This window comes from Chionomys nivalis, chromosome 1 (assembly GCF_950005125.1).
Source record: "Chionomys nivalis chromosome 1, mChiNiv1.1, whole genome shotgun sequence".
NCBI classification, from domain to species: domain Eukaryota; kingdom Metazoa; phylum Chordata; class Mammalia; order Rodentia; family Cricetidae; genus Chionomys; species Chionomys nivalis.
Window position 1 is genome coordinate 45350888 of NC_080086.1, and position 72089 is coordinate 45422976.

Consider the following 72089-nt stretch of genomic DNA (forward strand, 5'->3'; position numbering starts at 1 on the left):
ACCCAGAAGTAGAAACTAAAACAGAGAAAGGAGTGTTGTTTACTGGCTTGTTATTAATGACTCACTCAGCCTGCTTTCTTATATGATGCAGGACCACCTACCTATTGTATGTTGAGTCCTCCCACATCTATCATTAATTCTTAATTGGCTTAGAGACCAATCTGATGGAAGCATTTTCTCAACTAAAGCTTCCTCTTCCTAGATTACCCTGGCTTGTTAACAATCAAGTTAACAAGTCAAGATAACAAATCACAAAATCAAACAGGTTAAACAAACACCTAGCATACCTCTAAAGAAGAATATTGATCTTCATAATTTTTTTATAACTCCTTTAGTCTACCAATGAGTTCTTGCCTACCCATATGATTCTGCCCACTATTATTGGTTTTCAAATTAATCTCATTAACAAAAAAGTAGTTTCAATGACTAAAACAATGTCTCATTTGGAGATTGACAAACTTTATTAATATATTTTCTCATAGACTTTTGTATATATTCTGTGCTTTTTTGAAAATGTTATTATTGTGTTTACTGTTGTGAGACAGGGTTTGAGTGTCAACCTAGGTTTTCCCAAAACTACTGAACTGCTAACTTCAATCCCAAAACCTGGGATTACTACCCTGTGCCATACTACTTCCAACTTTTGTTTAATGTTTTTTATTACTGTGTCAAAACATTCAGCCATTTGCTATTCTAGCATGATCAGGACTCTTAAAATTCCCAGAACATCTCATCTCTTTCATTTTGTTAATTCTTTTACCTTTTCGGTAGTCTTATTATTCCTTATGCTGTTATCTATTGATTTAATTTTTTTGTCTGCATATATGCATGAGATATGTGTAAGTATTTCTGTGTGGGAGTAGTACATGTCTATTTACATGCCAGGGAACACATGTACATGTCATAAAACCAACTTGAGTGTAATTTAATGAATTTCAATTTTCTTCAGACTGGATGTCTTTGTTATTTCCCCACTATAATTCTTAGACTAGTTGTCCTGTGAAGTACTGGAGATTCTTCTACATCTGCCACCTGTCTTACTACAGGAGCATTGGAACTACAGATTCACATTATTGCATTAAGTTTTGTGTGTTTTAGAGGTTTGACCTCAAGTCCTAGGCTTTCAAAGCAAGGTGTTTACCCACTGAATGATGGTTTTTTTTTCTAGCATTTGCCATGTTATATAAATCTTGGTTCAATTATTTTATTATAAAGAAAAATTATACAAAAGAGAGAAAAGATAGAATATTAACTTTCAAAATATACTAATATGGTATGAAAACTGCCTCTCACTCCCCTGGCTATTTAATTAATTGTAGATTATTTGATATTACCATGAACAAGTCCCTGTAATTGAAAAGCCATACAGGAAGTAATAAAAATACATATCTGACATGTATGAGAGGTTGTTGAAGGGGAGGATTATTATAAAATTGTTGATCTCAAGAAGTAATTGTTAAGTTAGTATTTGGCACTATTAGTGTTTTAGCTAGTGAAATGTTTTTCAAAGAAATTTCCTCCAAGAGATACCATGACCTTTCTCCCTTCCACTCTTGAGAATATACCCAAGAGATGGCCAATCATATTACAAAAGCATTTGTTCAACTATGTTCATAGCAGCATTATTTGTAATAGCCAGAAACTGGAAACAACCTAGGTGTCCCTCAATGGAAGAATGGATAAAGAAAATGTGGCACATCTACACCTTAGAGTACTACTCAGTGGTAAAAAGCAATGACATATTGAACTTTGTATGCAAATGGATGGAAATAGAAAACACTATCCTGAGTGAGATAACCCAGACCCAAAAATATGAATATGGTATTACTCACTCATTAGTGGATTCTAGCCATAAACAAAAGACATTGAGCCTGTAGTTCGTGATCCTAGAGAAGCTAAGTAATAAGGTGAACCCAAAGAAAAACATATAGATCCTCCTGGAAATTGGAAGCAGACAAGATTGCCAGTCAAAAGTTGGGAGCATGGGGGGGGGATGGAGTGGGGACAATGGAAGAGAGGGAGGAAGAGGGGAGAAGGGGAGGGTTGGGGAGAGCTTGCGGAGTGAGATGGTTGAGATGGAAGAAGGGCATATATGGGAGCAGGGAAGGAGTTATCTTAATTGAGGGAGCCATTTTGGGGTTGGCAAGTCTTGGCTCTGGATGGATTCCCAGGAGTTCATGGGAATGACCCCAGCTAGGACCCTGGACAGTGGAGGAGAGGCTGTCTGAACTGGCCTTGGCCCGAAGTGAGACTGATGACTATCTTGACTACCACCATAGAACCTTCGTCTGATGGTAGATGGAGATAGAGACAGAGACCCACATCGGCGCACTGGACTGAGCTCCCAAGGTCCAGTTGAAGAGCAGAAGGAGGAATAATATGAGCAAGGAAGTCAGGACCAAAAGGGGTTGCTGAGACAGTGTGCCTAAGCTAATGGGAACTCACCAAATCCAGCTGGAATGAGAATGAATGAGCATGGGATCAAACTGGACCCTCTGAATGTGGCTTATAATTGGGGCAGACTGAGAAGCCAATGATAATGACACTGGGATTTGTCTCTACTGCATGTACTGTCTTTTTGGTATCCTAGTCTATTTGGATGCATACCTTCCTAAGCCTGGATGTATGAGAGAGGGCCTTGGACTTCTCACAGGGCAGGGAATCCTGCCCTCTCTTAGGACTAGAGGGGGAGGGGGGATGGTGTGGGGGCAGAGCTGGAGGGAAGTGGGAGGAGGGGAAGAAGTGGAAATTTTGATTGTTAAAAAAAATAAAAAGGAAACAAATCCTAAAAATGTTCTTTGATGTCAGTTGCTAATTCACAGTAAGTATTCCAAGGTTCGCTGGAACCACAAAGAGCCCTAGAAGTCGGGATGAGAAAGAGTACAACAAAAGAATCATAATATCTTAATTGGCATAATATTGACATTGAAAAAGTCGTATAAACCAACTGAACAGAATAGAGTTCACTGGAATAAAACTTCTTTACAGTCATCTAAATCTAGAGAAAGGAAACTATAAACATGTGATGAAGATTTGAGAGCCACCACAGTAGGTGGTTCTGAGTAAACAAGGTATCCACATATAAAAGAATGAAATGTGTCTGATCCCTCATCCCCATTTTTTAAAAAAAGAATCAGAAATCACATACCTAAATGTATTACTTGAAATCCATTGCCTAGTACATTGTATTTACCTCACTCAATATCTCCTTCTTCAATTGTCTAATTTTCCAGTATCCTCTCTTCACTTTGTGACCTCTACAATTTTTGGTTTTATTATATATATGTGTATATATATATATATATATATATATATATATATATATATACATATGCACACACATCTTCCTAATGAGTTCATTTAATGTTGCTTCTATGTACAGATATTTAGGGTTGTCCACTTGTGATTGGACAACTATAAGGGGTCTAACCCTGGTGAAAACTCATTATTTCTTTCAGCATCCATTGATTTCCTTAAGCTCTTTCTTCATCTAGGAATGAGGCAATATGAGTTTTCCCTACCTAAGTTGGTGTTTGGACTGGTATGGTTATTATACTGCTTTTATTTATATTATTACTATTTCAGTGTTATTTACTTGTCTAGAAAATACTATCTAGTTATAGGTTTCCTGGTTCTTTGGCTTTTAAAATCTGTCTTTCCCCATTTGCCAAAATATTTCATGTACATGACACAGAGAATAAGTGACCAAGGAATGCCTTGCCTCTATTAATACTTGGAACTCTTAGACAAAAGAAAAATAACATCAGAACATTCTTGGAGACATTGGTATAGTCAATTATTTTTCTGGCAAGTATCTCAAAAACACAGGAAACAGAAGAAAACACTGATGATTTTTATCAAATCACAACGATTTTGATGAGAAACAGGAGCAAAGAAAAAATAGACACTCACAGAATGGGAGAAAATGTGTGCCAGCCATTCATCCAACACAAGGTTAGCAATGAATAACAACCAATGCAAAAACAATTTCAAGTAATCACTTTTCAAATTAGAAATTATACATCAGATCTATTTTTGTACATGTGTGTACATGTGTATACACACAGAAACACATGCAGGACTCTTATTGAAATTTAAATTAAATCACAATTAGACTAAATCATACATTAGTTTGAATGGTTATTATAAAAAGAAGAAAGATTAAAGGTGGTAAATCAGATATTAAGAAATATAAACTGATCTCTTACACACTTTTGGTAAGAATGAAAATTAGTATAGCTATTGATAAAATCAGTATCCTTTCTTGTCAAAACCTCAAAACTACTAAAGAAAAAAAAAACAAGACAGAACAATTAAAAACCAAAATAATAAGAGAGGATGACAAGATGGTTTCAGTGAATAAATATTCTTGTTTCCCGATCCTGGTGACTTTAATGTGGTCTCCTAGATGCATAAGTGTTATGGTGTTGAAAATCAGAAGCTAACACAGAGATGTTGAAAGGTAAAAATTTACTTCTTTACTGCTCGCCAAATCATTATTTTTTACACCCTACCAAAAGCAGGGGTGCTTTTTAATAGTAAGTGAGCAGGTGATTAGAAGAAGTGGAAAATTTTCCAGTTAACTTTATGTTCATGGAAAAAATACATGTTGTGGGTTTAGAGTCAGACAGTTACTGGAACATACCTTGACAAGGAAAAAATTTACAATGTGTAAACCACAAGATTATAAAGACAAATACAAAAACAAAATAAGATGAGCTTTAGTTGAGGATGTGATTAGAGAGGAAAAAGACACTATAAGAAACAATATAGAAATAATTTAAAGTCTAACATTTTCCAATAACAACAACCAAAATTGGGGGAGATTGGAATCAGCTGCCATTAATAATAAAGTTAAAGGAAAGAACCAACTTCCACTAGTTGGCCTCTGCCCTCCAGAAGTTTATGTTGGCATGTGCACACCAAGCCCTCCCTTCCAAACAAATATAATATAAACATTTTTAAAATATTAAAAAATACTTCTAGTATATGATTCAGCTATCCTCACTTGGGGTATATATCTAACATATATTATCAGAAAAACAAAAGATTTCTGAATACCTGTTTTCTCATAATACTATTCTCCAAAACACCAAAGGCAGGAAATCAGCCAATGTAATCTTTAACAGACAAATAAATAAAATGACATACATATATGCATGTGAGTGTACTCACACCTATGCATCCACACATAAACATATGTTATGATTAAGGAAGAATGAAATTCCATCATTTACAATGAAAGAAAGTAGAAGTTCTTTTCTTAAGTAAGCCATACACAGATAGACAAGTACCATAAGAATCTCTTTCATATGTAAAAACAGAAAATTTTGACCTGACTATAGAATTGAAGAAGGTGTGTGTGTGTGTGTGTGTGTGTGTTTGTATGTATGTTAGTGCTGTAGAATAAGTGTTTTGAATTTGATCAGTTTATGCCAATGTTCACCTAGAATCCTATTATCCTATTAACATGTACTATTAACATGTGTTAGGAAATTCTAAAAGAATTTTAATCAAAACTACCCATAGCTTAAAACACATAGTTTTCTTTCCTCTTGATGAATTTAGCATGATATCCTGCACAAGAGGACTTCAAAAAGCAGATTTGAACATAAAACTGTATGCTATAGGTCAAACCATAATAATATCTTTTACCTTAAGAACCAAGTTAGAGGAGGGACTGAGGAATAATCCTATAACTTCTCTGTAGAAGATTAATTCATGTCCAGATTCATTGCTGTGATGCTCACAGGCAAAAGTATGTGATGAAATGTTCTATGAAACACTTTACTACTTTTGTGAAGTGTGATAACTAACATACATTTAAATGAGTTTTTCATCAAATTGAATTTAAAACTAGCTGACCTTTTAAAATGTCTTTATTCTCAGATTTTTTGCATCTGTCATTAAAATTCTAGATGAGCTCTAGAAGTGTTTGAGAGTGTAGGATTTAGACTGTGTGGGTTCAGGTATTAGCTCCATTACAGTCTAGGGCACTAGACCAAGTGAGCTAACTTCTGTGCTTTCATTTCTTACCTCTGAAAGAAAGTTATAGTAGTGTTCTCTTAGTGTTGTGGAGAGAAAACACAATTATTAACTTGGCAGGAGCTAAGCATTTGAATGTGAATAATAAGACTAATGTTGACATTTTATCTCCATTGGAAATATTCCAGCTGGGATGAAGTAGAACTATGAAGAGGTGATGGGAACACAAGGACTGTGGCCTCTTGTAGGGATTAATCCACTCCAGGCTTAGGAATTTGTGGAATAGTAGACGTTGTAGTCACTTTGTTATAGTGACAACTCTCTGCAGCCTGCTTGCCCTCTTTTGCCATGTGCTGTGTGCTCTTTTTAGTTTTTACAATATTCACACCTAACTTTTGTTTACTGTGATAGGAGATGAAAGAGCCAATAGAAGGGGTACTTGCTATACACACAAAGATGTCTTTCTCTGTCTATAGTCCTATAAAAAATCATTTGTGACATTCTTGAAATCAAGGTCTTGAGCTCAGGACAAGTCTCAGATTTGTATTCAGAAAGCTATTTTTGATCAGCCCAACAAAGGAGCTATGCAAAGTAAAACCTTTGTTGTATCTTTTTAGAAAAAAAAATTGTAAAAGGAATGTATGCTTACATGCATGTTTCATTCAAAAGATGAACAAAATGCTGAATGTGTGGGTTTCCTACTTATCTGTCAAAGAAAGCTATAAATAAATATGTGCTTCCTTTCTTCTCTTAAGTGGTTGGGAACCCTATATGAACATATGAACAAATCATAAAGATAATGATTAGAATTTTATTTTTATATTTTATACACATAAAATATGCTAATTTAAATAAGAGGGTTAATTAGTGTCTGTGCCTGCTCTTGGGCTCCTATCCTACTGTTCATTTGCCTTGTTCAGCTTCAGTGTGATGGTCTATGTTTTATCTTATTATATTTCTTTGTAATGGTGGCTGTTACCAGTGAGATTTTTTTATCTGCTTAAATATAAGGCCAAACCCCTCCATATAATGCTGAACACTTTGAGTGGGAGAAATGTGAGTCGAATAATCCCAAGATAACATTGAATAGAGTATTCTAAGGTTTTTCTTTAATTAGAATTTGTATCAATATACAATAATTTATATCAATATAAATTGTCTATAAATAATAGCTCTCAAGTATTCACTCTATTACTCACTATTATTTTTATTACTGTGAGAAAGCATACATTGATATACCTAATATACCATTCAATTTTCTCCCATTTTTTAAGGGGGATCTCTGAACCAACATAATTTACACCCCACCCCAACACTATACCAGTAATAATCAACCGCTATATTATGTCCTTAACCCTGAGGACAAACTTTGTTGGGAGAGGGGGCGTCATCTTCTAGAAGTACCTCCAGCTGTCATGGGGGCCATGTTCTTTCTATGGGATTCTGTAAAAGTAAAATGATAACTTAGTTTCAAGATTACTGTCTGTGTAATGACAAATAGTCTCTGAATAGTCAATATGGTTTTTCTGAGGTTCATATTTGGAGTTATGGTCAGAACGGTGTAAGAAGGTACATCATTTCAGCTAAGCAAGTTGAAACCATTTTGAGCAATTGGTACCACAAATCAGTCATAAAGTAGTCCTATCAGCATCATAATGTCATATCAATTCAGTGGAATAATTGTTGTGGGATCCCATCTTCTTCCTGGAAACCTCAAAGATTACTACAGGAAAAATTTGTTATTCATTCTGGAAAACTTAAACTTTATTTGTATAGTCACATTCAATATAAGATACAAAATATATAGAAAAACAGGTATTTAAAAGAGTAAAATTTTTCTTAAATCTTTCTTCTTTTTGTCCCATACCAAATAGTTCCTGACATGAGACAGAAGACAGAAACTCTGAGTTGTTCTTTTAACAACATGCTTGGATTTAGAGAAGGATAATGATTGTTCAATTCCAAAGCCAGATAATATATATATATATATATATATATATATATATATATATATATATATATATATGTGTGTGTGTGTGTGTGTGTGTGTGTGTGTGTGTGTGTGTTTGTGTGTGTGTGTATTTAACATCAGATGACTTGTTAGGTCATATTCCTTTTTGCTTGGTGATCCTTTCAAAATAGTTTTTTTTTTTCCACTTTAGGCATCCAAACATCCAGGGTCTCTTGACTTTTTAAAGATGTGTATTTTTCTGTAAAGACAAGAACAGAACCTTGCCCCAACCCCTATGAGGTTTTCTTATCACCTGAATGATTGTGACCTCTGGAGATGTGCTGTCATTTCTCTTTCTCAAGAGGTTTCTCCTTTTTCAAACCAAATCTTTAATAATTTTGATAGTATCCATAGCTTTTCTTTCCCATTGGAAACAAGAGCAAAACCTCTTTCCCAATGTAGCACATCTCCTGGTTTCTATCTTGAGATCAATACATTCTTGCAATGAACTGGCAGATCTAATTCACAAGTCTTTTCTATTATCCAATGTATCTTTACTTTTATTGTTCCTATATCATTAGCATTAAGAAAATTTAAAGTTAATAGAGAATTATGTAATCTATTTCTGGGGTTATTAACCATCCCTTTCTGTTTCTTTAAAATGTCCTTTATAATTTGATTTGATCTTTTTATATCTGTCATACCTGTAGGGTTGTTTGGTATACCTGTAATATGCTTTTCATTATAAAAAGAAAAAAACTATTTCATTTTCTTAGACACATATGCTGGACCATTGTCTGTCTTTATTCATGCAGGTACACCCATGAAGGCCATAACTTCTAACAAATGAACAATTACTGAATCAGCTTTTTTCTGAGCTCAAGGTGGTTTCCCATTGAAAAGCTAAATAAGTGTCAATGGGTGTGGTGTACATATTTTAATTTTCCAAATTCTGCAAAATGGAACACTTACATTTGCCAGGTTTCATTGTTTTGAGTACCCATTTGGGTTACTCCTTACAAGTAACAGTGTTTGGTTATAGAAAGAGCAAGTAGGATATTTCTTTATAATCTCCTTAACTTGTTGCAAGTGATAGAAAACTTTTTCTTTAAAAATTTTCTTTAAACATTGACATGATGTTTCTTATGAAATTCTGAGGCGTTCAGCACACTTCCAATCAATAATCAGTCAATTTCTGTATTACCTGATGGAGGAAGGACATTGGTTAAAAAATAAAGAAACTGCTTGGCCCTCATAGGTTAGAACATAGGTGGGGGGAGTAAACAGAACAGAATGCTGCCGACCCAGGATGGACGTAGGCTAGAATCTTCCTGGTAAACCCACCTTGGGGTGCTACACAGATTATTAGAAATGGCCTAGTCCAGGTGCGAGAGTTAGCCGAGAAGAGGCTAGATATAATGGGCCAAGCAGTGTTTAAAAGAATACAGTTTGTGTGTTGTTATTTCGGGGCATAAGCTAGCCAGGCAACCAGAAGCTGGGTGGCAGGAACGCAGCCCACAGCTCCCACAACAATTACCTTTTTCTAGAAGACCTCTCAGACACATATGGGATCAGATGAGTGTTATGTATATGGAACAAAGTCTACTCCTGATTATATCTTCAACCTGAATGACTAATGAATTCAATTCTGTATCATCTGGTATAAATTCAGTGGTTTCAATAAGCAAGACAACTCTTTCTGCATATTGTAAGTAAGTAAGAGTATTGAGATGTTCTTTAAATCCCTTAGCACCATGAAAATAGCCTTTTGGACAGAATTATAAGGGGTTTATTCCACCTTACTCAAATCTTCTTATTTGTAACCTGCTCTTCCTAATTTATTTGAATCAATATAAAATGTACAGGTGCCAGTTATTGGTGGCCATTGGCTGAAGGAGGTTCTCCATCATCCTATAGAAAGCTAATTTTAGTTTTTAAAAATACCCTACACATTATTAGTAAGTATCAATTATCAAAGACTGTTAAAAATAACAAAACAGTTATATTCATGAAATTAAAAGGAACAAAACATGAATTTGATTATGTGATACAACAGACTTCTGACAGAATACTAGACAAGAAAGAAAACATGAACAAAAGCCAATAATCCTTAGGCTAGATGAAACTGGTGAATCAAGATGCATGCTTCCTCCTAACTGTAGTATACTGTTAATGAAATATAAAAAACTTGATAGTCTTCAAACATCAAAACCTCCCCTTTCTGGCTCCCAATTCGGAAGCAATGTAGAAAAGAATAAGGGTGTTATCAATCCCTATCAATTTGACTATGATATTACCTTCTTTATTCAAAGCAAACACATTTATTAAATGGCTTCCAGATGTGTCTCTATGAAGGAATTTCAGGCTTCTATGACAGTTAAGTGTTCTTTAGTTGAGTGGACTTTAAGAGAGTGACTTAACCTTTGATTAAATATACATTAACCCCTAAGATAAGAAAGTCATTAATGGGATGGAAATACTAATACAATAATCATAATTCTTTTTTAAATTATTGATCTTTCATTGTAGGAGTTCTGATCAATGATTAAGTGGACCACTTTATCTGATTCCCTGAATATGACTCTTATAGAAGAAATAGAGCAACAACCTATGTCAGTAAATGCTACATTCTCTTTTTATCATTGAATAAAATAGCTGCTCAATACCTGGGAGATTGCAACATATTTTCTACTGCTCTTCTTCCTCATATTAAGAAATATAACAGTGTTTCTTTGTGGGGATTGAATGCCTCATTTAATGGAATGCAATCATCAGGTATAGATTAGTCAATATGAATATCTTTATCACACAGGATTTTGTTTATAAAAAACATTATGTAAATTCTATCCTATTAGTAGGTACCCCAAACATGTCTCTTTTTAAATTACTTCATCTCCAAATTCTCGTCCCACTTAGGAATTATGTAGGGATGGAAACTATAGGAGGGTAGATGTCTATCAATCAGAAGGAATAATTATCTTAAAATAGGTGTTTGAAATACAGTGAGTCCCCTAATACAAAGCAGAACCTTCTAGGCCATTTGGGTGATGATCTTATTGAATTATGGTCATGATCTTAATGTTTTTCATCAATTTCTAAGACATCCCACTCCATTAGTTCTTTTTGACTAGTTACCCTGTGGTTTATTTCTTAAATTATATTCAGCATTATTTTTCTACTGTTGTACAATAAATGACAAGAGGGTTAAAATGTGGTTCTTTACTCACACATAAGTCAGAAACACAGTTTGAATTCATGGTCTATTCCCTATAGTATCAAAGGTTGAGATGAAGGTGGCAACTCTTGGGGAAGACCTATGCCATGCTCCTTTATTGCAATCTGAGGTGATTAATTACTCTGTGTTCTTTCATGAGTAAAGTTATCTTTCATTTCTAAGATTTTCTTCAATTTGCTCCTCAGTGTCCTATGCATTTAAGGAAGCCCCTGTTACACTGTGCTTTTCCTGTGTCTTGTTTCATACTTGCATTCATCTCTTACAGGGTTATCATCATTAATGTCCTCCCAAATCTCTGTACCAAAGCCTTGGTTATCAACCTGTAATATTGCTAGGAAGTGTTGAATCCTTTAGAAAGTGGGGCCTAGTGGAAGCATGTTAGGACATTTGAGACAAATACTTGTAGTTGGGAGATCTTGAACTTCCAGGTTGATTTGATCTTGTCTTTATACCAAGCAATGAAAAGATGTCTAACACCAGAAGTTTATATTAGAAAATACTATAGATGAGGAAGGTCATAGGAATGCCTATATCTGACTTTCTGTGTGTCTAGGATGTGGTGAAACCTATAGGATATGGATTCTAATGCAAGAAAATTTGATCAGTGTCAAGAAGAAGGAAGTCCTTCAATGAGATATTGAGACATAACAAACTCCCTTCCCCCTTTTCTTTCTGTCTCCTGTCCTTGCCTTGATGGAAGTGTCATCTCAGAACCAAAGCACCAGAGGCAAATGATCACAGGCTGAATCCTCTGAAATCATGTATCAGAAATAACTACCCTTATAAGTTACTAGCTTTAGGTACATTGTTATAGTAGTTAAAAGTTGCCCATAATCCCAAGCAGAAAGATATGTTCATCATTGTGAAGACATATCCAGTACCATATCTGAAAGCCCACAATATTTGTATTATAGAGACTCCATCATCTCTATTTTTCTAGAGTATTCCCCTAAAAGTATACAGGCTGGTTATCAAGTTCAATGTGTGAGCTTTTTAGAGGTTCTTATAATATAGTTCCAAATCCTGGTGTGTTGGGGTTTCAATTTGACATGCAAACAAGAATTACATCGAATTACAATTTCATACGCTGGAGTTTCAATTTTATATGCAAACAAGAATTTACAAGAATTTCTTGGTCATGAGCATAGGAGGACTGGCCCCATTCCTCATTAGCTGTGGCCCTCAAGGGAGTAGGTCCTTTGCCCAAGTAGCATAGCAGAGCTGACCCTGTTGAGGAGAGGGAGGGGAGCCATACCTGAGGGTGTGAGCTCTGGAGAACTGTTCCTGACCTTCTCCTGTGCAGTGTGGGAGAGCTAGTCCTGACGGTGTGAGAGTGGATGAGCTGTTCCTGCCCTTCTCCTGAACAAAGCCAGAAGGCCTAGTGGCATGTTTATAGGAGAACAGGCAGGGTGCAACTCAGGTATTACCACAGAGACTCAGATCCAAGGCTTTAAGTTGGCCCACTCCAACATCTGCACCATGTAAGAACTGCTAGAACGGCCGGGCGGTGGTGGCGCATGCCTTTAATCCCAGCACTTGGGAGACAGAGGCAGGCGGATCTCTGTGAGTTCGAGACCAGCCTGGTCTACAAGAGCTAGTTCCAGGACAGGCTCCAAAACCACAAAGAAACCCTGTCTCAAAAAACCAAAAAAAAAAAAAAAAAAAAAAGAACTGCTAGAGCTGGCCTTGCAGACACAAAGTTACTAGAGCTCCATGCCACAAAGCAACAACAGGAGAGCTGAGAGGATTCCTGGTGCAATTCCAGTGTTTAAAGTGTAGCAGAAGCCAGAGGCCTAAACCAAGCAAAGGACTCATTGCAGTAGACATTAGTAATGTTGTTTGGGCAAAAGAGTAGAGTGGGTAATAAACCATGAAACACGGCAGGTTCCACTGTGAGACATTTTTAATTTGCATTTTAACTTTTTAAATTTTATTTTTTGCTTTCTTTTAGGGGGAGTGTTCAAGGGCAGAAACCAGATACTGAGGAACAGGGAGATGAGTAAGAATAGGGTACATGATATAAAATTCACGAAGAGTTAACAAAAAGTAAAAAAAAAAAAGTGTAACATTTCTCATACCACATTTTTTTTCCCTTGCTTATCTTTGCCATTTCTGATGTTGAATATGTTAGTTGATTCTGTGATGGTGAAGCTCCTTCAGCCAATGGCTTTTGAGAGGCTGCACCAGGTTGGGCATGGCTTTGGGTACCGAAAGGTGCATGGCAGCCACTCTCTCTCACTTCTATCGCTCTCTCTGCTCTCACATTTGGATGATGGATTCCATTCCTGTTCGTTGTTGTGATCTGTGAGTCCCCACTTAAATAAAGAACCTCTTAAACCCTATTCAGAGCTAGTGTGGGATTACTTTATGTGTGTTCCCCTTCATCTTGTACACTTTCCTTCAATTCTGTTTTCTCGTTCCTACTACAAAACTAGTTATATTTCTCTGCCTTTAACTTTTTTTTGTGGGAAGGGGGTTTAAGACAGGGCCTCTCTATAGCTTTGGAGCCTGTCCTGGTACTAGCTGTTGCAGATCAGGGTGGTCTCGAACTCACAGAGATCCGCTTGCCTCTATCTCCTCAGTGCTAGTATTAAAGGCATACACAACCACCGCCAGGTCTCCTTTAACATTTTAATGGACAAAATTTCTGTTTTCTTCTTCTTTTCTTTTTTTATTAAAATATTTTTATACAATTATTTCTCATTTTACATAGCTATCCCCATTCCTACTCCCTCCCTTCCTCCCACTCCACCTTTCTCTCCACCAGGAAGGGTAAACCTTTCCAAGGGAAGTAAAAAAGTCTGACATTTTACATTGAGGCAAGACCAAGCCCCACCCCCCCAACTACATCTAGGATGAACAAGGTATCCCTCCAAAAAGAATGTACTCCTGGATGCTGGTTCAAACACTAGGAATAAATCCTGGTCCACTGCCAGTGGCCCCACAGACTGCCCAAGCCTCACAAAGCCTCCCCCAAAAGCCCCATATTTACTGGGCCTAGTTTGGGCCTATGCAGGTTCTCCTGCTATAAGTCCAGTGTCAGTGAGCACTCACTAGCTTAGGTCAGCTGTTTCTGTGGGTATCACCATCATGGATTGGGCCTTGTGCTCATATTATCACTCCTCCCTCTCTTGTTCTAGTCTCTGGTAGTTCAGAACGGTGCTTCACTGTAGATCTCTGTATCTGCTTCCATCAGTTGCTGGTTCTAGGTTCCATAGTGACAGTTAAGGTAGTCATCAATCTAATTACAGGCGAAGGCCAGTTTAAGAGTCCTCCCTACTGTTGCTTAGAGTCTAAGCTGGGGTCATCCTTGTGAAGTCCTGGGAATTTCCCTACTGCCATGCTTCTTACTGGTCTCTCATGGCTCCCTTAATCAAGATATCGCTTTCCTTTCTCTCTCTCATTGCCCTTCCCCTTCTTGAGCATTCTATTCTCTCATGTTTTCTTCCTCCCTCCCTTTCTACCCTCCTCCTCCTCTTCTACCCTCCCTTCTCCCCCCTCCTAATTTTCTCAGGAGGTCTTGTCTGTTTCTTCTTTCCACTGGGATCCATATAGGTGTCTCTCAGGGTTCTCATTGTTACCTAGCTACTGTGGAATCGTAAACTATATCTGTCATATCACATTTTCTGTGAGAGATACTTTCACTTAAATGTTCAATGATGTGATATAAAAAAACCAAACGATTCTGTATGTTAGTATATTAGACCTAAACTACAAAATTAGTGGTTACCTTATAGATGTAAAAATCAAGGAGGCAGGGCTTAGCTTACTTGGTAGAGTGATAGCTCAGCTTGCATAATGCCCTGTGTTCAATTCCCAGCACTGTACAAACAAGTCATGGTGCCTTACACCTGTAATTCTAGCACATGTGCAGTGAAAGCAGGAAGATCAGCATTCAACAAAATCTTCAAACTGCATAGCAATTTGATGCTACTCTGGGATGAATGAGACTCTGTGTCTCCAAAAGCAACTCCACTAGCCCCTACCCCTAAACATCAGTGGAACATTTATATGAATCTTTTTATTTATAAAAGTGAGTTTCAGTGGGACTTAGCTTACTGCTCCATGCATTGTCTTGGCTATCACAGGAACACCAAAATCCTAAAATATATTCTCTGTGGACAAATACAGTTCTGGTTAGAGGGCTCAAATTAGGTATGAAGAAGTAAATAAACACAGAAAGAAAAAAAGAGACAGTTAAGTTTAAGGATATCTGAAGAAGTCATAAGGAATATATTATTAATAATCTAACTAAAGATACCTAAACTACACATAAGTCACATGAACACACGTATACTGTTCACATGAAAATTTGCTATCTGGATTGTCAATGCTCCCTCAAATAATTAAAGATCACCCAACAAAATTCCCAACACCAGACATGAGAAGCCTTCGTTTGAGTATTTATCAGGGGTTGTCAAGAGATATTTAAGATATTAAAGGCTATTGTGTCACAGACCATGCCACATTGGGCTGCCTTATTCTGGAGCCAAGTTTTTGTGGTGACTTTTGCTGCCATCCTAGTCGTGACAGGTTTGCATATTCCAAGGTAGAGATGTGAAGATTAGAAAAGTTAGGTAGGAGGAATATAGATAAGAAAGGATCACATATACATAGGAGAGTATTGGGAGGGCCACTCAGTCTCCTGTGCACCAAGTTCTGATAAAAGCTGTTTAATCTTCTATACACTTTTATACCCCAGTACAAAATGGGGGGAGAGAGGCAGAAGACTTCTTTAACATGATACTAAGGACAAGTAGAACAGTTACTTGATTCAATATTTGAGGCATCAAGCAATTAATTCTTGAGAAAAGCATTCTGCTGTTTAGGCAATGAACCCACCCTAGACCAAGTATCCTGAAGACAGCTATTCCCTAGGTCAAATGTCTTATTTCAAAAGAAGGAGTAGAAATATACTTGAATTTCTGACCTTTGGTCAGGGTGAAGTAGATCCACCTCTATGGGCCATCTTAATGTCCAAAACATGAAATGACCACACCCTAGGTCAGGGTATGTAGACACAGCTGTTGTCAACAGCTTTGAATAAGCTCAGACTTTCTGACCTTCAGACAAGGTGGAATGGGCTCACACATTTTATCCCCCATACTATTGCTATTATCATTTTTGGACTCCCACCTGTTAAAAAAAAGTCCTGCCGGGTGGTGGTGGTGCACGCCTTTAATCCCAGCACTTGGGAGGCAGAGGCAGGCAGATCTCTGTGAGTTCAAGATCAGCCTGGTTTACAAGAGCTAGTTCCAGTACAGGCTCCAAAACCACAGAAAAACCGTGTCTCGAAAAAAAAAAAAAAAAACAACAACAACAAAAAAAAGTCCTAATTGTTGAAGTGACTATGCATTCTCAGAAACCCTTGAACTGGAAATGTCTTGAAAGCCTCACTGAGGACTAACTTTTATGGCAGTATAGGGTTCTATGAAAGCTCCAAAGGAGGGAAACAAATTATAATCCTACCCAACTATACTACCTATGAACCACAGCAACAAACAGAACAGCATAGCATTGTAACCCTAACAGTGCAGTAGTGCCATACTGTAGAAGGAGCTGTGGGCAGTGTTCTTTCTGCCAGCTCCCAGCCGCCTGGCTAGCTTATGCCCTGAAATAACAACACAGAAACTGTATTTTTTTTTTTTTTTTTTGGTTTTTCGAGACAGGGTTTCTCTGTGGCTTTGGAGCCTGTCCTGGAACTAGCTCTGTAGAGCAGGCTGGTCTCGAACTCACAGAGATCCGCCTGCCTCTGCCTCCCGAGTGCTGGGATTAAAGGCGTGTGCCACCACTGCCCGGCTTCAGAAACTGTATGCTTTTAAACACTGCTTGACCCATTATATCTAGCCTCTTCTTGGCTAACTCTCACATCTTGACTAACCCTTATCTAATAATCTATGTAGCAACACGAGGTGGTGGCTTACCAGGAAGATTCTAACGTATGACTATTTGGGGCTGGAACTTCATCATGTCTGACCTGGAGAGGAGAGGCATGGTGTCTGCCTCACTTCCTCCCAGCATTCTGTTCTGTTTACTCTGCCTACCTAATTTTCTGTCCTATCAAGGGCCAAGGCAGTTTCTTTATTAACCAATGAAATCAACTCAAAACAGAAGACTCCCACATCACCATACCTTACTGGTAATTAACATCCCTCTAATTTTACTTAAGAGCCACTGAAATGGAGAGAAACCATGCCTAGTATTGGTAATCAAGCCAACAACCTAGGGCTAGTAAAGTCATGAATCCTGGAGGAGAACCCACATCTTCCATTTTACTAAAACCAGCAATACCTTACTGCATTTTAAATATTTGTCCTTATACTTACAGTAAGCATAGTTTTCTCCTCTCGTCAAGTAAACTTCTCTTTTCATCAGGTAGACAGTCAGTGATTATTACAGAATAACACAACCAATAACAATTCAGTGTTATTGAGCCCAGTCCCGGGGATACATCTGTAATATATCTCCTATACCTAAGGATTAGAAGTCATTGCAGATTCTGTGACAAGAGTGTAAGAGCCAGAGAAATAAGGACTTTGTTGTGAAACTGTGTTTTCCTGTAATGTCAGAAGCTCCAAACAGTATCTCAGCAATATGACTGCCTACAAATGAGCTAAACAAATACAAGAACAATAAGCATGCTGTCGTGGATGGGAGAATGCCTAAAAGGCCTTAACCCTATACAAAGATCCATGTGAAACTAAGAAATGCTGAGAACTAGTTTTTCCCCAGGGAAGAGCACACCAACTGGCTATCCAACACCACGTTGTCAGCCCTGTAAATATACATACGGGTAATATTACATATAATGAATAGGCTGTGTTTGTGTACTTAGTTGTATTTGTGTGTGTAACAACAATTAATCAAGACATTGATCATTAATTTAAAAGAGTATAAAAAAGTGTATATGACTGGTTAGCAGGTAGAAAGTGAATAAGAAATGATGTAATTATATATTATACTCTAAAAATAGATCATTAAAATTACATTTTTGAAAAGTGTCCCAGGTATAAACATTGGTCTATTTTCATCACCTGCATATTCTACAATCACAAGGACTTTCTGTACAATAATATCTTCAATTACTTTTCATATTGTTGAGGTCCTCTACTAGACTGTAAGCCCCTTGTACCTATCATCTATACAATAGTAAAGAAGAGGTAAAAAGTCTCTTTGTACAACTTGTTGAAAAAATAAATTGCTTTGAGATCAGAATACCTATCGTATATCATCAGGAATCTAAGTTTTATTCTTCCAACAATAAACTACAGACAATGACTATAATAGTCATTTATTGGATATAGTATAAGGATTAACCAATTATATCTTTCCAACAAAATCTTTTCTGTAAATACACCACCATTTCACATAAACTATCAGACACAGACACACACAACACAGAGTAAGAAAGGAAGAGAGGAACATAACACAGGCATACATTATAACACACACTGTTAGTAAGAAAACATAAAGCAACAATGTACTGTAGTGATAATTTCATTTGTATTTTAATAAATAAAGCTTTCCTGAAGTTCACAGAGTAAAACAGTCTCATTGATTAGCCTTAGAAACCAGGCAGCCATGACACACACCTTTAAATCCAGTAGCCACACCAGTTTGCCACAGAAACCAGGCAGTAGTGGTACATGCCTTTTATCCCAGCACTCAGGAGGAATATAAGATGGTAAAAGATAGCTCCCTTACACACAGTTTAGTTTTGAGATTCCTGGAGGTAGGATTGCCATTTAGGACTGAGGTAAGAGCCAGTGGCTAGCTGTTTTGCTTTTCTGACCTTCAGGTTGAACCCCAATTTCTGTGTCTAGGTTTTTTAATTGTGCTATATTGTATTGGCAATGAGAGTGTGGTAATAGCCACAGTATTAACATATGACATAACAGTTCCACTTCTGGGTATAAGTGCAGAACTGAAAGCAGGAAATTAACTCTGTACAGTATGTCTGTAGAAGAATTATCCATAGTAATAATAAAAAGTTAAAAGTAACATGAGCACTAATTAATGAACTCATGGAACAAAATGTGGCAAGTATATCCAGTGCAGCATTGTTCCTCTTAAATAAAAATACATCTCATCACTAGCTAAGAAATGTGCAAGTGCTTAAGCCTTACTCTAAGTTACTAAGACAGTCATGGAAGGTGAATATGGTCAATTTCCCTTATTTTAAACAAAATGTTAGAATCAATAGACTCATAAAAACAGAATATAAATCAAGGGTAACTGCAGTCTTAGATCAAGACTATGGGGAAACCCTTCATCTGCCATATGGTGGAATGGGCAAGGGAGAGATGTACTCCCTCTGACTGTGACAGTTGGGAGAGCTGGACCTGAGATCATGAGAAAGAAAGAAGTGGTACTGAACCCAACCTACAGCTGCCCTTGGCAGAGCAGACCTTGCACCCAAACTGGGTAGCACAATAAAGTTGATTCTGCTGGTGAGGTTTCAGGCCAAGGGGACACGAGAACAAGAGGTGTTACCCCCCACTACACATCTGCCATGTGTGGTGGCTTAAATGAATGCAGAAAGCTTATAAAAATATAAACAGCTTTAATAAGGAAATAGACTTACAGGACCACAGGTTCCCGCAGAGAACAGGAAAAGCAGAGCAAAAGGGGCTGCTGGGATCACGCCCGGCAGATTTATCAGTAAACATTAGCCTGAGGCGAACACGCCCCCAACGGGTGGGACTATATCCCTACATCTCCCCCTTTTGTCTAAATAAGATAGAACTAAACCAAATACAACTATATACAATAATAACAAATAATAAATATAACAAACAATATTGAGAACAAAACTTTTGCTAAACATTCTATCTCAAGGAGTCTAAATAACATAGAGAGTAACTACAATTATATAATCTTCAACTCCGTCAAAGATCTGAGAAGGGAATAAATATTACTTAACAAACAAGAGATATCCAAAATGTGTAACAATTGACAGAGACAACTGACTACCTGGGCAATCACCCAAAGTCTCGTTTGCAATGTTGAGTCAACCAACTTTGGCTAAGGCCTAATATAACTGACATACCATTCTTAGAACTATCCTACCCTGTCTTTGCAGGATAAGACAATCCTGTTTTATCCACTTAGGGATATTCTGTATCTTTGTCAGAAGTTGAGGTATGGGCTTTTTTTTAACCCAAAGGCCAGTTCTGCCAAGAAGACAAGCTCCCAGTGGAGTGTCTTTGGTGCTCAACGTTCTCTCAGGAGTAGAGTGGCGTTGCCAGGAGTAATTGTGTCTCGTTGGCACAGAAATTTTAGGTTAGATTAAAGGCCATTTTCTACAGCTCTTCGAAGAGGCTGAAGATCATACTATCTATACTAAATATAATATCTATGTAACTAAAAGACCTGATTAACTTAAAAATAAATATGACAAACATATAATTCTCAATACTTATCTAATTTGAAAACTAAAAGAATAAACAACTGCGCAATATATGAAGACAATGATCTTCAACTGTAAACAATGTCATAGTATCAGAGGTAGAAATGTACATTGTAATATGGTAAATGTATCAATACAATATAGACAAAGCTATAAGCATACTCATACAAAAATAGAGGTAGGAACACTCACATTCAATATTCAATATATCAATATACAAGAAACAGTACCAATACAATTTTCTATAAACAGTAATTCACAAATACCAATCATCCCATAAAACCAGTTAATCCCCCTTCTTTTTCATCTTTTTTTTTAAAATATGTGGTGGCGTAAATGAATGCAGAAAGATTATGAAAATATATACAGCTTTAATAAGGAAATAGACTTACAGGACCAGAGGTTCCCGCGGAGAACAGGAAAAGCAGAGCAAAAGGGGCTGCTGGGATCACACCTGGCAGATTTATCAGTAAATATTAGCCCGAGGCGAACATGCCCCCAATGGGTGGGGCTATATCCCTACAGCCATGTGGTGACAAGTGAGAGCTGGCCCAGGGACAAGAAGAATGGGAAAGCTGGCTTTACCCCTCACTAGCTGCAGCTCATGGAAAAGCAGGCACACTAGCGCTACCTTTTTGACAGGAGTGCAGGTGAGCTGGACCTGTGGTTGTGAGAGTAGAAGAGCTGCACCCACCTCCTCCCTCAAATGCCGTGGGATAGCTAGGATAAGGGAAATATGCCTTCCATCCCACATCCCTTGCTGCCTGTGACAGGCACTATAGCCAACCTTGGGGTGCATGAGAACAGAAGAACTGGCTTTGCCCCTCACCAAGTGCAGCAATCCAGAAAGGGTCCTATACCTCACCTGGACAAAATAATAAAGCTGATCCCGGTGGGGTGAGTACAAGTAAGCAGGACTCTAGAGCAGGGAAGAGACCCCTATTCTTACTGTCTGCTGTATTGGGTGAAATAGCCAGAGCAGTCCTGCAGACCTTGCCCAGGAGGTGGTGATGGGAAGCTGGCAGGCAGACTCACCTCGCTGCCCTTTAGGCCCAGATCGAGGGCTACAAGGTAGCTCACCAAACAATCTTATACAATAAAGGATTGTCTGGAGGCATTACCATCCCTGACTTCAAACTCTATTACAGAGCTACAGTACTGAAAACGGCTTGGTACTGGCATAAAAACAGAGAAGTCGACCAATGGAATAGAATAGAAGACCCTGACTTTAGCCCACAAACCAACACCCACCTCATCTCTGAACTGCCGGAGCATGTGAAGAAGCTGGACCTGCAGATCCATGGCTATAGGATCTCCATGACACGAGACAATAATATTATCTCCCAGAGAAATCCCAGTGAGGACCCGCTGAGCCATACTGCAGCTTTACTGCTTCCACACCAAGATTTGCTTGTTTGTTTCTAAATTTGTTTGTTTTTGTTGTCTTGTGTGGAGGTTGCAAGGACAGGGCGTTGAAACAAGGGACCAGGGAGATGAGTGGGATCAGGATGTGTGTTGTGAAATCCATAAAAGAATCAATAAAATGTTTTAAAAGAGAATATGGGGAATTATTATTTAGGAGGTGTGTTAATTCAATCTGGGAAATTGAAAGAGGTCTGAGACTTCATGGTAGTGAAGGGTGTAGAACACTGGGGATGTTCTTTGTGTAATTAAATAGTATGCATATTTTTCTAGAACTAAAATAGTATAACTTAAAAATAAAATATTAAAAATGTAAGAAAAATAGAAATCGTGTTAACAAAGTTACAGGTGAGTCTCAATTGAATCTATTTAAAGGGAGTTTTCTCATTTTCCACTCCACTTTCATTCATCTTGGCTAGATTCTCTGTATTTCTACATGGTAAGTATTGGACAACAAATTGCTTAATAAAACAGGTCCAATACATTGAGTTGTTTGAGGCCCATCCTTGATAAAGAAATTTTACAAACTGGCATTATAGAAATTGCTGGAAATAAGTTAAGGAGAAGCTGATCTGTGAGTACTACCATTCTGCATATTCATATACTCATTAAGTGTTCTTCACATTGTTAGTAACTTCCCACACTGACACCCTATTATTAGATTCCTTAAGAAGAAAAGCTTAATAACATTGAAATTTGAAGTTTAAATTTCCTGATTTTCCACATGAAATAATTTGTGAGTTATTTAAACATAAGCTAAGACAGTCTGGGGAAATTATATGAAATAAATATTGAGAAAGAATTCAGTTAAGTAGAGATAATCTGCCCAGAAATGCATAGCAACAGATATTTAATCACCAAATATCCAGTTAAATTACATTCAGACATTGCTAGAAACTGAACCTAGATAGCTTGTTTAACTTAGAGGACACTGTAATACATAAGCCTTTAATGCCCTTAGGATAGATACCAGACTTAAGACCTTGGCACCCTTTTCATGGTAAAATCCTTTTCCTTATTAAGAAGTTTAATATATTAGTCAGTCATTTGTAAGTCAACTAAACACACAAAAATAGTCCTCTCATCTTGAGGAAACATAAATATTGACGTTTTAAAATCTGATGTAGCCATTGTCATTATGTGGCTTATTTATTGCTTGAAACCTCCTTTGTTAAGACAGATTAAAGATAATAAAAGCAAAAAAAATAGGAGTGTGCCTTCAACCTTTAATATTTGAGATGGCAATAATCTAGAATTTCCATGCTTTTGTTTGACTCTTAGAAAACGAGATTATAAGTGATTATTACCAATCAGTAAAAGTACAATACAGTAACCCAATGACTTGAGTTGATACTAAATGCGATAGGAATGGTAAATTTTGATCTGATATTGGGCATGGAAAAGTTACAAAACATCAGTAGTTCAAGAAATTGAATAAAAACATTTATCTTAGGCCCATTCCACTAAGTTATGCAGCCTAGGGAATGAAGTCCATGGAAGTATTTCAAATTAAATTCATTGTGCAAAGCAAAATTATATAAATAATACAGTCTTTTATATGGTTTACTATCAGAAATGGTATGGAAAAGCTTGCACACACACATAAAAACTTAAATATTTATCCCAAGGTAAAGAATTTACAGAATTAAAACCCCTCTGTGAAAACAATATAGCAATTTTTTGCATCAAGTAATACTTAGTAGGCTAAAACTTTTACCTCTAAATATCTATAATCTTTAATGTAATGCACTTTATGAAAGAGACAAAGAATAACCTAATTTCTTACAGTCAACTAGGTAAACATAACTACACATTTATTTTATTACTTCTGAGGTCACTATTACATAAAGCAAAGAGTTACAGTTTCAAATTGTGTAGCCTATGATATTTAATTAATACAAAGAACAGAAGAATTGGCAATGGCGTTTAAAAGAATATTAGGGTATAGTGACATACCAAAATATATTTTATATTATTTCTTCTTTTGTTGATAACACATAGTTTCTAAAATCCTTGGAAATTTAAATCTTTAATATGGACTGTCAATGAACCAAATATTCACTAAAATCCCTCCCATGTACCTGTAGGACTGCAATAAAGACTGAGGCATAATTGAACTTTCAACTTTTGAGAGGGGTTGAATATTGACTTGGTTACCCATGACCATTCATTTGATTGTACAGTAAGATTGCCATGAAAATACTGAGTTGCACTGAATGTTTCTATGTAGTTGAACATGTGGTTGTTATTAGAGAACAGTGTGCCCAGGGCAGTCCTGGATGATCTATGAAGCTTTCCACATCCTCAGTCCGTCAACACTTTTGTCTTGCTGTTCTCTGTATGTGTTCTAATATTCTTCATAATACACCAGTAAGCATTTCCTTGAGACCCCTGGCAACTCTTCCAAGGAACGTGTTGTAGCATCAAACTATTAAAAGGCCATAGTTACAAAGCACAGTTAACACAAACTGTGTCATGGAACTGGCATCTGAAACACTAATTCTTGCAGAACTGAGCTTTAACATTAACAAGACTGATAACCTTAAAGATGACTTATATTGTAGAATACTCACTGTGTTCCCTGGAGACTTACAGGGTATGAAAGGAAACAATACCAACATATCTGCACCAGATTGGGAGTAACGAGTAATATGCTCATGGTGGATAAAACCTTTTTCAATTTAAATGATAATTTTTGACTGGATAAGTTTTCAACATTCAACAGTGTAGTGCTAAGCATTTAGTGATAGTTTTGTTTAAATTAATGTTTATTTCTGTTAAAGTTTATGAAACCTTGAATACAGGAAGGTAAATTTAAAAAGTAATCATAAATTTTTGAACAACAATCATGATATTACTTTACTTAAGGTTTTTTCAAAGTTAAAGTTACTCTATTTTATTCTTTTATTAGAAATACATCCACAAAACAACTTTTACTTAAGAATAATGGAATATTATAAAGAGGGCAAAGGGAAGATTGTAGAAAACAGAGGTTTAAGAAGTCTACTGGGAGATTGTACAACAGCTAACTTACATTCATGATATCTCAACAATATGGCTACCTATAAAAGTCCTAAATAGTTACAATATCAATAGATATGCAAATGTGGAAGGAGAAAATCTCAATGGGTTGCACCCACTAGTAGTGACTATTGAAAGCTGACAGAGGGAGAATTAGCTTCTTCTAGGAATTAGCTTTTCCCCAGGATGAGCCACCTCCTTGTTTATAAAACAATGTTCAGTCCTGCCATCATAGGAACACCAAACACACTGAATTGACTGAGCAGCTTTTATGTATATATTAATGTATATGCATGTACATGTGTATATAATTTTAATAATAAAATGAAAAGACAACATCTATTTGAGATGAGTGAAGAACTGGGGAAATTATTAAAAAAAATAGGAAGAAGGCAGAGGGTGCAATTTTCTATTATCAAATTAAAAAACACAGTGTATTAAAAATTTTTGATCAACTCAAAAGTTTCCAAAGATGAAGAATATTCTTTTTTATGCATGTAAGAAATCTTTACATTTCTTCTATGCTTCAGAAGTGCTTTCTCGTTAAGTAGGTGTCTGCTCAGCTTCATGTTTCAGTGGCTGGACTTAGTCTATCAGTTACTTCTGGAACTAAAATTGATGTGCAGATAGAAGAGTGTAAATATCTCAACAAGAACAAGTGCAAACTATTTTGAAGGAAGAATGCACTGTAACTAAATCCAAAGAAAATATGGACAAGCTAAAGATAATCCAAAGTTAGGTATGAAATATGGAACTTTTTTCTTGTTAATGTTCTTTAGAAAAGCAATATGAATAAAGATAAAAATATACCATTTTTGCATACTGGTAAACAAAAACTTTCTTATGATTCACTGTGTTTAATAGAATAACATTCCAAATACTCAGTCTGGACGGTTTTTGTACCTATTTAAGAACCCCCCAACCCCAGATGTAAAGTTACACAGCATTTTTTTTTCTGGCCAAGATCTGTGTAGAATTGCATTTTTAATAAAAGAAATAGTTGCAATTACAAAATAGTGGCAGTTTATCTATTGATTTATATCTGCAGTTTCTATTACAGACAGTATAATAATATATTTTTACTAATATGTGTGTTTTATATTTATATGAATGCTAGCCATGGGAAAGTAAGTCAAAATTCCAAAAGAGATAACTTTCAGTTAAGATAATTTTTGTGCCATGGAAAATGTCTGATGGAGGAAGGTCATTGGTTAAAAAATAAAGAAACTGCTTGACCCTCATAGGTTAGAACATACATGGGTGGAGTTAACAGAACAGAATGCTGGGAGGAAGAGGAAGTGAGTTCAGACTCGATAGCTCTCCTCTCTGGGGCTGATGCGATGAAGCTCCAACCCAGGATGGACGTAGGCTAGAATCTTCCCGGTAAGTGCACCTTGGGGTGCTACACAGATTATTAGAAATGGGCTAGTCCAGGTGCGAGAGTTAGCCCAGAAGAGGCTAGATATAATGGACCAAGCAGTGTTTAAAAGAATACAGTTTGTGTGTTGTTATTTTGGGGCATAATCTAGCCAGGCGACCAGGAGCTGGGGTGGCAGGAACGCAGCCCACAGGTCCTTCAACAAATGTCTTTTGTAAAAAGACAAGAAATATAATGGAATGATAAGGCAGAAATAAAAAAATGGAAGTCAGTGGTTTTTTTTCTTTCCCTTAATATGGACTCAAAATATCATGTTATTATATTATAATATATGTGTACCAGTGTACCCACACAGAAAAACACATATGAGATGCATATAGATATTCATATTTTACCTTGCTTTATAAGTATTCCTAATTCATCATCAACTGTAACATGAGGGCCAGCTGTGGAGATTTCCATCCCGACCAGTACTCCACAGCTGGCAAGCCCCAAAGAAAATCACACAGAAGTCTCCATAAGATTATAAATTGATAGGCCCATTAGCTCAGGCTTCTTATTACCTTTTGTCACTTATATTAAACCATTGTTCCTATCTATGCTAACCATATGGCTCAGTACCTTTTCTAGCAGGGCAGCTCACATGTTGCTTCTTCAGTGGTCTGGGCTGGACCATGAGGAATGGACTTCCTCCTTCCCAGCATTCTCTTGTTCTACTTCCTATCTGGTTTACCCACCTATACTTCCAGCCTGGCCAATCAGCTTTTATTTAAAACATGATTGACAGAATACAGACAATTTTCCTGGACCAGTGATGAGGCAAGCAGTCATGCTTTTCATCCCACCCAGCTCTTGCATGGTTAGCTTTACACCTGAAATAACAACACACAAATTATATTCATTTAAACACTGCCTGGCCCATTAGTTCTATCCTCTTCTTGGCTAACTCCCACATCTTGATTAACCCATTTCTAATAATCTGTTTACCACCACAAAGTGGTGGCTTACTGGGATGAGTCTAACGGGTGTCCAGTCTCAGAGAAGAGAGGCATGGCATTTACCTGACTCTGCTTTCTTCCTCCCAGAATTCTGTTTGGTCTCCTGCACCCACCTAAGGGCTAGCCTATCAAAAGGCCAGAGCAGTTTCTTTATTAACCAATGAAAGTAACACATAGACAGAAGACCCACCTACATCAATCAACAATTATTTATAGGTAAGTTTTGATTTTTGTCATGACAAATGGAACACCCCTATAGAAGAAACAAAATATAATGAAGGTGAAACTTGGAAATTATCATCTACGATTACACCTATCTACTAACTCTAAGCAAAGCAAAGATTTTTTTAAAAAAAAATTGATTAAAGTCTAAGAGGTTTAAAATTTTGTTTTAGGTACCTTCTTCAATATTGTTTAGGATATTAGTGGAGGTCATCCTTACAGATACCTCAGAATTTCTCTAGTGCCAGGTTTCTTGCTAGCCCCATAATTGCTCCCTCAATCAAGATATATCTTTCTTTTCTCTCCTCTGTCTTTCCCCCATCTCAGCCATCGCATTGCCTCATGTTCTCCTCTCCATATCCACTCTCCTCTCCCCATACCCTTCCACCCTCCTTTTTCTCCCCCAACTCCCAATTTTCTCATTACTTTTAGTTTTTGTCTATTTCCTCTTCTCAGGAGGATCTACGCATGCCTATCTCTCTTTGGGTTCTCCTTTTTACCTATCTTTGCTGAGGACACGTGTTGTGGGAGCTGCGGGCTGCATTCCTGCTGCCCCAGCTTCTGGTCGCCTGGCTAGATTATGCCCCAAAATAACAACACACAAACTGTATTCTTTTAAACACTGCCTGGCCCATTAGCTCTAGCCCTTACTCGCTAATTCTCATATCCCGATCAACCCATCTCTAATAGTCTGTGTAGCACCAGTCTTACCAGGAAAGATTCAGCATGTCTGACCTGGCAGCTTGCTTCATCACGTCTGCCCTGGGGAGCAGCTGCATGGCGTCTCAGCTCACGTTTTCTTCCTCCCAGCATTCTATTCTGTTTACTCCACCCACCTAAAGGCTGGCCAATCAAATGGACCAAGGCAGTTTCTTTATTAGCCAATGACCTTCCTCCATCATTTCCCCTTTTTCTGTTTAAACAAAAAGAGGAAGGCTTTAACTTTAACATAGCAAAATTACATATAACAAAAACAGTTATAAAGCAAGAATTACAGTTACAATATTTACATCTACTATATCTTTTATCATAACAAAGGAAAACTATAACTATAACTAACTATTCTTCAACTCTATCAAAGACTCCAGAAGGATATAATATTACCTAAGTAAACAAGAAGTAAGAAACTTTCAAAACTCTAGAAGTCACAGAGACATCTCGCTGCCTGGACAGTCACCCAAAGTTCCTTTGTACTGTTGGAGCATCCATCTTCGGCCTACAGGCCCATAGTATCCATCAGACATTTCTATGAAGCAGGAAATTTCAAAGGCAATTCAGTCACTATCTGCTGTGTCCTGCAGAATGTCTCACAGACTCTTTCATGAATCAGAAACCCCGAAAGATCATCTCATCTTTAGGCAAGTTCAGTAGTCCTCTCTCTGTGGGTTCTCTGTGTCCAGTTTATACAATAGTCCAGGCAAGACCAGTTTCTTGCCCAAATATCTAACAAAATCCATAAGGAGCCTCTTCGATGCCCATCTTCCTCTTGAAGTAGATTGGTGTTGCCAGGAGCAGACATGTCTCATTGTCATGAAAAACCCCAAGTTATTAAAACATCAAATAGCATATTCTGTAGTCTTTGAAAGATATGAAAAATGTCTAAAATATATCTATGTACATCTAGAATATCTAACATGACTACAAACTTGACTATTATAGATAACTGTTCATTAACAACTTATATACATAACATTTTTACATGAGCTACACAATCACAATACCTTAATCAATATCAGAAATACATATACATATAACAAAATTGATCTTAAATTTAAATCACTAAAGCAAAATCCATATCAATTCAAATTACTCATACCTATATCATATCCCCCTTGAAATGTAAAAGAACATTTATAAACAATATTTGGGAATATGGACGTAGTTATTTCTCTCCAAACTGCTTCCTGCTGAATGGGGGCGCTGTTAATCAGATATTTCAGGGTATAACCTGTGTGCTAAGTTCATCTCAGTCGTCAATTGAGTGAAGTAATTTTTTGAAGGTGTTCACAGCAACCTTTCAGGAGGGCGTGGTCTATCATACTATATTGGGATGGAAGCAATCCACAGGGTGTCATCGTTTGTGAAAACAAAAGAAGAATCTCTTTTCCAAAGTATCATATCCTTAGATCCAAATTCTGAAGTCAAGATATTTTCAAAATATCTATGTTGGATTAGTTCAGTAGCATTTATAAACAAATATCTTTTAGCAGTTGTTGCTCCTTCCTCAGCATTCAAACAATTTAAACAGAGCATAATAGCATACAGTATCAAAATTCTCTGTGTATTTTCCATCTTTGTGCACTTTATTTTAACCTCTATTTTGTTTATTTTTACTTTTATTTTTTGCTTTTTGAGACAAGTTCTCTGTATCTTTGACCTGGAATAACACTTTAGACCAGGCTGTCCTTGACCTCTCAGAGATCAACCTATCTCTGCCTCCCAGGCATTGAGATTAAAAGTGTGTACTGTCACACCTTAAAGTCACAGAGGTCAATCTCTCTCTGCCTCCCAAGTGTTGGGATTAAAGGTGTGTACTATACACCCAACTACTCTCTTTCTTCCTTATTTATTTTTACTTTAAGAACTTTAACTTTTAGCCTGCATATATTTTTAACATACTGTAAACCCTTTAGACATTTTCTTCGACTTTGAATCTTTCTTTTACTGTATTATGTATCTTTTGTGACCACATGAGTCTATAATTTATCATGCAATATCAGTAGGACTAAAACCGTGGCTTTGACGGCTGAATCCAGCCCATTCCTAAGCTTTCCAACCTCGTGGCTGAGGTACTGACTGTAGCCATGTTTATCACCACAACCCTAGATATTTCAAGGTCCCTGCCAGCAAGCAAACTGCAACACTATATCCACAGACAAGACTCAAGTCCTTTCTCTGTAGTCGGCCCTCCTGCCTCAAACAGTCAGAGTTTGCCCTGGCAGGATGGCCCAGAAAGCCAGCATTTTTAAACAGCACAGCTTTTTTCCTGCTACAGCTGAAAACCGAAAAGCATGCCTTCAGCTTTTCATCAACACTGTTTAAATGTTTCATGGCAGGACCTCTTAAAAGAGCTACAGGATTTTGCAGCTAAAGCTGAGTCAGGAAGCCTCTCTTAGATGAGAGTGCTTGCTTGCCTCTAGCAAGCAGAGCAGACCCGAGAAATTGCTGCTACCAAGAAAACATGCTTTACTCTCTTCTTTCCCAAGCTTTCTCAGGCTTTCTGTGGATTCAGTTGTCCACACATTGGGGGCCATTCTGTTGTGGGAGCTGCGGGCTGCGTTCCTGCCGCCCCAGCTCCTGGTCGCCTGGCTAGCTTATGCCCCAAAATAACAACACACAAACTGTATTCTTTTAAACACTGCCTGGCCCATTAGCTCTAGCCCTTACTCACTAATTCTCATATCCCGATCAACCCATCTCTAATAGTCTGTGTAGCACCAGTCTTACCAGGAAAGATTCAGCATGTCTGACCTGGCAGCTTGCTTCATCACGTCTGCCCTGGGGAGTAGCTGCATGGCATCTCAGCTCACTTCCTCTTCCTCCCAGCATTCTATTCTGTTTACTCCAGCCATCTAAAGGCTGGCCAATCAAATGGACCAAGGCAGTTTCTTTATTAGCCAATGACCTTCCTCCATCAGACTATAGGAAAGTTATCCTTTGGTTTACATCTAATATTAACTTATGAGTGAGTACCTAAACTGGCCCTCCCCTGTAATCAAATTAATAACTATTTTACTTGTCATCATAGAAACTTCTTTTAGCAACTGATGGAAGCAGATGCAGAGATTCACAGCTAGCCCTGTGCTGAGCTCCCAAAATCCAGTCCAAAAGAGGAAGAAGCCATGATATGAACAAGGGGTCAAGATCATGATGGGAATAACCACAGAAATAGCTGATCTGAGCTAGTGGGAACTCGCTAACTCCAGACTGCCAGAGAGGACCTGTATATGCTGAACTAGTCACTCTGAATGTGGGTGAAAGTTTTGTGACTAGGGCAGTCTGTGGGACCACTGAGAGTGGTTCCAGGATTTATCCTTAGTGCTTGAACTGGCTTTTTGGACCCTATTGCCTTTTGAAATATACCTTGGTCAGGCTAGATACAGGGGGAAGGACCTTGGTCTTGCCCCAGGTGATGTGACAAACTTTGTTGACTTCCCATGGAAGGTCTCACCCTCTCTAAGGATATCCTCGTCCCCAACTCTAGTCAGGTAGCCTGGCAAACCATAGGTAATGCTGGGCAGCAGAACTTAAGGCTCCCAACTCCATAGAGTACTCCCAGTTGGACCAGAGACCATGCTGCCAATACTCCAGCTTCCAACATAGGCAAACTCCTTGCTTCACCAGAGACCATCCAGCTATCAGTATTTTTTGGGCCCAATTAAGAAGAAAAATCATCTACTCAACCATAGGCCATGTCCACAAGAAGACCAGAGAGGAAACAGAAACCAAGAAAAGAAACATCTATCCAGCAAAGTCATACTCAAAAAATAGGCACCTAGACATATAATTAACCCAAGTTCAGATGCTTAGACTTCAGTTTAAGAACAAAATCAACAACAGCTAAAGCACTATGTCAACACAAGATCCCCAATTTCATATTAAAGCAAACCCAAATACTCCAAAATATCTAAAACCCAAGGAAATGACATGAAAACTAATTTTCTGACTATGAGTGGTCCTTAAAGAAGAAATAAATAAATCCTTTAGAGAAAGTCACCAAAAATTTAAAAAAAGATGGAGAAAATGAATAGATCTGTAAAGACTTGAAAATGGAAATAAAAGCAATAAATAAAACATAAACTGAGGGAATCTTGGAAATGGAAAATCTAGGAAAACAAACAACAACCATCACCAAAGAATGCAAAAGATAAAAGAGAGTCTAAGTCATTAAAGATATAATGGAAAGAACAGATAATGGGTCAAAACATGTTAAACTTAAAAAATTCCTAACACAAAACACACAGGAAATCCAGGATAGTATTTAAAGACCAAATCTAATAATAACTGAAATAGAAAAAAAATTTCAGGTCAAAGGCTCAGAAAATATTTTCAGTAATATTACAGAAATAAATTTTTCTAACATAAAGAAAGAAATGCCTATAAAGTTATAAGCTTACAGAACACCAAATAGATTGGACAAGGTGCCTCTGCCACCTAATAATCAAAATACTAAACATACATAACAAAGAAGGAATATTAAAAATTGCAAGGGAAAAAGACAAAGTAACATATAAAAGCAAACCTATTAGAGTTACATCCAATATCTCAATGGAGACTATAAAAGCCAGAAGGTCCTGGGCAGATGTCCTTCATACTCTTATGAGACAACAGATGCTAGCTCAGACAACTACTCCCAGACAAACACACAACCACCATAGACTGAGAAAGCAAGAAATTATATGATAAAGGCAAATTGAAGCACTATCTATCCACAAATCCAGCACTATAGAAGATACTAGAAAGGAAACTTCAACTCAAGAGGGTTAAATATACCCATTATATCTCAGAAAATATTCTCACACCAGCAAAACCAAAAGAAAGGAAACACACATGCACAACCATCACAAACAACAAAGTTACAGTAATTAACAATCATTGATTATTACTATCTCTCAATATCAATGGTCTCAGGTCCTCAATAAAATGATATAAACTGACTTGTTGGATGCAAAGACAGTTTCCATCTTTCTGCTGCATACAAGAAACACATTAACAACAAAGATAGGTATTACCTCAGAATAAAGTATGGATCAAGATTTTCCTAGCAAAAAAAAAGACAAACCAGTTAGTATACCCATTCTAATATGTCAAAGTAGACTTCAAACTAAAATTAATCAAAAGAGACATGGAAAGTCACTTCATAAAAGAAGCCATTAAAAGAAAAATCCACCAAGATTATTGTTCAATCCTTACATCTATGCCCCAAGTGCATGGGGACCCACTTTTGTAAAAGGATACACTACTAAAGCTTAGATCAGTCATCAGCCCAAATACACTGCTAGTGGAAGACTTTAATATACCATTCCCAATAGTTGGCAGGTCATCCAGACAAAAGCTAAATAGAGAAATACTAGACCTAACAGATATTGTTAATCAAATGGACCTAACACATATCTACAGAACATTTCACATAAACAGAAAAGAATACACCATCTTTTCATGACCTAACACACACAACATTCCCCAAAACAGTAAGATATTCAGTCACAAAACAAATTTCAACAGATACAAGAAAATTTAAATAATCACCATGGATTGAAACTGGATTTTGACAACAACAAAAATATCAGAAAGATTACATTTGCTCAACTATGTTCATAGCAGCTTTATTCACAATAGTCAGAATCTAGAAACAAATTGGATGTCCCTCAAATGAAGAACAGATAAAGAAAATGTGGTACATTCTTAAAAGAAAATATTACTCAGCTGTAAAAAAGAATGGTTCAAGAAATTGGCAGGCTAATGGGTGAAACTAGATAAAAACTTCCTGAGTGAGGTAACCCAGAAACTGAAAGACAACCATGGTATGTACTCACTTAGAAGTGGATATTGGCTGTTAAGTAAAGAATGATCATGCAACACTCTATAGACTCAGGGAGGCTTAGCTAACAAAGAGGGATCAAGGTTTTGGACACACACATGAATCTCCCTGGTTAAGGGAAATAGAATAAAGTATACTTAGGGTAGTTGGGGATGGGAATGCAGAGGAGCAAGAAAAGACAACTGGAATTGGGTTTGTTTGGGAAAAGATGAGAAAACAGTGCACTGCAAACTCCTGGAATCTATGAGACTGACCATAGGGAGGGGAGATTCAGAGCCCGAGGATAACATCTTTTATAACCAGACAAGGCTTTAGCAGTGGGACTGGGACACTAACCCAACAAATCTATCAAACTATAATCTGTTCTGTATGCAAGATGTGCCAGAGTGATGGGGCATAGAACTTACAGTAGTCTACAACGAATATGTGGATTAACTTCAGGTGCACACTGGGGGGTTTGAGTCCATTCCTAACTCTGCCTAGATGGTTATGAACCAGAAACTGTAAAGACCAGAGAACAAGGATAGAACCAAATATTACTGGAAAAAAATTCAATGAAATTATTGCTAATGATATTCTGCTCTACTGATAAATTGATGCCCAGGCCCAGTGACATCAGTGAAGTCATCCAGAAACTGATGGGAGCAGATACAGAGACACATAACCACTAGGCTTAGGCTACAGTTCCACAGAAGATAGAGAGGATGGAATATAGATGCCATAGCATTGAGGATACCATGCCAGCACTGACCATGGAATCAATTGAGTAGGGCTCATAAGGTCTCACAGAAACTGAAGCATCAATTACTTGTATGGATCTTAGTTAGTTTCTCTGTATATACTTTATGAATTGTGTAGCTTGGTGTGCCTGTGGGATTCCCAACAATAGAAATGAGGGAGTATCTTTGACTCTTTTGCCTGAACTTGGGACTCTTTTCCTATAACTTAGTTTACTCATCCAGCCTTGATATGAAGGTTTGTGCCTAGTCTTATTGTGACTTTGTCATACCTTCTTTGGTTTTGCTATCCCTGAAAGGCCTGCTCCTTTATTGAAGAAAATAGAGGAGAAGTGGTCCTGAGGGAAAAGGGATGTGGGGAGTGTATTTGGAAGAGTCTGAGGGGAACATGTGGTCAGGATATAATATAGGAGAGAAGATAAAATAGAAGAAAAAGAAAATGTCACTCACTTGGATTTATGCCTTATAAGGCTTTCTAAAGTCAATAGATATCAAATAAAAATGAGAAAAATACTTATTTTCTAATTCTTTCATATATTTTTTGTTAAGTGTAAGAAGAAATTATACAAAAAGTGATGCTGAATATTACCTATTACAGAACATTGGTTTGGAGAAGAGATTTTGCTGTTAGAAAAGTAATGACTATAATAAAACTGATTTATTGTGCATCCAAATAAGTTGTTAAGCTCTGACAAAAAGTGATTTGGTACTTACTTTGTGTCAGGAAGCACAGAATGAATTGTGCACTGTAGTGTAAACATCATCACCAAAGATGGCATTCTGGTCATCTTGCTTTATATAAGGGGAAGCCAAAGTTTGTAGGAGTTAAGTCATTGGGGCAAAACCTCATGAGCAGCTAATGGGAGAGCCACAGCAGAGAATAATTCTATTGGTTACAATAGTCAAAACACTGCATGTAACTCTGTAACAATATTTTTAGTAATGTAAGTCATGCAATATTACTCTATATAGAAGATATTGATCCCTATCACTTCCCCAACAAGAAGAAAGTATTAATTTCGATGATGTGGGAGGGTCTTCTGTTTTTAGTTGATTTCAATGGTTAATAAAGAAACTGCCTGGGCCCTTGATAGGACAGAAAATTAGGCAGGCAGAATAAACAGAACGGAATACTGGAAGGAAATGGAGCAGAGGCCATGCCTCTCCTCTCCAGGGCAGACGTGATGAAGCTCCAGCCCAAGGTGGACATACATTAGAATCTTCCTGGTAAGCCACCACCTCATGGTGCTACACAGATTATTAGAAATGGGTTAAGCAAGATATGAGGGTTAGCCAAGAAGAGGCTAGATATAATGGGCCAGGCAGTGTTTAAATGAATACAATTTGTGTCTTGTTATTTTGGGTGTAAAGCTGGCTATGCAGGAGCTGGGCAGGATGAAAAGCAGACCCGCCTGCTCCTCACTACAAATGGCTGCCCAACGTAGGTAACTGAATCCACTGAAAGTCTGAGAAAGCTTGGGAAAGAATAGAGTAAAGCATGCTTTCTTGGTAGCAGCAGTTTCTTGGGTCTGCTCTGCTTGCTAGAGACCAGCAAGTGCTCTCATCTAAGAGAGGCTTCCTGACTCAACTTTAGCTGCAAAACCTTGCAGGTATTTTAAGAGGTCCTGCCACAAAACACTCAAATTGTGTTGATGAAAAGCTGAATGCATACTTTTCAATTTTCAGCTGTAGCAGGAAAAAACTGCACCCGTTTTAAAGTGCTGGCCTTCTGGGTCATCCTGCCAAGGCAAACTCTGACTCTTTCAAGCAGGCGGTCCTGACTACAGAGCTTTTGAGTGTTAAACAACACTCAACTTGTTTGCTGGAAAGGACCTTGAAATGCCATAGAGTTGTGGCAATAAACATGGCTCCTGTGGGAACCTCCGCCAAGAGGCTGGAAAGCTAAGGAATGGGCTGGATCCAGCCATCAAAGCCACAGCTTTAGTCCTACCTATATTGCTTGGTAAATTAAAGACTCATGCGGTCAAAAAAGAGACATATACAGTAAAAGAAAGATTCAAAGTCGAAGAAAACATTTAAATGATTTACAGTGTGTTAAAAATATATGCAGGCTAAAAGATAAAATTCTTAGTAAAAAACAACAAAAAAAGAAAGAGTAGTTGGGTGTGGTAGTACACACCTTTAATACCAACACTTTGGAAGCAAAGGTAGATTGACCTCTGTAACTTCAAGTTGTGGTAGCACACACCTTTAACCCCAATGCCTGGGAAGCAGAGACAGAAGGATCTCTGTGAGTTCAAGGACAGCCTGGTCTACAGAGTTATTCCAGGACAAAGATATACAGAGAACCTGTCTCAAAAAGTAAAAGTAAAAATAAAAGAAATAGAAGTTAAAGTAAAGCCACATAAAGATGGAAAATACACAGAGAATATTGATACTGTATGCTATTATGCTCTCTTTGAATTGTTTGAATGCTGAGGAAGGAGCAAAAACTGCTAGAAGATATTTGTTTATAAATGCTGCTGAACTAATCCAAGATAGATATTTTGAAAATACATTGATTTCAACATTTGGATCTAAGGATATGATACTTTGAAAAAGAGATTCTTCTTTTGTTTTCACAGAGGATGAGACTCTGTGGAATGTTTCTATCCCAACATGGTATGATAGACCATGCCCTCCTGAAAGGTTGCTGTGAACACCTTCAAAAAATTACTTTGCTCAACTGCCAACTGAGATGAACATGGAACACAGGTTACACCATGAAAGATCTGATTACCAGTGCCCCCATTCAGCATGAAGCAGTTTGGAGAGAAAAAATTGCGCCCATATTCCCAAATGTTGTTTATAAATGTTCTTTTACATTTAAAGGAGATATAATATAGATATGAATAATTTGCATTGGTATGGATTTGACTTTATTGATATAAATTTAAGGTCAATCTTATTATATGTATATGTATTTCTGACCTTGACTAAGGTATTGTGATTGTGTAGTTCATTTAAAAATGTAATGTATATAGGTTGTTAATGGATAATCATTAATAATAATCAAGCTTGTAGTCATGTTAGTTAGATTTTCTAGATGTGCACAGATATATTTCAGATAGGCATTCTTCATATCTTTCAAAGATTACAGAATATGGCATTTAATGTTTTAATAATTTAGGGTTTTTCATGACAGTGAGACACATCTGCTCCTAGCAGCACCAATCTACTTCAAGAGGAAGATGGGCATCGAAGAGGCTCCTTATGGAGTTTGATAGCCATTTGGGCAAGAAATTGCTCTTGCCTGGACTGTTGCATAAACTGGACACAAAGGTTCTCCAGAGAGAGGACTGCTAAACTTGCCTAAAGGTGAGATAATCATCTGGGGTTCCTGATTCATGAAAGATTCTGCGAGACATTCTGTAGGACACAGCAGATAGTGACTGAACTGCCTTTGAAATTTCCTGCTTCATGGAAATGTCTGCTGGAAACTATGGGCCTGTAGGCCAAAGATGGATGCCCCAACAGTATAGAGGAATTTTGGGTGACTGTCCAGGCAGTGAGATATCTCTGAGATTTCTAGAGTTTTGTAAGTTGTTTATGTCTCATTTACTTAGATAATATTATATCCTTCTGGAGTCTTTGAAGGAGTTGAAGAATAGATAGATAGTTATAGTTGTTTACCTTTGTTATGTTAAAAGATAAAATAGATATAAATATTGTAGCTGTAATTCTTACTTGATAACTGTTTGTTATATGTAATTTTGCTGTGTTAAAGTTAAAGCCTTCCTTTTTTGTTAAAACAGAAAAAGGGGAAATGATATGGGAGGGCTTTTTGTTTTGAGTTGATTTCATTGGTTAATAAAGAAACTGCCTGGGCCCTTGTTATGACATAAAATTAGGTAGGCAGAGTAAACAGAACAGAATACTGGGAGGAAGTGAGGCAGACGCCATGCTTCTCCTCTCCAGGGCAGACACGATGAAGCTCCAGCCCAAGATGGACATACATTAGAATCTTCCTGGTAAGCCGCCACCTCATGGTGCTACACAGATTATTAGAAATGGGTTAAGCAAGATATGAGAGTTAGCCAAGAAGCGGATAGATACAATATGCCAGGGAGTGGCAGTGTTTGAATGAATACAATTTGTGTGGTGTTATTTTGGGTGTAAAGCTAGCTGTGCTGGAGCGTGGCAGGATGAAAAGCAGACTTGCCCGCTCCTCACTACATTTCGAAACTCAAATATTTAAAAAATGTTATTCTTCAAAATTCATGTTATGTAAGTACTTTAAAATGATAAATGATTTTAATCAGTTATTTATACAATCTTTTTTTTTTTTTTTTTTTGGTTTTTCGAGACAGGGTTTCTCTGTGACTTTGGAGCCTGTCCTGGAACTAGCTCTGTAGACCAGGCTGGTCTCGAATTCATAGAGATCCGCCTGCCTCTGCCTCCTGAGTGCTGGGATTAAAGGTGTGCGCCACCACCGCCCAGCTATACAATCTTTTATAAATAGAAAAATAGTTGCATTATTTCTCACAATGTGTAAGCAAAAAGTAATAATTCACAAGCACTCTGTCACACATTGTAAACCTTAACGTATCAAATACTGGTTGATAACTAAAAGAATACTATACTTTGTAATGGATTTTCCCCTTTAAAAGTCAGTAATTGCCCAAAGAATGATTATATTTTTTATTTTTTCTGATTTTGCATAATTTACTTGTTATATAAAACTGAGGATGGATTATTTGATTTTCTTGTCTAGCTAAAACTCGCAAAATTATTTCTGAGAGAATATATAAGGTAGTTTATTTTTGCACAGAGTTGAATTTTATACTTGGTATGAGTCTTTGTGTAATTAATTAACATCTGCTGTGGGATAATGTACACTGTACACTTGTACACTATAAAGATTTGCACCCACTTCAAACATGTTCCTATATTTGTCTTTAAGGTATTATCCTTGCCCCACTGCTCCCATACTGAGTTTTTAACCCAACTGTAATGCCGCGCCTGCACCCTGCTCGACCTGGAACCAAAACCAAGCAAAGGGCATCATGGTTGAACATGCATACACCTCTCTAGCTGGTGGTAGAAGAAGCCCTTTATTGAACAGCACCACAGAGGTTTTATACCTAACCCAGCCAGGTGTGTCAACAGGTGAAGACCTCATCGCTTGATCCTCGGTCAAGGCCAGGCCAATGCGTGTCAGGAAGCAGGGTTGGTAAACAACTTTAACACAGCTCTCAGAAGCTCAAATCAAAAGGGCAAAAGGTTACTAGTGGGGAAGAGCAGCTGAAGGCCAGGACTGTCCCAATACTGGAAGGTCATAATCACATGTGGCTCTTTGATGTTGAACCTAGCAGATTCCACAACTATAAACTGAATGGACCTTTATCCACTGTAAGTCATTCAACCTGTGGTATTGATTTATACAACAGACTGAGATACACAGAATAATACAAGTATAAGCAAGGTATTAGATGGAAATAGAGTTGTAACTGTAATCAACTGTCATTGAATTGGTGAAGGACTGATTAAGTGTGCTCCTGGGACCTTAAAAAGATTTTGTGAAAACTGAGTTTTGGGTAATGATGGAAATAGTTGCCTGGAAAGGAACTAACCCTTAGTGAGTCCCTCTGAAGGTAGAAGAAGAGGCCTTGAGTAAACAATTGTGGAAACCTCTAGAAACTGGAAAATGTAAAGAAAGAAACACCTACCAGATCCTGTTAGAATACGCACATTCCAGGGTCTAGTAAGAAATGTCACTGTGTAAAGGTGCTTACTGAAAATGTGACAACCTGAAGTTTGTACTCTGGGATCCATGTGGTAGAAGGAAAGAAAAGACCCCTACAAGTTGTCTTCTTACCTCCAAATGTAAACTCTGGCATTCATGCATGCCCACACCGAACCAATCACACCACACATCAACTCCTATACATACAAAAGATAATATAATTGAATTTAAAAATAGAAATATGTTCCTGCTGACACTATGGTTATAGTCTAATAAGACTCATTTTCCAGAATTGTTTTTTTTTCTTATGCCAAAGGATAAGATAATAAGCTTTTTCTAACCCATATCTTTTGATAACTTATTAGAGAAGATACAGGGAGACATCACATTTACCAATTGGGGATATTAAGATTATGGCTGTTAGGAGGATTAAATGGTGTGATGTGGATAAAGTGCTCAGTGCAATTCTTTGTGCAGAACAAGAATCAATAAATGGTAGCTGCTACTTAACTAGTTAATTTTACAATGAGCATTGCATTCTTTTTCAAATGCTGATAAAAGCCATCAAAAGATATAGACTGGGCTGCATTCTACTAAAAACAATGAGAACACTTAATTCTACTGCTCTATGCTATTCCAGGGAATGATTGAAAACCTTAATATTTATGGCAGGCTGGATATAAACTGTGATAAGTATTAACATTTAGAGAAAACAGAAGCCACAGGAGCGAGCCAGTATTCCTTTTATCCAACTGAGCACTTTAATGAATATATTTAAATACTTGGAATAAATCTGTGTTTATTTCAGCAAAACTTGATAACATCAAAATTCCTGAGGGTGTAAGACACTTAGAATTTCCATTTTCATGAATAGCCTCACTTGACAAACAACTAAATATATCTAATCTCCATAGGTTGAGTTCTGAAAGGAATCATTTTAGATAGCTCTATTTCCCCACAGTCCCAGAAAGGAGCAAAATCAATTTTAACAAATAAATTTATTCCAAATGACTTCAAGTGTCCATAGTTTCAAAAGCGATTATACTAAGACACAAATGAGGTTTGGACAATTTTGAAGTAAAATGTCTTTAATGATATTTATCATATTCATTTCCACAAAACGGTGTAAATAATCTAAGATTCCATAATCTGGCAGGCTGTTCAGTGTTTTATTTTTGTCTGTTACTAAGCATGAGTCAATCTTTTAGTTTGGAATGTGTACTTTTTGTTGTTATTGCTTTTTCAGAATCCAGGAAAAGTCTCAAACATGATATTTAATATTACTTTTTGAATCTTTTAAATTTTTTTGGAGAATTATTTGATACTGTACTTATATCACTTCCTCTTAGATTCTCCAACTTGGTTATAAACATGTATCCCCAACTCCCTCTTAAATTTATGACCTTTCTTATTTCATTATTATTCTTTTACACACACACACACACACACACACACACACGCACATAAAATCTACTGAGTCCATCACTTGTTTTTATGCTTCTGTGTTTAGGACTGACCACTTAGGACTGGAAAGCTTATTAGGAGCTTGTCCTAGAATAAAACTGATTCAACTGATTCTCTGTCTCTCTGATGCCATTAGGCATTTGTATATCTTTATTTAGGGTTGGCTTCATTTTTAATATTGCCTTAAAAACTCATGTATGTAGTTTTACTCTTCAGTTGATGGCATTACTCAGAGTAAGATGCTAATGATATTAGAAGGTGTGGCTTAGTTGAAGGAAGTGGGTCACTGAAAGAATGACAATGTAGAAAAATGTGTGTGTCTCCTATTTCTTCGTGGCCTGTGGCCATCAGTTCACAAGGACAAGGGAAAGAAGTAATGGCAGAGGGATTTGTATGGCCTGTAAACACAATGGAGCCCTCCAGAAGATAACTTCAGTGAATCAGTTCAACTTTGCTCTAGAGTACAGGGAATATTTAGGATAGGGAATGGTATCTAGGGAATCACCTAATTAGCATTAAACAGCATGCTCTTATTATAATGATCCTAGAAAAATTCTTAGTTAACATCTGGAAACACAATCCAATTGCAATGTTCCTAGCTCAGTGTCTAATAATCATATGAATTCTGGGGAAAATCTTCTGTCTAGAGTCACACTAGAGATAAGTCAGGCACCCAGACCTAGAGACAGTCTCCAAATAAGGTCAGGTAGAGAACAGGGCACCTTCTGCCAGGAGGAGGGAGTTATCCATAATGCTGAGCTCAGAGAGAGCTGCCAGGCCTTGGTAGACTGCAACCTCTTACCAGGAGAAACTTCCAGCAGAGAAGTTATTAAAGGCCAAAGAGTGAGCTAGCAAGTAGTGTTCACTGCATGAGGACCCAAGTTTGCACATCTACAGTGCTGGGGTGGGGCAGAGACAGATAGATGATTAGATCTCACTATCCAATTAGACCAGCTGAAACTGAGATTCCCAAGGTCAGCAAGTGTGTCTCAAAATTAGAAAGGGCCTTAAGAAGTTAACATTTATCTCTGACCCATAAACAGATGAGCATAAACACAATGTACACCACATGCACATAGAGAAAATATTGCTATAACTATGCTGGCTGGTTCAATTTGACACTTAGACATATCTGGGAAGAGGGAATATTACTTGTGAAAATGCCTTTCTAAGATTGGGCTGTAGGTATGTTTGTAGGGAAGAATGATAGATATGAGAGGGCTCATCTTACTGTTGGTAATGTCCTGAAATGTACAAAAAATTAGATGTAACAAACCATGGAGAGTAAGACAGTAGTCAGAATCATCCATGACTTCTGCATCAATTATTGCCTCCGGATTTTTGCCTTGAGTTACTGACCTTACCACTTTTAAGATGAACTTTGATGGGGACATGAAAACTGAAATAAAACCCTTCCTCTCCAAATTGCCTTTATGTTTTTATCATAGCAATGGAATATTAACTGAGAAAAATAATGTCCTTCTTTCCAAATGGGGCCAAACCACCATGAAACCAAATATACATGAAATATTGAATAAAATAATAATTCTTTCTTTTACATTGATTTTCTTTGTCTGTGAAGGATAGTTGACTAGAACAGCTGTTAATGACTATCAAACACAAACTTGAAGAAGTAAAATTTTGTATAGAGGGTTGATTTGTAAATGAGGTTGACAGTCATAATATACCCAAACTAAGAGAGTCAAGACAAAATATATGTGGGTTACTAGGGAGTGGAAATTCCCTTTGGTAGGTATTGAGAAAACTCAAACAAAACAGTTTCTCACAAGAAAAGTTTGTGACACAATCTCACTTAATCAAGTCACTCTCAGTATATAAAGAGATATTCAAAGAACAAAAACAAGACTTTGTGTGAGAATCTCTGAATACAAATATCACTAAAATATGTAACAGAGTTTGTGAGTATCTGCAGCTTTTGGACTATTTTTGATTATATATATATATATATATATATATATATATATATATATATACTATTTACTATTGTATTTTTCTCATGCATGGGGACTAGTAGATTTATTTATTGGGCAAATTACTTTGAATCAATATTCTACACATGCTTTATCATGCCATCATCCAGCCCAACCGTGTTTTTTCTCCTTAAATGTGAAACATTTATATATCTTTTTTTCTTGATTAATGGGCAAATTTTAATGTCCCTTTATAAGCCCATTAACTCTAACATTTTTTCTTTTTTCTTTTATTTTTTACTATCCAATTGAAATTTCCTATTTTATTTTCTCTTTCTGGGATAAAAAACTCCATGTCTGTGAAAAGTATATGTGGGGACATTAGATTCTCTTTGTTGCTCTTATTTTTTGAGATGTGCAGAGTTGTGGTTCAAGATGTGTATGTTCACTTGCTGTCTAAAGTTTATGTTTTATGCTAGATTTCCTTCCTGTCTTATGGTTTTATGACACTACAGGTGCTACAATTTTAAACCTGTGAGATGCAGATTCACTTCATCGTGTAGACAGAATTCAGCAGAACCTTATCTTTCTTAGAAACAAAAGAAGCAGAAAACAGTTGTACATGTTTTGTAGCAATTTTGAGGGTTTATGCTTCAAGTAATCACTCCACAAAAATCCTAATTTCAATTTACTTCTCCTCCTCTTATGTCCTCCATTCTTCTTCATTTTAAAGAAAGCATTCTATTCACTAATGGCCAATGGGTCGTTGCTCTTGACACTTTCCATCTTATGACTCGCAATGGTGAAGGATTGTACTAAAATTTACTGTGTACATCTAGTCGCCTTGATGTAGGATTTTATGAAATAAATAGGTAACTCTGAGTTGTCTCCTTCAGCTTTTGTGCTTATCATTGATCTTAGAGGCAGTATAATAATCTGATTTTTACAAGGACAGAATGATGTAGGCTAGATACTATATGTTCATAGGTGCTTTTCTCAGTGGGAAGACATAGATTATTGTGCAAAAATGTTCTTGGACTTATACAGCTAACTTTGCAATTGACAAGGAGAGGAAGTGTATTCATCTCTGGTACCTTTCCATTGGCATGTAGGTGATTCAAATTATAGTGTGCAAACTTATGTTAAGTGAAATGTTTTCAAAGAATATATTTCCTTGTGATTGTTTGTGTTTATACTGTAGATAATAAAAGGTTGCATCAGCTCATTCTCCATTGTGATTGCCATTAACTTGAGGGCAGAAAAAAATAAAAAACGAAAACATACAAATTCAAATATTTCAAACATATGAGAGAAACTACAATTCTTTTTTTTTTTTTTACCAATACTGTTCTATTTTTATTACTAGGGCTCTGTAACCTATCTTGAGATGTGTAATGGTAATAGCATTATAGCACTGTTCTTTTTTGCTCAGGACTGTATTGTTTATCCTTATTCTTTGGGGATTTGATATGAAGTTTTGGAAAATGTTTCCTACTGGTGTGTAGAATGCTGTGGTAATTTTGATTTTTACAGAGTTGTTGAAAACTTTTGCCAACTATAGGTATGACAGAGAGTTAATAACCAGAACTGATAAAATTTAACAAAATCAAGAAAACAGATGACCCATCTAAAAATAGGTTATGGATCTTAACACAGAGTTTACAATAGAAGATATAAATTGGCTAAGAAATAGATATGAAATATTCATCACAGTTAGAAATTATGGGGAAAATTATTTTAAAAAACTTTGAAATTTTCCCTTATCTTAGGATTTCTAAGATGAATAAAACAACTGACTAAAAATAATGGGGAGAATATCAGGAATCCTCACTTAGTGTCCATATGATTGAGAACTGGTGTACTCCCTCATGAATCAGTGTAGAAAATTAATAGGAAGCAAAAAGTAAACCTACCTTGTGACCCAGATATACCAATTCTTGACACATTTCCAAATGACTCTGTATTCAACTCCACAATTGCTTTATTGACCATGTTCATTTCTGCTCTGCTCACAATAGCTAGCAAACAGAAACAATAGAAATGTCCATCATCTTATAAATAGATAATGAAAATGTTCTATATGTACTGTACAGATTGCAACTTATTTTTTAAAAAATCATACAATTTGCTGGTAAATGGATGGAACCAGAAAATATTATACTGAGTGAGGAAAAGAGATACAGAAAGACAATGCTAAATGTTCTCTCTCATTGATGATTTCTAGCTCTGAATCTTCAGATATGAGTATAGCCACTAGAGTAAACATGCACACACACACACACACACACACACGCAGAGAGGTGGGGGAGAAAGAGAGTTAAAAGGACATATGGTAGAGGCACTAGAGAGAAGAGTGTTGTTTGTTTCCTAGCTACCAAGACTCCCAAAATAACCACACAGAAACAAAATTATTTAAATCACTGCTTGACCCATTAGCTCTACCTTCTTATTGGCTAACTCTTACATCTTAATTTAACCCATCTCCATTAATCATTGCATCGCCAAGAGGTCATGGCCTACCAGCAAAATTTCAGCACATCTGTCTCTGGTTGCAGTTCCGTGGCTTCTTCCTTAGTCTTTCTCCTTTCTGTCAGATTCAGTTTAGTTTTCTCCACCTAGCTCTACTCTACCCTATACAGGCCTAAGACAAATTTTTATTAACCAATGTATTCACAACATACAGAGGGAAATTCCACATCAGAAGAGGAGAAGGACTTCAATAATGGAAATCATGCTTTGCAAATTCATTAGCCCATCCAGCCATTCTCCCTTATCACTGCACCACACTTCAGGTGTATTCATGATCAATCATATGCCCCTGCAGAAGAGAGTGTATATTCATTAGCGTCCATTTATTTTGTAGAAAAAATAAACTGTGTTATAGTTTTTTTCTATTTGTTTAGAGTGGGAAGAAAATTCAGAGGAGGTAACAATCATAATTTGCATTTAAATTTTTGAATGAAATCATTTACAGTGAAAAATGGGGAAAATATATACACCATCAGAAACAATAATCATGTTTTCCATATAGGCTTAAAGTTTTACAATTTTTATTACATTTTAAAAATTATGTGTATATGTATTTGTGTCTTTGTGTGGGTATGTCCACATAAGTTCAGGTTCCCAAGGAGTCAAGAAGAGGGATAGGATCCCCCGGAGCTGTACTTACAAACAGTTGTGAGCCACTGTAGGTACTAGATATCAAATTTGGACATTCCACAAGAACAGCATGCATTCTGAAATGCTGAGCCATCTCTCCAGGCCCTATGTTTAGATGTTTAACTCATCAGATATCAAAATACATAGAAGACTAAATATATATTTAAGAAATAAGCAAAATTTTAAATCAGAATGTGCAAATTAAGTGCAAATAATTTTAAAAATTAATGTGAGAACTAGAGTTTTGAAAGTTCCTTTAGTAATAAAAGCATAATCATATCTGTTTATATCACTATATGTATCCTAAACATAAATTATAACAGTTCCAATTCTCACTACTTATCTCTAGAAGTTAATATTTTTAAAAATTTCTCCTTCATTTAGAAACATTCCAGAAATAAAACATGAGGCCTCTTTCAAAATATATGTAAATTAAACAAAATTAAATAACCTGTGAGTATTTACAGCACCGTAAATAATATATAAGTAGGTAAAGGTTCTTAAAAGCAATTCACTTTAGAAAAATGACACCATGTTTTGACAAAATATAAAGATAAAATACTAAGACAATAAGAGAGTCCTTCCCATAAGTATTAATATTCAGCTTTTCTAGTTACTGGGAATAGTTAAGTTTCTCCCATGATCACTCACAGTGAATATTATGAGCAATGGTTATGATCACCTATTGTCCTTCCCTTCAAGCAAATGTAATGTTTTAAATTATCCTTCTGACAAAGCAATTCCATGAGTAAGTAGCCGGATTTGATGTGCTTCTCTGTGAGTCTATCATGTAATGTGGAAATCCTACTAAAATATTATATAAATGCCCTTCAGTCAATCTAACACTTCTATTCTTTATATTCAAACTTTATAGAAGACTGTGGAAAGAAAAGATTGTGATCACTGGTAAAATCTTTCTCTGTACATGATTTATAGGGAAAATCCATAATCTGTATCCTCTCATATGCAGTAACATTGGGGAGATTAGAAAAATGGCTCAGCAATTAAGGAACATTTCTTGCTCCTCCAGGGGACTGAGATTTGTTCTCAACACCAATGTTAGGTAGCTCAGAAATACTCCTCTCAATGGTAATCTGAAACTTCTGGCCTCTAAGATCACATGCACACATGTGCATGCATTCACATACATACATATATAATTTTAAAAGAAAATTTTCTTAGAAAAGAATTACTTTATAATAGAATCTAGGTCTGATAAACACCTGAACACTCTTAGAAAACTCGTTCTCCTGCTCTCAGCATCTAAACCATTAGTTGCCTTTTCATTCATGGGAGGTGGGGGGCTGTGAAATTCCCCTATGCAAATTTTTAAATATAAATGCTATATTGACTGACTAAAGTGATCCTTTATTTGTATTCTTACTATAACCTGACTCCTGTGTGATTTATAAAGCCTTTAATCGTTAAGAACAGACTCATGCATAAAATGTGCATTATTAATGTCTTCCTATATCTTCCCAACTTATATTGATTATGCAATATGTTGTAGAGAATCATTGATCACTTAACTTATCAATACTTTATGTAGCATGATGAAGTCCAGTCTATAAATCTATGACAGTAAATTTGTTAGTCTAGTTCCCCTCACCATCACAGTAACTTTTCAGCATTCAAATTAATAAAGAACTTCAATGTATTCATTGCCAAACACAACCTCATTTACTGATGATCAGACATTGATTAGGTGTGTGTCCCTTTAAATATTTGGATTCCCTTTGGCTTGGCAATTTAGATATCATCAGTGTATGCTTTGATTATCCTGGAGGAAATCACAATACAGATGAACTGAGTTGTCTTACTATTTTCCTGTCTGTAGTAATGTCAAATAATGAAAACATCCAACTGTATTTTAAAAACACATTGTCATTCATCCAGAGTACCCACGCTTAGAGGCATGGTAGTCTTACCTAATGTGAATGTCATACATCTGTGGCAAGGGCATTCTGCCAAATGAAAAGGTAATGCACTGAGAGGACTTGCCTTAAATGATGTCTCTGCTGGTGAGCCCTTGACTTAGTGTAGTGAAAGGAGAAGCTACGAGGCATCTGATTTCTTAGCACTGTGTGGGTGTGTGTGTATGTGTGTGTAAAACTGAGCTACATTGCCCTCTATGCTGGCTCATCAATTTGTGTCCTATTTAGAGCTTCAGTGGAGAAAGGAAAATCACTGGTGGGTGAAAGTTATAGGGTTTGATTTGATAGACCAAACAACTGAGATGCTTTTCTATATGTCAGACAAGTCACAACAGCATACAAGAAGACATCTAATTTTCATGTACCCTCTTGGGCACAACAGCTAGTATAGTTTGCTTTCACAGAATATCAGTACCAATAGAATATTTAAAACACTGTGTCTGGGCATACATGCAAATTAAATCAACTCCTTATATGTAGAGGTCTAAATTTACAGATTCAGAAAACACCCCATGAAAAATATTTTGGGGGCATGGCATTTGTATTAAACAATTTTATTCGCTATTAATTCTAAGCAATAAAATGTGGAAACTATTTGCACAGCAAATGCATTATCTGAAGTGTTATATGTATCATAGAGTACAAGACACATTGGATTGACATATGCAAATACCATTCTGTTTATAGAAGGATCTTCAGCATCCTATTGAGGACTTTCGTACCTCAGAGGGTCTTTCCATCAAACACACATACATCTGGAGCACCCACTGTTACCCATTATTTAATCTCAAACTGGTATACTGCAAACATAAGCTGTTGTTATATATTAACCTCTTAAATTTATTGGAATAAAATATTTAGGGCTTATAATTTTTTGTGAAACTATTATATCACAATTTGTTCTCTTAAACCAGAAAATAAAGTATTTTCTTTAATAGTATAGTAATAGTTTTAATAGTATATTAAAAAGTTATCTTTGAGAAATTACTATTTTATATAAATGAACAGACATAAAAGACAAAAAAGGATGTGGACTTAGAATTTTTTTGAAGAAATATGAACTTTACAAATTATGAGGAAGAGAAATCCAGGAAAATATTTTTAATATCTTATAAATACCCAAACTAAGTTTGTTGCAGTATAGCAAAGCAAGTTCAAAATGAGAGTAATTCACTACATTCATGAACAAAATAAATACATTATTATGTCAAGATACACAAAGTAGAGCTTGAAAAATTTAGATATCCAATATGGTAGAAAAACATATGGATGAATGAAACATGGGATGAATAAAAATTCATACAACATTATAAAGGTTAACAATTACTATACATTAACAGGGAAAAAAACTGTCTTGCTTCCTCAGAAATTTGAGACCAGGACAATACTGTCTATATCTAAAATTTTCCTATGATATTTTTCTGGGAGACTTGATGCATATAAAAGAAAGGCAAAGAATTGAGAGGGTGAGAGAAAAAGCAATCCCAGAAAAAACAGCTAGAAATAGTATAACTTTCTTAATATATAGACAAATAGTTAAGTGTGAGTAAACCTAGACAAAAGTCTTTTCGAATTCTTAAGGCCTGCACAGCACTATGTTACATCATGGAGAACAGGCAGTGAGCTTCTCCGCATTTACTTATAGCTTGGGAACTGTTGGCAGTTTAAGGTTGCTGGGAAAATGAGAGTCAGTTCTCCTTAGGAGGGTATCCAATAGTAGGTACTCTATGCCCCAAGGGATGGAAACACATCCAAAGACATGTGGGAAACACTAAAGCCATTGGGTTAGAAGGCTGAAAGTGAGATTTGTGGTGGGTGGGAAGGCAAGAGCCATGAGGAGATGGAAGAGTTGATATGATCCAAACCATTGTTTCCATGTATGGAATTTTCAAAGAATATAAATAAAATGTTAAGTAAATTTATAAAATTACAAGATGCATGTTCAATATGTGAAAACAACTGTATTTTTATACCTGAGCAAAGTATACTTGGAAATAAAATTTGGGAAGCAATGACATTTCAAAAATACAACTGTGACTATTATACAAAGTACATAGAAACAAAATGAATAAAGTATAAAGGACCAAGACGCTGGAAAGTACAAATTAGAGAAATGAAATCTAAAAATTTAAAAAGTGAAACATTAAACAATGGTTTATTGTTTATAACATCATAGATAGGATGTTTATATTGTTGCAAGTTATTCTCAAATGGATTTAGAACTTTAACCCAAACCGGAATCACAAAAGACCTTATTTCAGTGAGAGAAGTAAATGAGAAGCTAATTGTAAACTTTGATGATGGATATGAAGTAACCATACTCACCTGTCTTTAGCTTGTTTGTTTTTGAACAAAATTGGAGAACTGCTACTACTTGATTTCAATGTCATCTACCATCCTTTACTAATAAAGCCATAAGTTTAGAGAGGTAGAAACAAGGAACAGAATTGAATTTTCCCAAACTAAGTTATACATATACAATTTTGTGGCAAGAAACAGACTCTTTAACAAGGGGTTCTGGGACTACTGGTTAGTAATGTGGGGAAAAATGAACTTCAACATTGACTTCAGTCAGTGCATTATAATGAACTGAAAAAAGGCAAACAAAAATTTGTAGAGGTAGGCTTTGAAGTCTCATATATGCTCAAGCTAAGTCCAGTGCAACTGATCACTTTCTGATGTCTGTAGATCAAGACGAAGGAATCTCAGCTCCATCTCCAGCACCATGATGGCCTGCATATTACCATGTCACACCATAATGACAATGGACTAAACCTCTGAAAAAAATAAGCCTCCCTTATTCAATATTTTTTTCTTTATAAGAGTTGCAGTGGAGCCGGGCGATGGTGGCGCACGCCTTTAATCCCAGCACTCAGGAGGCAGAGGCAGGCGGATCTCTGTGAGTTCGAGACCAGCCTGGTCTACAGAGCTAGTTCCAGGACAGGCTCCAAAACCACAGAGAAACCCTGTCTCGAAAAACCAAAAAAAAAAAAAAAAAAAAAAAAGAGTTGCAGTGGTTATGGTTTTCTTCACAGCAATAAAAACCTTAAGCAAGACAGATAGTGTTACATAAAACCACAACCAATTAAAATTCAGAGTTGTGGAGTTCAGTCCCATTGAACATATCTACAAAACACTCTCACAACTAAAACTCAGAGGGCATTGCAAACAGGAGGCAGAAAAACTGTAGAAGTCAAATCATCAGGTAAATTGCTGTGAGATTGTCTCTTAATAATGTAAGAAGCTCCAACCATAAGTATCATCCATGTGACTGCCTAAAATTGAGATGAACAAGGTGACAACACAGGAAAAAAACAAGAAGGCCCTCACCCTGCTGCTGAATTACAGGCAATTAAAGAATGCTGAGAGAGGAAGAAAGAGTCTTTTTCAGGGAAGAATACACCAACTGACTAACCCAATCTTAATGCCAGCTCAGAAAATATAAAGAGAAGTAACATTACACAGACTGAATATGTTATGTTTAGGAATATATGTGTGTATATATATATATATATATGTGTGTGTGTGTGTATATGCATATATGTATGCATGTATGCATGTATGCATGTATATATGTATATGTGTATATATGTATAAATTATATGTGTATAAATGTATATATGTATATGTGTATGCATATACACATATAACAAAACTTAATTTTAAAAAGAGGGCATAAACTTAAAAGAGAGAAAATAGGGTTAAGAGAAGTGATTAGAGGAAAGAGGGGGAAGATGGAAATGATATAATTATTTTATGATCAAATAACCATATTCTAGGTAGGTTAGGAGATGAGTCTGTGGCACAAGTATATATTATACAAGTGTAAGGACCTGACTTTGCATCTCCACCGCAAAGTTTATAGCTAAATGTGCTTGAAAAGCCAGCATTTGTGGATGGAGACAACTAGATACTTCTTCTGGCCACATGGTCAGCTAGTTTAGCAAATCAGTGAGTCCAGGATAGATGAGAGACCCTGCCCCAAAGAATTAAAGTAGAGAGCAGCAGAGAAAGTCATTCATTTTCAAACTCTGTATTCCCTACACAGACACATAGAGGCACCCCACCCAGTGTCAATCTGAACAGTCTAATTTAAAGCTTAATTTACAATGTAATCTGTACCTTGATGAGGAAGTATTTTTGTGGGATACAAGAGAGAAAAGGTATATTGAGAAAAATGTACATTTAAAAGCTAACTTTAAAATATGCTCTTAAAAGACAGAAAGAAGAAAATATAAGTCAAACTTTATCCACAGGAAATTTTTAAATGCCTCACATTTAAAACAATTAGAACGGTGCAGAAGAAATACACACTGAGTAGTTACTACATATTGGAATTTGATTATTGTTATGAATTAATTATACTAAGGCTAGTAATATGTAATTGAATAGTCTGTGGAGGTGTTGCACACTTGTAAAATCCATAGTTCTCTGTTTGCCACTCAGTCAAAGGGAGAAATAGTTTTCAGTGCATTTTGTTACTAAACTCTGATGTTCATTAGATAGGTGATATTCAATTAAATTACATCATTTTAATCTATGACTTAACAGAATAAACTTCATTATATGTTGAAGAGGATTTCTATGTGTTTGTTTCAAAGATTTAATATTCAAAATGTATGATCAACTGTTATGTCCCATTGAAATGAAAACACCCTCCCCACTACAGTAGGTAAAATAAGCAATTTTATAAAAGATGGAGTTACGTTCAATAAGAACTGTTGTGGTCAATGGTAACTATGTTTTTATGATTCACCAGTCAAGAATTTATAGGAAAACACGAAAGAGATGTAATCCCTCTTACTCATGAGAGACTTATTTTAAAAAATAAGACAATGCTAATCTCTCTGAATCAGTGCGTTAATTGTAATATATGGACATTGTTACTGGAGATTCATAGTAGTAAAATATCTTGGAAAAACAGCTGTTTTCTCCCTTACATTTGCTATGTGGATGGTAGTAGACAGTGGCACGTACAGAAAATTGTAATGTTTTATCGCTCCTGTGGAAGCTTGAAACTTACGATTTATGTCATATAGATAGAAAATATAGTGGCCAATGAAAACATGAATGGGCAGAAGAGCTCCTTTGGGATGTTGAGTAATGAGCACCAAATTACAGTAAGGAGAGGAAAATAATTTCTAGTCTTTTCATTACATTGGGATGCCTTAAGTTTATGCATATTTATTTTGCATTTTAAAACAAAACTGGAAAAAGTAAAGTTGAAGTTTTCCACAACAAAGAAATGCTATCCATTTATGGAGAGAAAAATGCACATTTAATGAGTTAAGAATTATACACAGATCAAATTATCACATAATTTTTATAAATATGTATAATTACTTTGTGTCCATTAAATATTGTTTCAAAGTTTGATCTCACAAAACATTAAATATATTCCATTTTGAAATACAGTCTAGCAAATTTATTTCCTGCTACTTCTGTAATCTAAGAAAACACAAAACAAAAGATACACATAAAATATTGATAATTTCTCAATTATAAAACACCCAAACTAGAAATAAACTACTAACACACACAATAACTGGGCAAAACGTTTGTCATTAAATATATAAAACTATTGAGAAATAATAATAAAAGTAATGTCAATATGTAGAGCTTCATGATAAACCTCAGAAACATGCTGTGTAAATAATATTTAAAGCCAAATAAGTAAAGGGTTATTAGAATTTGTGCTTAACCAAATGGGAAGGACGCATCACTAAGGTGACAGCACCATGCCAAAAGCACTGGCAGATACCCTCTGATGATTTGGTTGACTCTAGGGGACAGAGTTGACACCAGGAGTCTGATAGAAACAGACTAATCATTTCCAGGTGGGAGTAATATAGATACAATTAACTTAATGAGCAGCAAGGTCCTACAGGGTCAATGGACTTCCAGGATGCCTGTCCTTCGATGCCTGACCGTTAAAGAGCAGTGGCGAATAGAGCATAGTGATTCTCAAGAGTCACAGTGTGTATGGAACCAAAACTAAGTAAACTATGTAGTCAAAAACTCAGAATCATCATTTTAACAAAGGGTCTCAATCCCTAGTTAATTCTACAACCAGATATACGTTCTCATTGATTAGAGATTGAGGTTTCAACAGAGGGAGCCATTACCTCCATAGATATATGTATGCATGACACTCTCTATAGAGTCTTTCCTTAAACTCACAACCTTAAAAGAGTGAAATACATAAACTGAAGGGAAACAAGCATGTAGGAACTTTTTTGGACACAATATTTAAATTGATGTGGCTATCCAGATACTGAAGGTTACACCATGTAGCTTAAATTGTAGTCTTTGATAAGACTGTGATTGAGTACCTACTCAACTACCACTATTTTTCTCCAGTCTTTATACAATTAGCATGAGAACATTTAGTACTCACAATCAGCTTCATATTGGTTGGAACTATCATAGCAGGGAATGGTATCTGCTTATGCTCAATACTGGAAATACAGAGCAATCATATTCTGATTTAATGGCAACAGTGGTTACTATCCTTAAGCACCTAAATGGGATTGGACAGGCAAGGCACAACATTTGAAAAACATTTGTAAATTGGAAGATGAGAGTGAACAACCATGAATTTATGTAGCAGTCATAGATAGAACTTCTCTAATAGCATGTGACAAGAATACACAAATATAGCTCACATGGCATATACCCAGTTTATCCAACCTGCTCTATGCCTAACCCTATAAAAACAAATGGTTCAAATTCTGGTTACCAGGACCTTGTCATATAACAACACATCCTTCCACTAGTAGTAAAACCAATGAGCAAGAAGATGTAAACATATATCAAGATTTAATTTAAACTTTCTATAGAAAATGTAGAAGATAAAACCTAAAAGAAGCTCTCTAACAGTTGTGCCTACAGTAAATCTTACTTGGGCAAGGGCAGAGGGGTCAAGTCAATTGCATGACTGGATTCCTAAGAATACCGTCAATTTTCATCTTCTATTGATGATATTCCCTTAAAACACATGCATCTTCTCAGAGAGAATCCTTTATAATGAAGGGAAAAGGGTAAGTAAAATCTTATGAGGATCAATGATGTTCAGTTAGCTCTACATATGAGTAGAGCCCAAACCACACATCTTTGTTCCTACTTGGAAAAGGCCTTGGAAGACAAAATTCAGTGGTGTGCTAGCAACAGAGTGGTGGGCTGGCCATCAAGTTCATGCGGAATTGTATACAAACTAAAGCACCAAAGTACATGGATTTAAGGGCTGTGACCATGGCTTACCTGAATACTATAAGATCAGAGGTAAGAACAAGTGGATAGAATAAACAAAATTCATGGAGATACTGGTGCCCTATGAAAACACTCATCTCGGACATTTTCCATGCAAGCCACAAATAACCAAATGGACAGAAGACTTGGCCAGAAAGATGGTAGCCTTTTTCATAAATGACCACAATGTCATAACACTCTGGGGACTGTATAGATCTAAGATAAACTTCCTCACAATAAAGCAATTTTAGATCCTTCTAAGGCAGACCATTGTATCTCCCAGCAACAGAAGGCAATTGTGAGCACCTGTGGTAATCTTGTCTCTAGGACACTTACAGATAATTTGGTTGCAAACTGACATTAAACCTAAACTGGATGATTGGGGAAGACCAGGGTTCATGAATTTTGAAGATAGGGATTTAAATTTGCTGCCTCCAGAAATGAGTGGAAGGAGAAACCATTCTTTGAAGATGGGGTTTATGAAGATAGTTTACCCCTAAACATAGGACTTTATGACACGATTTTGAGCCAGGGTCTCCCTATGTAGTCCTGTCTATTTTTCAATTAACCATACACTGTGGGCAGCCCTTAGAACATAGGTACCACCATGCCCAGCAAACTTATAATTTACAGAACAATTTTCTCAGACCAAAGCAATCATTTCACAGTGAGGAAGCTTTGGTAGCTCATACATGACCTTGGAGTCCATGGGTCTCAATGATGTGTGGCAATGAGGTACAAAAAAAAACACACAACAAACACATACACACACACAAACAAATACCAGAGAGTAGAAGGAAATACTTATCCACAAATGTGGACTTTGTGACTATGAAAGTTCTGTTTGTCTATCAGAGTTAGGGCTTGAATGGTAAGTGCCACTTTAACTGCCATCTGGACGAGGCTGCATGGCTTGGGTAGAGAAAGAGCTCAACACATTTGAGTAGTATTCCATCCCAGTAACAAAGATGGCATACAACTGTTACAATCCATTTATTAAGGGATGAATAAATTCCATGTTTGGATAACTTAGTGAGTATCTCTTGGTGGTCTGTAAATCACATTTTATTATAAGGAACAATGCCTTCAGCATCTGACTGAGATGTGTGTGCTGACCACAGTTCCAAACACTTTAGGCAGCGTCACTGTTAGCTCAACAACCTTGGACACCAGAGAACAACAAGGCTGAGATACTGGAAAGTGGAAAATAACTGGTAAATACCAGGTATAGTAGTGGTCCCAGAAGAGTGAGAAGTGGGAGATATAAGCACACTGCCTACCTTCCACACACTGATTTCTTTAGGGTCAGAAACCATACTATAAACCAGAAGATGTTTTCTTTTTTTTTTCTTTATTTTATTCTTTTTAAATTAAAATTTCCGCCTCCTCCCCATTTCCCATTTCCCTCCCCCTGCTCCCACACATCGTCCCCTCCCCTCACTCCCCTCCAACTCTCCCCACTCCTCTCCCCCTCCCCCCACTCCATTCCCCCTCCCTCTAGGTACTGAAGAGCAGTCCAAATTCCCTGCCCTGCGGGAAGTCCAAGGTCCTCCCACTTCTATCTAGGTCCAGGAAGGTGAGCATCCAAACAGGCTAGGCTCCCACAAAGCCAGTTCATGTATTAGGATCAAAACCTAATGCCATTGTCCTTCATCAGCCTTCATTGTCTGCCATGTTCAGAGAGTCCAGTTTCATCCCATGCTTATTCAGTCCCAGTCCAGCTGGCCTTGGTGAGCTCCCAATAGATCAGTTCCACTGTCAAAGTGGGTGGGTGCACCCCTCGTGGTCCTGACTTCCTTGCTCATGTTCTCCCTCCTTCTGCTCCTCATTGGGACCTTAAGAGCTCAGCCCGTTGCTCCAAATTGGTTATCTGTCTCTATCTCGATCCATCGCCAGATGAAGGTTCTAAGGTGATATGCAAGATATACATCAGTATGGCTATAGGATAGGGTCATTTCAGGTTCCTTTTCCTCAGTTGCCCAAGGTACTAACTGGGGACATCTCCCTGGACACCTGCAAGCCACTCTAGAGTCAAGTCTCTTGCCAACCCTAAGATGGCTCCCTTAATTAGGATATATATTTCTCTGCTCCCGTATCCACCCTTCCTATACCCAAACATCCTAATTCCCCAAGCTCCCCCCATCCTCCCCTTCTCACGTTTCTCACCCCATTTCCCCTTAGCCCCATGCCCCCTCACCCGCAAGATCCCAGCTATTGCCCGGCAATCTTGTCTACTTCCCCTATCCAGGCGGATGACTATACATTTTTCTTTGGGTTCACCTTCTTATTTAGCTTCTCTAGGATCACAAATTATAGCTCAATGTCCTTTGTTTACGGCTAGAAACCAATTATGAGTGAGTACATCCCATGTTCATCCTTTTGGGTCTGGGATACCTCACTCAGGATAGTGTTTCCTATTTCCATCCATTTGCATGCAAAATTCACGATGTCATTGATTTTACCGCTGAGTAGTACTCTAATATGTATATATTCCACACTTTCTTCATCCATTCTTCCATTGAAGGGCATCTAGGTTGTTTCCAGGTTCTAGCTATTACAAACAAAGCTGCTATGAACATAGTTGAACAAATGCTTTTGTCATATGATAGGCATCTCTTGGGTATATTCCCAAGAGTGGTATTACTGGATCTTGGGGTAAGTTGATCCCAAATTTCCTGAGAAATCGCCACACTGATTTCCAAAGTGGTTGCACAAGTTTGCATTCCCACCAGCAATGGATGAGTGTGCCCCTTCCTCCACAACCTCTCCAGCAAAGGCTATCATTGGTGTTTTTGATTTTAGCCATTCTGACAGGTGTAAGATGGTATCTCAAAGTGTTTTAATTTGCATTTTCCTTATAGCTAAGGAGGTTGAGCAAGACCTTATGTGTCTTTTGGCCATTTGAATTTCTTCTGTTTTGAATTCTCTGTTCAGTTCAGTGCCCCATTTTTAATTGGTTTAATTATCATTTTAACGTCTAGTTTCTTGAGTTTTTTATATATTTTGAAGATCAGACCTTTGTCTGTTGCAGGGTTGGTCAAGATCTTCTCCCAGTCAGTGGGTTGCCTTTTTGTCTTAGTGACAGTGTCCTTTGCTTTACAGAAGCTTCTCAGTTTCAGGAGGTCCCATTTATTCAATGTTGTCCTTAATGTCTGTGCTGCTGGGAATATACGTAGGAAGTGATCTCCTGTGCCCATGTGTTGTAGAGTACTTCCCACTTTTTCTTCTATCAGGTTCAGTGTGTTCAGACTAATATTGAAGTCTTTAATCCATTTGGACTTGAGTTTTGTGCATGGCTATAGATATGGAACTATTTTCACTCTTCTACAGGTTGACAACCAGTTCTGCCAGCACCATTTGTTAAAGATGCTTTCTTTCTTCCATTGAATACTTTTAGCTCCTTTATCAAAGATCAGGTGTTCATAGGTTTGTGGGATAAAATCAGGGTCTTCTACTTGATTCCCCTGATCGACTTCTCTGTTTTTTTGCCAATACCAAGCTGTTTTCAATACTAAAGCTGTGAAATAAAGTTTGAAGTCAGGGATGGTAATGCCTCCAGAAGTTTCTTTATTGTATAAGATTGTTTTGGCTATCCTGAATTTTTTGTTTTTCCATATAAAGTTGATTATTGTCCTCTCAAGATCTGTGAAGAATTTTGATGGGATTTTAATGGGGATTGCATTGAATCTATAAATTGCCCTTGGTAGAATTGCCATTTTTATTATGTTGATCCTCCCAATCCAAGAACAAGGGAGATCCTTCAATTTTCTGGTATCCTCCTCAATTTCTTTCTTCAAAGACTTAAAATTCTTGTCAAATATATCCTTCACTTCCTTGGTTAGAGTTACCCCTAGATATTTTATGCTATTTGTGGCTACTGTGAAGGGTGATACTTCTCTGATTTCCCTCTCTGCTTCCTTATCCTTTGTGTATAGGAGGGCAACTCATTTTTTGGAATTGATCTTGTATCCTGCCACACTACTAAAGGTGTTCATTGCTGGAGTTTTGGGGGTCGCTTATGTAAACTATGATATCATCTGCAAATAGTGAAAGTTTAACTTCTTCCTTTCCAATTCAAATCCCTTGGATCCCCTTATGTTGTCTTATTGCTATCGCTAGAACTTCAAGCACTATATTGAAGACGTATGGAGAGAGTGGACAGCCTTGTCGTGTTCCTGATTTTAGTGGGATGGCTTTGAGTTTCTCTCCATTTAATTTGATGTTAGCTGTCGGCTTGCTATAAATAGCTTTGTATCCTTAATCTCTCTAAAACCTTTATCATAAAGGGAGGTTGAATTTGTCAAATGCTTTTTCAGCATCTAATGAAATGATCATGTGGTTTTTTCTTTCAGTTTATTTATATGATGGATTACATTGATAGATTTTTGTATGTTGAACCAGCCCTGCATCCCTGGGATGAAGCCTACTTGATCATAATGGATAATTTTTCTAATGTGTTCTTGGATTTGGCTTGCCAGTATTTTATTGAGGACTTTCGCATCGATGTTCATGAGTGAGGATGGCCTGTAGTTCTCTTTCTTGGTTGGGTCTTTGTGTGGTTTTGGTATCAGAGTAACCGCAGCTTCATAAAATGAATTTGGCAATGACTTCTCTGTTTCTATATTGTGAAATACATTAAGGAGTATAGGTATTAGATCTTCTTGGAAGTTCTGGTAGAATTCTGCATTGAAGCCGTCTGGACCTGGGCTTTTTTTGGTAGGGAGGTTTTTTATAACAACTTCTAATTCGTCACGACTAACAGGTCTATTTAGATTGTTCACCGGGTCCTGGTTTAACTTTGGTATATGGTACTTATCTATAAAAGTGTCCATTTCTTTTACATTTTCCAATTTTGTGGCATACAGGCTTTTGTAGTAAGATCTAATGATTTTCTGAATTTCCTCTGTGACTGTGGTTATGTCTCCCTTTTCGTTTCTGATCTTCTTAATTTGCATATTCTCTCTCCATCGTTTGATTAGTTTGGATAGGGGTTTATCGATCTTGTTGATTTTCTCCAAGAACCAGCTTTTTGATTCATTGATTCTTTGGATTGTTTTCTGTGTTTCTATTCTGTTGATTTCAGTCCTCAGTTTGATCATTTCCAGTCTTCTAGTCCTCCTAGGTGAGCCTGCTTCTTTTTTTTTTCTAGAGCTTTGAGGTGGGCTGTTAAGTCCCCATTGTGTGCTTTCTCCATTTTCTTTATGTGGGCACTTAGTGCTATGAACTTTCCTCTTAGCACTGCTTTCATAGTGTCCCATAGGTTTGAGTATGTTGAGTCTTTGTCTTCATTGAATTCAAGAAAGACTTTAATTTCTTTCTTTATTTCTTCCTTGATCCAGGTGTGGTTCAGTAGTTGACTGTCCAGTTTCCATGAGTTTATAGGCTTTCTGGGGGTAGCATTGTTGTTGAATTCTAACTTTAATCCATGGTGATCTGATAAGACACAGGTGGTTACTAATATTTTTGTAACTGTGTAAGTTTGCTTTGTTACCGAGTATGTGGTCAATTTTCCATGAGCTACAGAGAAGAAGGTATATTTTTTCCTATTTGGGTGGAATGTTCTATAGATATCTGTTAAGTCCATTGGATTCATTACCTCCCTTAATCCTCTTATTTCTCTGTTAGGTTTCTGTCTTATTGACCTGTCCCTTGGTGAGAGAGTGGTGTTGAAATCTCCTACTATTAGTGTGTGTGGTTTGATGACTGCCTTGAGTTTTCGTAATGTTTCTTTTACATAAGTGGGTGCTTTCATATTAGGGGCATAGATATTGAGGATTGAGACTTTGTCCTGATGAATTGTTCCTGTTATGAGTAAAAAATGTCCCTCTCCATCTCTTCTGATTGATTTTAGTTTGAAGTCAGCTTTGTTAGAAATTAGTATGGCTACACCTGCTTGTTTCTTAGGTCCATTTGCTTGATAAACCTTTTCCTAGCCCTCTACTCTGAGTAGATGTCTGTCTTTGTGGTTGAGGTGTGTTTCTTGTAAACAGCAGAATGTTGGATCCTGTTTTCGTATCCAATCTCTTAGCCTGTGTCTCTTTATAGGTGGGTTGAGTCCACTGATATGAAGTGATTTTAATGACCAGTGCTTGTTAACTCCAGTCTTTCTTTCTTTCTTTCTTTCTTTCTTTCTTTCTTTCTGTAGTAGAGTTTGTGTGTTTCCCTTCTTCTAGTTGTGCTGGTGAAGGGTCATTAGATGTCTGAGTTATTAAGGGCATTGTTGGACTCCTTGGTTAGTGATTTTCCTTCAATTACTTTCTGTAAAGCTGGATTTGTGGTTACATATTGTTTAAATTTGTTTTTATCCTGGAAAATTTTGTTTTCTCCATTTATAGTGAGTGAAAGCTTGGCTAGGTATAGTAGTCTGGGCTTGCATCCATGGTCTCTTAGTTTCTGCAGTACATCTATCCAGGACCTTCTGGCTTTCATGGTTTCCATAAAGAAGTCAGGTGTAAGTCTGATAGGTTTACCTTTATAAGTAACTTGACCTTTCTCCTTTGCAGCTCTTAATATTCTTTCTTTATTTTGTATGTTTTGTGTTTTGATTATTATATGGTGAGGAGACTTTTTTTTTTGATCCAGTCTATTTGGTGTTCTGTATACTTCTTGGACCTTCAAACGAATATCTTTCTTAAGGTTGGGAAAGTTTTCTTCTATAATTTTATTAAATATATTTTCTTTACCATTGAGCTGTACTTCTTCTCCTTCTTCTGTCCCTATTAATCTTAGGTTTGGTCTTTTTATTGTGTCCCAGATTTCCTGAATGTTTTGTGATGAGAATTTGTTGGTTTTTCTGTTTTCTTTGATCAGTGTGTTTATTTTCTCTATGGTATCTTCAGTGTCTGAGCTTCTTTCTTCTATCTCTTGTAATCTGTTGGTAGTACTTGTCTCTGTAGTTCCTGTTCATTTACCCAGATTTTCCATCTCCATCCTTCCCTCAGTTTGTGTTTTCTTCATTACTTCCATTTCATTCTTCAAGTCTTCAACCGTTTCCCTTACCTGTTTGATTGCTTTTTCTTGTTTCTCTTGGTTTTCTTGGGTATCTTTGAGAGATTTATTCATTTCCTCTACCTTTTTGTTTGTAATCTCTAATTGTTTATGGCAGTTTTTCACCTCCTGTTTAAGGTCCTCTATTATTTTCATATAATTCACTTTTGAGTCGAATTCTTCTAATTCTTCTGGAGTAGGGTGTACAATTCTTATTATTTCGGGATTCCTGGGTTCTGGTGATGTCATGTTGCCTTTCAGGTGGGTGGAGGAATTCTTGCATTAGCGCCTGCCCATCTCTTCCTTCAAATGGAGCCAGGAAAGTCCTGGTGTCTTGGTCCAGTCTTTGCTGTGACTGACTCCCTGGGTGTATTTCCTCAGTGTAGGAGCAGGAACCATTCCCTTCCAGATGAACTCTTCAGCACGGAAACATGGATGCCTGGTAGTCCAATGACCCCTGGACAAAAGGGGCGAATGTGGGAGGTAGGGTGGGGTCGAGTAGAACACAAGACCCTGCAGCACAAGCTGAAGGTGCCTGTGCTCCCTTTCGGCGGTCCTTGAGGCTTGCCCGGTAGGCAGGCACTCCACCACTCTGAGTAAGTGGCCTTAGTGTAGGAGCAGGAAACTGTTCCTCAGCAAAGGACCTTGCAGACAAGGCAGGCTGGGGGGAGAGGGGGTTGTGCTCTTTTCAGGATCGTCCGCCCCTGGATAGCACACACTCACCCATCCAGATGGAAATCCTCAGCACCTAAACAGGGACGCCTGGTAGCCCAATGAGCCAGGGACAAAAGGAAGAACGTGGCAGGCAGGGCAGGGTCCAATAGAGCACAGGAGACCCTGCAGCCCCAAGCTAAAGGTGCCTGCTCTCCCTTGCGGGGTCGCTCTGCATGGGTAGCCTTAGTGTAGGAGCGGGAAAATTGTTTTTGAGCAGAGGACCTAGCAGACAGCAGGGCAGGCTTGGTGGGGGGGTGAACTGGGGGGCTGAGTCGTGTGTAAGAAAAGGGACCCTGCAGCAGGAGCTGGGGGAGGTGGGTTTGTGATCTCTTCCGGGACAGTCTGCCCCTGGATAGCACACACTTACCCGTCCAGATGGAACTCCTCAGCACCTAAACAGGGACTTCTGGTAGCTCAATGAGCCATCCAGATGGAACTCCACAGCCCAGAAGATGTTTTCAAGGAGGGAGAATGTACCACAGTGAGTGAATCCTTTTGAGAATTACAGGGAGTGGACTCTAATGGGCACCCTGGTAGCCTCAAGTGATTTCTCCTCCAGAGTGAGGGATTGTTTACTTCCTTCTCAAGTGCTAACTGCTGATGGCTTACAGTTGTAAACTGCCCTCAGCCAATAGTAACTGCACTAACATAGTTATGACCCTTCGCTGAGTGGACCCATGCCCAGTATCTGATTGGTGTGATTGCCTAAAGGCCTGGTACTGCATCTTAAGTTGACACAGGCTTAAAAATTCGAGCCAAGCAGCACTATACCCCTTGGCAGCAGTTGAAGTTCATAAATGAATTGCAGTTCAACAGGGCCATCTGCCTGAACCTGCTGCCTTTATTTACTTACAGGAGTTGTTAATGAGACTTCCTCAGTTCTTCATCTGAACATAAATCCCCATCATAGAGTCCATTTCTAGAGACCCTTAGAGCATATGGACACCGAGCTACCAGACTCTTATAATTGGGCAGCACTAATTTGGTATAAGACATTTAAAATGAGCTGAGGTCAGCTCCTGTATCCTTCTTGTTTGTTAGTTTGTTTCTCTAGAGTTCACCTTCATTTCTCCTCTGGATATGAACAAAGGCACCCAGGACTTTATAATGCACTTGAATTTCTATTTCAGTAGAGTGTTTTGCAATAAAAAACAATACTTGCTCCTTCTTCTATGGCTTGTCTTAGAATCATGCATAGTTTATATATAAGAAATTACTATGCTTCTTTTTACAGCAATGTTTATTTGGAGATCTTTTATGGACTAATAAGCTGTTTGCTCAAATACATTTTGTTCAGTCTTGCTATTGTCCATACCCTAAACTCCCTGACCCCAGTAGGTTTTTCCTGTGTCCCTGATATAAACCATGGAACTACCTAGTCCTACTAGAGCTGGTTTCACTTCAACCAGTGTTATTAGAGAACTTCATGTCTTTCTTTATTGTATTACACTGAGGTCACCACTGTGAGATTTATTTGATTTCGTAGATGGGCTAATTAATTTGTTCATTCTGTGCACTCAGCATCCGCTCTGCTTTTTTGGAGCAGTGCTACCAAAGCAATAGATTAATTTACATGGTACAATGCATTTAGAATAATCATTACCCCATAGGATTGTTATTGCTTGAATTCTAAAGAGAGAAGATGTTCACCCACTGAGATAAAAAGTTGCCATTGCAGATTGTTTTTGCTAAAAGAAAAAAATAAATAAAGGAGAAATCTCTATAAATTTTTTGAACACAAGAATTTTATGGAACTTTTAATTTAATTATGCAAGGTTCAAATGCCCCAGTTTGCTGACAACTCTGAACAAACTTCTTTGAGTTACGATGACTAGAAGCCAATCAAAAGTATTTTAAATGAAGAATACAGAGAAATTTATGAAGGGTAACAAGTTCAGATAGCTTCATTGGAAAACCACCAGGAATGCACATTTTAATTTACCATTACTCAAAGCTGCACATTCCTTTTTATCATACCTTTCCAACTTCTCTGCTCTTGATTTCATTTTCATCTCTGTGTGAATTGCCTCTCACTCATCTGTTTGGACTGGACCCATTATGGCTTACCACAAAATAGCAATCTAAGCTCCCTAATCCTCAGCATTATTAGCTCAGTTACCCATTGTCCGTCAATATTTCAGATGAATCTGATAGATTCACACACAGGTCAGGTATGAATACCACAGCCTTGTCAGTGACAGACAGGCAGGAAGTTGGGGAACCATGGTTTTCAACGTACTCTGGGTCCCTTTACTGCAGCAGTAACATTTTATGGGTGAGAATACCCTAAATACATTATTAATGGTGTAAACTCTAAAGTTTCCTGAGTTCTAACTAGAAAAAAAATGAAAATATTTTTATTACTGAGTTTACAGCTGTTCCAATGGTGGTCATTAGACTAAGGAAATATATTCCTTTCTCAGGAAGGATAACAAAAGGAACTGGTGTACATTAAGTAACTGGATGATAAAGTAGGAAAGAAGAAATTCCAGCTGCTGCAATTGTAGATATTTAGCTGTATGCAGATATACTTACTATTTTATACTTACATAGAAATACAATAGTCTTAATAGGTCCAGTTATTCTACAATAAACAACTATGTACCTTGTAATAAGCACCCATCAAGACAGACAAGATAAGACTGAGAGGTTTTATTAGAAAGTTTGGTACTAGAGAGGTGGCTCTATGGGTAAGCCTACTGTCTGCTCTTCCAAAGGTCCTGAGTTCAGTTCCCAGCAACCACATGATTGCTCAAAACCATCTATAGTGAGATCTGGTGCCCTCTTGAGGAAGAGACTTGGTCAGTCATTCTCATCAACTTTGATCATCAAACCCAATATGGACAAGTTGAACAGAACTGCCATATATAGCCTGGCCAAGCATGCTTCAGCATTGCCAAGGAATAAATTTCAAAAAAATCAAATTTCATACATATATATTAATTATCAATTTTATACAACATAGAACTATGACAAAATGTTTTAATATTAATATTAATGAAACTTTAAGGGTACAATTTGTGATATTACTAGGAAACACAATCTACCAGCACACTCCCTGATCCTCTAGATCTTTCTGGTCTGTCTTCAGAAATGGATCACTAAACCTTAGGTGAGAGAGCATTTTGTGAATGTACCCACTGGGACTTGGTTCCACAACTCTTCATTTTGATTGGATGTGGTTTTCTTTAAGGGTCATCATCTATTGCAAAGACATACTGCTTTGAGGAGGGGTGAAGACCACACTCATCTGTGAGTATAATGACAAATATTTATATGTTGTAATAAGAGCGGTGGGGCCTGGCCCATTAGCTCCAGCCTCTTATTGGCTAGCTCTTACATATTGATCTAACCCATTTTTAATATTCTGTGTAGCACAACGAGCTGGCTTACCAGGAAAGATCTTAACCTGCATCTGTCTGGAGTGGGAGAATCATGGCGACTCATTGACTCGGCTTCTTTCTCCCAGCATTCTGTTCCATTTACTCCACCCACCTAAGGGTTGGCCTATCAAATGGGCTTAGGCAGTTTCTTTATTAATTAACCAATGAAAGCAACAGATTAATACAAGACCCACCTCCATCATTTATAAGTTATTGCTGGGAATTAAGTTGGCTTAGTAAATTAATGGTTGAACAAACATAAGTTTAGCAAGGGTAACACCAGTGGAAAGCGTGGACAGGGAGAACAGGGAAAAGCCTAAGCCTATACAAAGAACTAGCAACAATGAAGGAAACATGAGAGTGGGAGAACTGCTCCTCCTTAAGGAATGTAAAATAAAAAAAAAGATATCTGGAAAAAAATTTAAAGCATAAATCTTTAAAAGTTGTCTACAACTTCCTCATTTCAAATAGTATTTCAGGCATTAGAAATAATACATGATGATATCAATGTTTTTATAATTGATTTCAATAACACCTTTCCTGATAGAATATTTTCCTTATTGATATATGTGTATTTGTATATGTTGCTAAATAAAAATGTCAAGAGAGAAAATGTTTTTAATAGAAGTTATCACACAATGAAAAAATAGATATCTTAAGAATGTATAGCAACAAAAGCTAAAATGGAAGACATTTTCTGGCACCAGCATTTGGTGTTAGTAGCTTTGCCTAGTATTCTAACCTATTATTCGTAATGTTAAACACTCAATAACACGTTTGATAACCATGTTAAAAATTGTGTTTTATAACTACTGATAACAATAATGTCAAATATGTATGAAAGGTATGAATGTGTTGAAGCTTCATGGAGGCCAAGGTTCATAACAACCGTGAGGAGAAAAAAGAAGAAATAGAAACTGCATTCAATACTATCAACTTTAATAGAATTTTATCTATTTTCACTAATATGCAAATGTTCTTAGCTTTAATAAACATATTAATAGGCATGGGGCAATTTAGAGCCAGAATATTTATAGATCAATTTTATATGCATATTACATATGTATTTTAATGCTCTAAGGTGTTAAATATAAGAAACCATTTCTTTTTGACTAATCATGTTTTATGTCACTAAATTCCTTAATTTTTAGACTATTATAAGAAGTACTGAAGTATCCAACCTAAAAGTGAATTATTCTTATATATGAAGAGAAAATATGCAAGTTACTTAATGGCAACAGAGACCTGCTATGCCACTGGAGCTGGGGTAGTAAACATGGCTACCAGAGGTGGCAAACATACCTCTGTCATGTTGTACACACTGTTGGTCCTAGCCTCTAAGCCATGCCTGATTAGCATAAAAAAGCACTCCTGGTCAGAAAATGATTACAGATACACAATAAGACATAGTCAGATAAAAAAGACCTCTGAATAGGTCATAGTGTTGGATACATTTACATGGGTTTAAAAGAGAGAAAAGAAAGAGTACATATAATCATAGATTAAAAGAGTGAAAATAATAAAATAAATAATAAAAATAATAGGGTATTTTAAAAAGCTCACATAAAGATGTAAAATACACAAAGTCTGGTTTATGTTTATTTTTGGGCTTTCTTTGAATATTTTGACTGCAAAGAGATATTTCATTCTGGGGGCTGCTAGCTATACCAACAAATATGTTTTAAAGATACCTTGATTTCAAAGTTTGAGTCTAGGAATATGTTAATTTGGAAAAGAAGTTCTGTTTTAGTTTCCACAGAAGATGAGAACTTTTGGATTCCTTCCAGGCTAAGATCCCCTGAAAGGTGTCCATAAACCCTAAAATTACTTTTCCCAACAAACAACAGGAAGTAGTTTATAGAAAACTATGCCCAAATTCCCCAAATAATTGTTTATAAATGTTTGTTTTTATTTAAAAGGGGTTTATATAAATGGCTAAATTGTCACAATCTCTTTCTAAAAACGAGGAGAAGATATGATATAAAGATTACTTAGGTTTATTGATACAAACTTAAGGTTAATTTTGTTATAATGTATATTTCTACTCTTGCTTAAGGAATTATATTTATATAGTTCATTAAAAATGTAATGTTAATTAAAATTACAGATTAATATTTATAATAGTCAAACTTATAGTCATGTTAGTTACACTTTCTAGAAATACAGAGGTGTATTTCAGTTAGTAAGATAATCTTCAACACTTCAAAGACCTACAGAATATGTCTATTAAAAGTTTTTAAGAAGTTAGATTTTTCTTGACAGTGAAACACGTCTGCTTCTGGCAGTGCCAATTATTTCAGAGAAGTTGATGGACATTGAAGAATCTCATTATGGAATTTGCTTTCAATGTGAAAAGACTAGCCATGTAGGCAAGAAACTGCTCCTGCTTGGACTGTTTAATGGTATGCTGTATCAACTGGACATGCAGGACCCACAGAAAAACGACTGCTAAACTTTCCAAAAGATAGGATGGTCCTTTAGTTTTCCTGCTTAATGAAAGAGTATTCCAGACATTCTGCAAGACACAGAAGAAAGTGACTGACAAACTGTCAATATAGACAAAGCAGTCTTTCAAATTTTCTGCTTCATGGAAAAGTCTGTTAGAATCTATGGGCCTGTAGGCTAAAGATGGGTGCCATAACATTACAGAGTAACTTTGGATGACTGTCCAGGCAGCAAGATATCTCTGTCATTTCTTGAACTTTGGAAGTTGCTTACAATGCGCTTCCTATTTACTTTGGTACTATTATATCGTTTTTTTTTGGTCTTGATGAAGTTGAAGACATTATAATTAAAGTTTTACTTAGTTATGATAAAAGATAAAGTAGATATAAATATTGCAACTGTAATTCTTGCTAGATAACAATTTTGTTTTATGTAGTTTTACTGTTAAAGTTGAAACTTTCCTTTTTATTAAGACAAAAACAGGGACACAATGTGGGGTTCCCCTCTGTGTGCTATGGATAAGTTTTTTTTTTAATTGAAAAAAAAATTTCTGCTTCTTCCCCGCCTCCCATTTCCCTCCCCCTCCTCCCACCCCTCTCCCCCTCCCCCCACTCCTCTTCTCCTCCCTCTCCAGTTCCAAGAGCAGTCAGGGTTCCCTGCCCTGTGGAAAGTCCAAGGTCCTCCCTCCTCCATCCAGGTCTAGGAAGATGAACATCCAAACTGTCTAGGCTCCCACAAAGCCAGAACATGAAATAGGATCAAAACCCCGTGCCATTGTCCTTGGCCTCTCGTCAGCTCTCATTGTCTGCCATGTTAAGAGAGTCCAGTTTTATCCCATGCTTTTTCAGTCACAGTCCAGCTGGCCTTGGTGAGCTCCCAATAGATCGGCCCCACTGTCTCAGTGGGTGGGTGCACCCCTCATGGTCCTGACTTCCTATTACCATTGGTTAATAAAGTAGCTGCTTTGGTCTATGGTAGGGCAGAAGAGAGCCAGTTGGGAAAATCTAAACTGAATGTAAGGAGAAAGAAGGGTGAGTCATAGAGACACCATGTAGCAGCTGAGTGAAAAAAAGTGCTGGAACCTTACTGGTAGGTCACAACCTCATGGTGACACATAGACTAATAGAAATTTGTTAATTTAAAAAACATATGAACTAGGTAGGAATATGTCTAAGCTATTGGCCAAGCAGTGTTGTAATTAATATAGTTTCTGTGAGATTATTTGGGTCTGGGAGACTGAGAAATGAATGAGCGGTCTCACGTTACATTACATGTTAAGTAATATTCCATTATATATAACTCTAGGTTATAAAAATTGTATTTCAGTCAAAAAGTGAGATTATAAATTGTTATCTAAGCAATCCACTAGCACATAACAAGTGGCAGAATGAGAATTTTAGTATAATTATGCTTTCAGTGTGTACTCTTTCTGTTATGCCTCATTGCAACCTGATTAATCATTACCAAACATAAAAATTCTTGAATTGAAATAAGCAGGAAGACAGTGAGAAAATAGTAAAAACACTGAGGTTAATTAATAAACTACTCATCTCAGTTTTAAAATCATTCTACTTTAATGTATTTTTGAGTGTTTTTTAAGTAAAATAATCTGAAAGAACAATTTTAAATGGTGAATAGTTTATTTACTAAAGAAGTGATGAGAGAAATAATTATTTTAAAATACGGTTCTAAAATTATTGGATAATAATACACACAAAAATAAGTGTGCCTGATTCCCTGTATATGATAGATAACATACTGAAATGTCACATGAAAGTTAACAAAGACCAAAGCACAAAAAATAAAGTAACAAAATATAGAAAAAAAGCAGAAAATCAATCTTGATGACCTTGGGTCAGGCAAACATTTTTTTAGAGTACACAAAGCACAAATCTGACAGAGTATTTAATAATTGCACTATAATTGAGTGAAAATATTGTTTGAATGCTGAGGGAGGAGCAACAGCTGCTAAAAGGTATTTGTTTATAAATGTTGCTGAACTAATCCAGGATAGACATTTTGAAAATACCTTGACTTCAAAATTAGGATCTAAGGTTATGATGCTTTGGAAAAGTCCTTCTTTTGTTTTCACAGAGGATGAGACCCTCTGGATTACTTCTATCCCAATATGGTATGATAGACCATGCCCTCCTGAAAGGTTGCTGTGAACACCCTAAAAAATTACTTTGCTCAACTGCCTACTGAGATGAACCTAGCAAGAGGTTATACCATGAAAAAT